The 72089-nt window shown below is 35.9% G+C and overlaps 2 protein-coding genes across 2 annotated transcripts; one reads left to right on the top strand and one right to left on the bottom strand.

The window, feature by feature from the left end:
• Positions 1-12494: 12494 nt before the first annotated feature.
• On the bottom strand, positions 12495-52506 carry LOC123237305 (liver carboxylesterase 1-like). Its single transcript, XM_044664139.1, is given in 14 exon segments — positions 12495-12747; positions 15127-15199; positions 16349-16480; positions 18371-18518; positions 19212-19292; positions 20475-20615; positions 28789-28827; positions 31537-31641; positions 32171-32275; positions 34750-34903; positions 41085-41218; positions 42005-42149; positions 44778-44982; positions 52244-52506. Coding segments are annotated over 14 exon segments (1686 nt in total). The 5' UTR covers positions 52296-52506; the 3' UTR covers positions 12495-12575.
• An 8545-nt stretch (positions 52507-61051) lies between these two features.
• LOC123237303 (glyceraldehyde-3-phosphate dehydrogenase-like) lies at positions 61052-62248 on the top strand. The gene has a single exon (XM_044664138.1). It carries the CDS (start codon positions 61058-61060, stop codon positions 62057-62059), a length of 1002 nt encoding a protein of 333 aa, XP_044520073.1. The 5' UTR covers positions 61052-61057; the 3' UTR covers positions 62060-62248.
• Positions 62249-72089: the final 9841 nt, after the last annotated feature.

Genomic DNA, 72089 nt, shown 5'->3' with positions numbered 1-72089 from the left:
GGGATGTGATGTTGTGTCATGGTGTGGGTGTGATTCTAGAGTGGTAAACACTCAGACATTCAGTAGGGGGTTTGGTCATCTGACTGGGGTCTGCCTGAAGACCCTCATAGTTTAGGGAACAGATGGATGTCTGAGATATAGCCCAATTGTATGGAAGTGTAGCCTGGAGGTGCATCTCTATATCCATCTCAATCTAAAGGGTGATCCAAAGATGATAAAATTCTCAGGATCTTATAGAAGTTATCAGATGTTCTTGGGCTAGGAGTCACAAGGACAGAAGGAAGCAAGGGAATTTCCCTGCTTATAGTTTGTCTGGGTTTTGGGGGTACAATGCCCATGCCATATGGACCGCAAGGATCTAATTTTTTCATTTTGCTCACATGATTTTTCCACATAATCTTGTCATCCTGAGATAGTCCTGTGCTATAGATACAGGGCACTTTGCTGGGCATTGGGGAGAAAATGAAGAATAAAATATAGTTACTATCCTTAATTTCCAAAGCCCCAAGTTATTCATCCTATCTTCAGTTAACATACTCAGTTGCTTAAAGCTGAATTCTTAATACTTAATTCTCTTGAAATTACTTAGTATTGTTTTGAATATACTTAATATTTCTTTCTCTGAATATATTTCTCAAATTTGGAGAATAATTTTTACTAATTTTTCTTTAAAATGTTGATAGAATTCTCTTGTGAGTCCAACAGTACAAAGATCTTTTTCTATTTCAGAGTTCCTTTACAATTAAGGTTTCTTTCTTTCTTTCTTTCTTTCTTTCTTTCTTTCTTTCTTTCTTTCTTTTTTTTGGAGATAAGATTTTTTAAGTTACCTATAGGATATTCTCTTTTTTGTTAGTATTCATTTGTTTCACTTATGTCTGTATCTTTGTGACTCCATCTGGGGCTTTTTTGGCATATATATTTAAATGATTTGCTATTTTCTTCTCCAGTTCATTTTAGAGATAAGAAAATGGAGGCAAACAGAAGAATTAAGTGACTTGCTCAGGGTCACATAACTAGTAGATGTCCGAAGCCAGATTTGAACTCAGGAAGATGAGTTTTCCAGACTCCATGATTAGCATCTATGCACTATGCTGCATAGCTGCCCCTGATTATTGTGGGGGACTTGAGATAAACCTGAGCCAGAAAGGATACTCCCTCAAGAATAACAGACTCCAAATATCATCTTTAAAAATAGAGAAATGTATCAAGTTCAATGCAAGATGAATTATTGAGTTGAATGGCTGGGAGGCACGTATAGGTAAAACACTGCCTCCTAAAAGAGATAGGTTTTAGGATTCTTATACTCTTTTGAAAACAGGGACTATATGATCAGAAATGGGGTGAGAGGGGTTGGGGGATGATGAAGGCAAAGGAGAATGGATTGTATAGTTCAGGGAATGTTTTGATATCTGAGATACAAATGCTAATCATTTATTATCAGAAGCATACTAGGAGGTGCATATCTATGCTCATCAAAAAGTTAGAGGACAGATCAAAAGGAGTGTGTCTCAGAAACACCTTCTTATCATATGGTTTCTGTGGCTCAAGTTCACTTGAGGGTGCAAGGGGTGCAAGCTCAGGGGTACAAAGAAAAGGGATTTCTTATGTACTCTTTGATATGGGATACCTCTGGGGTTTGGGGTTGTCCAGGTGAAACCCATACCCCCATATCATGATCTTCTCTTAGTTTGTGCATTTTATATTTTCAAAAGTATTTCTCTAATCCTTTTTTTTTTTTTTACCCTGGGTATCATTTAACATTGTATATGTTTTTTTTTTGTTTAATTCTATTTTTTGTGAGGGGGTGTTAAAGCTTCATCTTGATCATTTGCTATTTTAATTTTATTCTCTAACCTTTTCTTTTTAATCAGATTGATTAATGGTTGGCAATATTAATAGTCTGTTTGGGTTAATTCAATCTATTTCTCTGTTTTCTATTATTTTCTCTTTTGTGACTATTTTAGGTCTATATGTGTTATCTTTTTAGTTTATTGAGATTCACAATTACTTAACTATCTCATTTTCTCTTCCCTTTTTTTGTATTAAACCTTTACCTTCCATCTTAGAATCAATATTGTGTATTGGTTCCAAGGTAGAAGAATGGTAAGAGCTAGGCAATAGGGGTTAAGGGTCTTGCCTAGGGTCACACAACTAGAAGTGTCTGAGGCCAGATTTGAATCTCCTGTCTCTAAGCCTAGTTCTCAATACACTGAACCACCCAGCTACCCCCCTTAATATATATTTATAGGGATATGATTTCACCTAGAGGATTACTTTAGCTATATCCTATAATTTTTGTATATTGTTTTACTTTCTTTATTTATATGATGTTTCTTTTAACCTAAAAATTATTCATGATTTCACTGTAAGGTCTCCATTTGGGTTTTTAACATTTGTGTTCCAAGAACTAATCATTTTTATCACCTTGTGATTTGTAAAGTATATGTTAAACTATTTCTGCCTACATATGTATATGTATGGATGTATTACCTACACATATATACAATATCAGTCAAAATATGGCCAATTTTTCTAAAAGTTCCATAGTACTGAGAAACATAGAAGATGTCTTTCGTATTTTAGCCCCAGTTTTTCAAGAAATTTATTCCCTTTGTTTTCACCTACAATACCCTTGCTCTCTCCCCACCTTAAGCCAACATACCCAGTCCTTCCCTTTTTCCCCTCTGTTTATTTTTTTGTTAAATATGGCCAGAACTGATAAAGGGACACTAAAGTTTCATGCTGTTATTCCATAACTTTTGATATCTTTTTGTAAATAATTTAATTTTTCTTTTCTTTTCTTTTCTACAATTTAGTGACATCTTATTTGTCTAACCCAATTTCATATGATTCCAGTCTCCAAAACTTTGTTCTAATTGAGCTGAACAACTTTCTATGTCATGAATTAATATTGTACCCTATACCTCTGTTCCTTGTTCCAGAAGTCTCCAAAGACTGAAATGCATAATGCCTTAGAAAGAGTGCTAGATTTATAATAAAAGGACATGGTTTCAGATACTGCATGAGCCATTTACTACCTGTGTGACTGCACAGATTATTTAATCTCTCTGGGCCTCATCTTTAAAATAAAAGAGCTGGACTACACATCCTCCGAAAACTTTCCCACAACTTGATCTACATTCCCAGTACTTTGCACACAAGGGCTTGCTAATTATGTGGACAGGAGATTAACTTTTTTTTTTCCATCTTACTACTGTCCTCTGGTGGATGTATTGAAAATAGATATTGAGTTCTGCCTAAACTAGAACAAAGTCCCATTTCCACAAGATTGGCAGAGACCTATGTTGCTTTTTGAAAAGTAATCTTCTTGAAAGATGGAACTGGTGGAAAAACTGTGAAGTCCTTCTTCCTCCCTTATTAGCCTATGGCTCTGGGAGGTGAAGTAGGAGCTAGAGCTAAACAGATAGTAGATACTGTGAAAAACATAATGGATTCAATAAATGTGGCAGCTGCCAAGAAAAGGATTTATTCACTGGGGGAGAGGAAGGACCAGATTGACAATTTGGACTTTATATGGTAGACACAGCAAGTACCATCGAAAGTTGATAGGGCAGACATTTGAATGGGTCATCTCTGCCACAGGGGCCTGCTGGCACCAGACTTGCTCTCCAATGGATCCTTGTTAAAGAATTTAAAATGTACTCATTCCAATTACAGGGCCTTGAAAGAATCCTGTATTGTTATTTTTGTCACTACCTCCCTGGGTCCAAAGTGGGTAATTTGCATGCCTGCTGCCTTTCTTGGATGTGGTAGCCATTTCTCAGGTTCCCTTTCCAGAACTGAACTCTGATTCCCCATCACCAGTGGTCACCATGGCAACCACAAAGGGATGGGGAATCAGAGTTCCTTGAGCAAGTTTTTCCCTTTGACACCATCAACCTTGAAAAACCCAGAACCACTAAAGCAGTTGGAAAGAACAAGTCTTTTATCAGGACGAGGAATACAATACTCAGATTTGGCCACTACACAATCAAGTGCTAGAACTACATAGAATAATACCAGAGCCAAAGCTCTAGGATTCTGGAAACAATGACTCAGGGGGAAAACCCCACCAAAGAGATTTTCTAAGGAGCTAAAGAACTTGGGGTTCATTTGATCTTACTAGTCTACAAGTTTGGGGATTTCTAGATTCCATGTTAACATGCTCATTAGTTATGACAACTTTGTTTTACAAAACCCCAAATTTGCCCTTGTCACATGGGAACTTGCCTTCAAGAAAATCTCAGATTTACCTTTGTCCCAGACTGAAATAGGCCATAACAGAACAAGATAGCTGAGGTCTCTTCTAGGAAAACATCCCAGGTTTAAATGAAATCGATGTCCAGGAAACTTCAGCTTAAGTATTATTTCTCACACTCCCTGGGACCTATGTTGGGCAAGAAGTATTTTATAATAAGTATCAAAGAGGGGGAGTTAAGGAAGAATGATCACTCTCTATGGAGTAAGATTTGGTGCATTATTCTCAATGTATTTTTGGCTGGTAGTAAAAACTCCAAGTAGAGGTTCAGTTTAAGACATTAGCTTAATTGGATGCAGCTTTGCTCTCCCTTTACCCTGCCCCTTCCCAGTCTTTTACATAAACCTTTCATTGGTACTTTTTTGCACAGGTGGAGGATATTGCATTTGTTTCCTGTGAGTTGGGAAATTCACTTGAATCTTTGGATCCCTGATTTAAGCACAATGTCCCTGTCCATTGCATAGATAAGCAATAAAGCTGCATCTATCTGCATCTTTTCCTGATCTCTCTGATTATTTGAGATTAAAAGGGGTACATCACACTATATCAAGACTCCCCTTAAAAAGTTCCCACTCCAGACAAATACACTCTCCTTATTTGAAGTAACAAGAAATTGAATTCCACCATAATGCCTCTCAGGTTTGCTGGGCAGATATGTACACTGGAAATGGATATAGACATAGATCTAGACACATAGATTTATATAGATATAACTATAGACATTTGGTGGTGAAGATCAAAATCCTCCAGCTTTCCCCTCCTTGATCCCTCAGGAAATTCCTCTGAACTACTAAACACACACACAATAATCCTAAAATGTTAAGCCATAACTGGAGTGAGCTGCCAAAGGGGAAAAGAATAAAGAGTACTAAGGGGCAAAGATTCTGGTGGAGAAAGGACCACTGTAACTGACAGCACAGGGGGAAGTGAAGATCCTGAAATCACTGTGACAAGCAGACTGTACCAGAGACCTGCAGACCAGGAGCCATGAGGTGTGAAAAAGCCTGGACAGTAAGACAAGAACTGTGTGAACAGGAGGTGTAGGTAGCTCATGGACCAAAGAATGAGCTGCTGAAGCTCTTTAGATTACTTATAGCAGAGCTGATATTCCTTTACTTCTCTATTCTTTCTTAAATTTACTCTTCTTTATTCACAGAGATATCCATTCCTTAAAAGTATGCTTGCTTCTTCTTTCTTTTTGGTTAGTTTTCTCTAAAATAAATGCAGTAAATCATTTTTTTTGCTGATTTCTGTTTACTCCAGTGGAGTAGAAGAAAGACATTAGTAGTGGGAAGGAGAGAGGGAAGAAGAGATGGAGATACAAATGATGAGGTAATTTTCCCTGGCCAAGGGCTCGAGCTGAACTAAAGAGAATTATAGATTCATATTTGAATAACATTCTAGAGTATGAAAAACACAGACTCAGTTCCTTCCTAGTGTATGGAGTGGAAATTGAGGAGACCTTGGAAATTTCAAAGTTCACCCTCTTTTATCACTTATTAAAATATATATGGTGGGGAAATCAAACCTTTAAAATATAATGCTTTATTGAAAGAGAGAGATGGGGAGAGGGGCACTATCTTAAGTCATGGATCCAAGACAGATGCCCCCAAGGGGTTACAGAGAAAATGTGAGGCACTGCCTCAAGTTATCGACCCAAGACCAATGCCCAAAAATTCACAGAAAAATCCCTTTCTTATAGAAGAGTGATGGGCAAACTTTTGAACTTGGTGTGTCAAAATTCATCAAAAAACTGAGCATAACTCAGGTGGTGTGTCACTTTGAGAAAAAAACATAATTTCACAATATTTATAGTTTAAATAACAAAAATGATAACTGTAATACATAACTGTCTTTAATAAACCAGAAACTAATTATTTAACTTACCTGCTTAGTGACTTCTTTGTTCATCTGTCAGTTGGTTTCTTTTGTTGGTCTTGATATTATTTAACTTGTGTGGGGTGCAGTGAACTAAGATACGTGAGGGGGAGGAGGAATTCCTTAACTAACCTGCCTATTAGTGACATTTTTGTTGCTGAATTTCCTTGGCTAATGAAAATTCATTTAGCCACTAAATCTTCAATTGAAGGTAGGTATTTTGTAAACTTCAAGCCCAAGCAAGTGTTACTAACTTCATCTGTCAATCTGTTTCTTTTGTTGGTTTTGATATTATTTAATGCCAAGAATAAGGTCTCACAAAATACATAGATGGAAAAATTGTGAGTAAAGCCATTGCTATATTTCTCAGGCTACTAAAAGTGTCTGGTAATCGGTTCCAGGCACTCCAAATTTCCTGTTCGTAGTGGCACTCCTCTTTATTCTCCAAGCAGCACCTTTCCAGATTCTCAAGCTTTGACTTCAAGTTGACAAACACCTGAGGCCATATTATGTCTTGAAATTCTGCAAGTTACATCTCCAAATCATCAATTTGCATCCATTGGAAGTCATTTAATTCAAACCAATGTAGACTACTACATCAGGATGCTTAATTATTTTCATGGTCTGTTCTGGGCTTCTAAATTGATTAAATCTATAAGTGAACTGGTCAAGTAAGGAGTCTAAAACATGCTGGTAGTTTATATGCAAGGGTTCCATTTCATTTTGTACAGCTGCACTGGCCTTCTCAAAATACTTTGTTACTTGAGGAAAATGCTTATAAGTTTCAGTTTCTATGTCTTGCTTGAAAATGTTAAGTTTACTTTCAAAAGCTTTTATGTATCCAACATAATGTCAATACTTTTGCCAAAACCTTGTAACTTTAAATTCAGTCATTGATATGAACAGAGAGATATGTAAAAAAAAAAATCAGGGTGCTGTTCCTCATCATCATTGAGCTGAGGAAAGTTTCCCAGATCCTTATCCTCAAGAAATACCTTAATTTCCTCAAAGCATTCCACAAAACACTAGAGAACTTTGCCTTGTTCAGCCATCTTACATTATTGTACATTAGCAGCCCACTGTAAATGGAATCAACCTCCAGTAAAAGTGCAGAAAATTCTCACTTGTGAAGGGGGTAAGCAGTCATTAAATTAACTATTTTTGTAATAACTGACATTAAGTTGTTTAAGTTGGTGAATCCTGCTTGGCACATAAAGCCTCCTGATGGATAATACAATGAAAAGGCACAATCAGTTGTCCAATAGCTTCTGTAAACAATTTGAGAAATCTGACTTTTTTTCCCCACCATGTTTGGTGCCCCATCTGTCATCACTGACACAGCTTTAGAGATATCAATGCTTAGGTAACAGAATCTTTGTATAACAATTTTACATATTTTGCTTCCTGATGTACTTGTTGGCACTGATACTAACTTTATCAACTCTTCTCCCATTGTGAGACCATCAGAATATCAACCAATAATGGCTAACTGAGCATGTGATGTGACATCAGTAGTTTCATGAAGAGAGACTGAAAAATATTTACAATTACTTATGTCTCTCTTTAATTGATGTACGTTTGTGTTCAGTCTCATTATTTGGTCTTTTATGATATTTCTACTGAGTGATAATTAAGATATTCTCTTAATAATTGCATCTTTATTCTGCATATCATGAAATAGACTTGGAGCACATCTTAGAAGAGTTTCTTTAATAAATTCTCCCTCACTGAGTGCTTTTCCATGCTGAGCTATGGAGTAAGCAATACTCAAATTTACAGATGTTAAATTTGTAGAGCCTTTTACAAATATAAGGATAAAACTAGATTGGCTCCTATAAAGTTGTAGCTACCTGAAAATATATTCCTTCCTTTCATCCTCATTTTTTTCAAGAGTCGGGAATGATGAGTTTCAAAATGTCTATTTATATTCCACATTCTGCTTACTACCATTTCAGTACAAAGAAGGCAAAATGATCTGCCATTTTTTTCTATAATTCCATACATCTTGGGCCATGTCTTTTGAAATGATTAGCTACTGCTACTACCACTTCCTTTACTTAACCTTGTTGTTTGTTTGTTGTTTTTTTTTGGGGGGTGGGGTTCTTCATCAGGGAGGCAATAACAGAAGATAGAATGACCTGTTAGCCCTGCAGGCAATTAGGTGTTAACTAGCCTAACTGACCAAAAGATGGCACATGTAACTGTCTTTTAGGAAAAGGCAGGGTTAATAAGCAGAAATAGTGGTTAATAAGGATGCACAACAGTAATGACAGTGAAATGAAGTTTGCACTATGCTGCAAGATGGCATTCCTTATGTAAATTAAGATGGTTGCTGCTATTTCTAATGGCAGACAATGGCACCCATAGCACTGGCCCTCACCTCTCCTAGCCTCCCCCTCACTTATCTCAGTAATGATGGTGTGATAATTAGATTAAGTCTACACTGCCTGTCTTTAGATTTAATCACCAAAAGTGAGAGCACCTTCCAATTCTGGGAGGTCCTAACTCATGTGTGCTACAGTGAGTAATCAATACAAATCAACCAACCACCCCCTACCCTTTCTATGAGAAAGTGTCTATTGTGATTGGACATGCAGGCTAGGGGAAGGCACTGGAAGTGACACATATGTGACCCCTACTAAAAGAGGGAGTTGAGTGAGTGAGGCTGCTGCTGGGTTTGGTGAAGGGGACCTGAGGGAGCTTTGCTGGTTCATGACCGAGACTGTTCCATGTGGTGAGTTTAAAGACTGAATCTTCCTGAACTTCTATTAAAAAACTTCCTTTTATAGACTCTGTGAATGAAGTTTGCTCCATTCACCTCCAGGCCTCAGGCCCTTTAACCCTCAGCTGAGAGTTAAGATCTACCTGGACTAATCAGTGGGATAGATTCTTATCTATGTACTTACTCTCTCTCTTCTTATGTAAATAAATTTCCATAAAAGTCAATTTTGAGTTGACATTATTCTTAATTGAAGATTGATAATCTTTCAATCCTCTGGCGACCATCTTTAATATATTGAACCCATAAAACCTCTTTTTCACCCTTACAATGGTCAGTTAGAAATCCATGATACCCCAGAATAGTAGATTGAATGATGGTTGCTATGGTTATGTGGTTACTGGCAATGGCGATCAGAGGGCCCCCAGAGATACGTCCCCCAGGGCATTTTACTGCTCCCTGCTCCACCAGCCAGAAGAGAGGTCAAAGGTCGCCTAATGGCCAAGAAGTCCCAGAACTAGATGCTCTGTGCAGGAGTTCTATTGTTTTGGCCTATAGACCTGCAGCACAGAGTGTCTACACTATACTACAGTAAATGTTTCATCCTCAGCATGCAGCTCCATACTTCTTTGTATGCAGCTGCATGCAGTCACATGTCATCGAAAATGGCTATGCATGTCATAGGTTCACCATCAGGGTTATAGGAGAATCCTGATGCAATCAAGTCTCCCAGAAGGGATTATAACATTTTTACAATAGCTAGAGACAGAATGTTGAATAGAACTCATTCGAGCTAATTAAAATGTTCAAGAAATTGGAGAATAGCTTCACAAGGAATATATCCAAGCAAATTAAAATTTTAAAGAAATGATTAGGAATTTGGAGTCAAATACAAGGAAGGGAGTAGTTCCAGACTGGATTATCCAGGAGAATCTAATGAGAGGATCATTCTACACACTACTAAAATTCTTCACTGCCCTTTCCCTCCAGTTTCAGAGTTTAGTTACTCCCTTTCACTATTTGAAATTCAGTTTCCTCATCTCTGATATCTATGCCTTAGTCCAAGCCATTCCATATGTTTGGAATATATTCCTTCTTAATGTCTTCCTCATAAAGGTGACATCTTCCTCTAAGATGTAGTTCATATTCCATTTTCTGCATGAAGTTTTTCTCAGATCCCTTCAATTGCTTCCCAAACTACCTTATATTTAACTAAATAAACAATAACAATTACATATAATTGTATTATTATCTTTCACTAATTGGATCTGTAACATAATCCAAGAAAAATTGGCCCAATATTTCACATTTTTGTAGATTTGAGAAAGAAGAATTAAAAGGAGGAAGATTTGAAGGATAAAAGAGGGAGAGATCAAAGAAAAGGACGATGAATAGAGAAGAAGAAACTAACTTTTGAATGAAAATTCACTTCAGCCTAATATATTTAGCTGGCTTCAGAACATGTTTCACATTTAAGCTATTTAACTATCTATTTACACTAAAAGCTAATCTGTGCCCTGCCATTTAGTGGATAACCACATCCCCTCCTTCCAATTTCTCTCTCTCCAAACTTCACTGGGAATAGGATCAAATCAATATCACCACTGCTCCTGGAAAGGGATAGGATAGACCCTTGTTCTATATTTCTTCCCATGTTCTCTAGATCAAAATTCCCTTCTCTCACCACTACTGTCAACTGTGTTTATGGAACCTCCAAGTCTGCTCCTGTCCTTTGGGAACTTGCCTTAAGAGAAGTCCCAAACTGACCTTGTATTAGACTCAAAGATAAACCTTAAAGTACCCAGTGATCTCAGCTAAGATAGAATTAGCAGATGTAATCAAAGTTTAAGTACCCTTTTGTATTAGAAATTTCTCCCATTGTATCCAAGACCTCACCTAAGGAGTCAGGCTGAAGCAATCCTTTGTATTAATTTTAAAGCATCAGCCTCTAACCTGTATTTCAGCCCTGGACTCCTCCTTTCCTTGTGTCCATTGTAAAGCTAATCAACTGAACTTTCTTTTCCTTTATCCTCCAAAATATAGATAAGACCCCAAGTTCTTTAGTTCCTTAGAAAATCTCCTTTGATGTCCCCCACCTCCACCCCAGAGACATTGTTTCCAGAGTCCCAGAGCTTTGGCACTATGTATTATTCTAGCTTGATTCTGTGTAGTGGACAAATCTGAGCATTGTCTTCCTTGTCCTGATTAAACTTGTTCTTTCTAATTACATTAGTAGTTCTGTGTTTTTCAAGATTGAAAATACTATCCCAAAATAAGCTCTTTCAGGATAGGGCTGTCTCTGTTTTGTGTTTGTATCCACAACACCTGACATTGTAGATACTTACAAATAGTAAGTACTTAATAAATTTTGAATGACTGAAAAAAAAAGAGAAAAGAGGAAGAAAACAAAGAGAATAAAGACTGGCAGCAGAAATGGGAAGGAACAAGGGAAAGAAGAATCCTGAGTATAAATCGTGCTCTAGCTACTTGAGAGCTTGATATGGATATATGATATAATAGGTCTGACTTTGTAGTTAAAAAGTTTCAGAGGAAAGATGGAGAGATGAAACTGGGAGGGAATAAGGATTACTTCATGGTCTCTAGGAATTTCAGTTACATTGTAAACAAATGGAACTCCCTTCTCTTTTTGATAAGCAAAGTGGGAAAATAGAACTTAGATGCAATACTTAAAAAACACATTCTGTACTATAACCCTAAATGGCATGGGATACTATGGGTTACTGGGTCCCCTGATCACCCCTACAAAACTCCAGAGAAAGCTCAGGTCAAAAAGGATGTGAGGAATTCCCCATTCTCATACCCCAGCAGTTCAGGCTAGAGGCTAAAGGAACTGTATGACAAAGGGAATATCTGAGAGATACATTTCCTAGCATTCTTCTGGCTTCCTGATAAGCAAAGATATGTATCTTCCTTTGCATCTCAGACATCAATTGATTCCCTGAGTTGTGCAATTCACCTTGCTTTGTGGTCAGGAGCACCTATGTTTTTCAATCAGAGACATGTAGATTTTTTATCCCACACCTATATACCACCCACCCATCCCCACCTCTGCCCCCCTTTTTCAGTATCTATAAATTATAAAAACCCTATATCACCTCTTTTCATAGAGGCAGACCTTTTCCTGCTCCTGCCTCCCAGGCATTCAAAGTAATAAATGTTTCTATTTTTAAGATAATCATTGGGACTTGTCATTGTTGAGTGAGCTTCCTTCCCAAGCCCAGGGTTGATTTCTAGCTCTCCCACAACATAACCTTCTAAAGAATGTTATGGAGAAAAGCTGTGATATGAAATTCAAATGTAAGGACTAATATTAGTTATATCAAAGTTTGGTTTATTTATTTCCATATCAAAGATTATTTGATTATAACTGTTATAGGTAGGAAGAATCACAAAAGAAAGTAGTTGTTATTTAATACCACCCACATTAACCACATCTATTAAAATCTGATTCTCTGGTGCATTAAGTAAAGAAAATATTATAGACTATAGACTTATGAATCAGAATGTTCAAGCTTTGGAGCTTCTAACCTTTATACCCAAGGAATTTCTCTTTAGCTCCACCATGCCCTTCCATTTCATTCTGACAAGCTCATTTGCCACCAAAGAACTAAAAACACATTCCAATGCAAAAATTTCTTTTTATTCAGGTCCACAGAGGCTTCTTTTGAAGTCTAGTAACTTTATCTATGCAGATAATATCTAGATATGCTCTCCTTTCTCTTTAGATGTTTGGTTTGCCCAAAGCTCAGTAAAATATTCCACTTCCTTTTTCTTCAGCTTCTTGCCTATTTTAAAAGTGGTATTGATTTGGAGGTACTCTTCATTCTGATTATATTGAGGCCATTCCAGCAGTCCTTCACCATTCGGATTTCTGGAAATATAAGAAAAAAAATTTTTAAAGTAATGATCAGAGAATACAAAACATTCTCCAATGAAAAATGGTCAAAGGATGTGAATAGGCAGTTCTCAGAAGAAATTAAATCTAGAGCCATATGAAAAATGATTCAAATCACTATTGATTAGAGAAATTTAAAAAAATCTGAGATACCATGTCACATCTATCAGATTGGCTAACATAACAATAATAAATATTGGAGGAGATATGGTAATACTGGTGTCATGATTAATCTTGATCATACATTTCCCCATTTTTATGCCATTGTAGTCTAAATTTGTGCTGACTCTTCATATAAATGTCATATATATTTATGAGTATATCACAGGTTTATAGAAAGAATAGTCAGNGTGTGACCCTGGGCAAGTCACTTACCTCCATTGCCTAGCCCTTACCATTCTTCTTATTACTCTCCTTTCCACATCCAAAATTCACATTCAGCCAAAATTAACCTCATGTGGCACTCCATCTCCTGTCTGTGTGCTTTTCCTTCCTTACCTTCCTTCTGAAAAATCCCTTTTTTCCTTTAAGATACCACTTAAGCACTACTTTCTTACGTGGTCTTTCCTAATCCTTCCCAAGTGCTAGTGTCCTCCCAGCTATCTCATATTTACTTATCTTGTATTTATTTTTAAAATATTCAGCATTGTGTAAATGGAATTAGCTCACCCTCATTCATTCTTTAGACTTTAGCCACCAGAAATAATGTCACCCCACCCAACTTAGAATTAAGTGGGGAGGGGGAGGTCTGTGACCCACATGTGATAGTAAGTGACAAATCAAAAACAAGGGACTGCCCCTTGGGCAGTCCAAAACAGTGTTCGAGGCTGCCATTTGTCCATGTGAAACTGGAGGTGGATATAGGAAGTGACAAAAGCTGCTATCTTTTCAATATGATGGTAACTTCCTGTGGAGGGCTTTTGGTGCTTTTAATTTGGTGTTGAAGGAGCTCAGGTGAGACTTCAGACTGCTTCCTTTTGAATTGTCACGTGGGTAAGTTAGGCTGACTCTCTTTCTCTTCCCTTGGTGTTTCTGGAGGCCCTAGTAGAAGCCTCGCTGAATTAACCTCTGTGCCCCTCTGCTGGGGCCTCTGAAACCTCCCTGTTCCAGGCCTCATGTCTGGACCAATGTTTCTCTCTCTCATTTTCCCTACCTTCAACATTCCTGAGTATAAATAAACCATCATAAAAGTCATCCTGACTTGGGTCTCTTTTATTTCAAAATCGAGTTAATTGATTTCTGGTGACCAAACCTTAAATATCTAATCCAACCATAATAATTCCCATTTTCCCCTCTTACAGCATCAAATATTTCTTATTATTCTGATTTGTTATATTGGAATCTAACACAAACATATAATATAAAATCTAATGTCTAATAGCTAAGTGATCAAAGAGAACAAACAGTACTCAGAAAAAAAGTGGCAAGTTATAAGCAGATAGATGAATAGACTACAAATCACTAATAATAAGAGAAATATAAATTTAAATACCTCTTATGTTTCACCTCACACATTAAAAATGCAAAGATATGGTACAGAATGAAAGTAGTTGATGCTGGCAAAGTTACAAAAGGGCAGGTAAACTAATGCACTATTGGTAAAACTGATTTGGCCCAACCATTCTATAAAAACTATTTGTAATTATGCAAATAAAGTGGTAAAAACGCTTATTCTCTATTATAAGAAGAACCCATTGCTAGGTATGTGCCTCAAGTAGGTTAATGACAAAACCAAAGGTACTATTTATGCAAAAATGTTTATGTAAGACTTTATGTAATAGTAATGATGTGGAGGGAGAAAGTTCATGATCCAATGTTTGTTGAAGGATGATTAAATATGTTATTGTACATGAATGTAATAGAAGAGTACTGAGCTATAAGAAGTAATGAATATGATGGATATACATGTACATGAGAATATGAGATGAATATATGGATATATTAGGACACATAAATTAATGTAAATGAAGAAAATAGAACCATGAAAAAATATAGTGATTACAAGAAATGTAAATGAAAATAATAATATTGAATCATGAAAGTGAATGCTGTGATATTATAATGACCAATCTTGGTACCAAAGAAAATATTTGAGAATGTGTCCTCCCTTCCCCTGCTATTGTGCAGAGATGGAGAATTATTAGTAGGAATTTGATTATCTAGTGTCAGAATATGGTTTATAACTAGGTTAATTTTGATGAACTATTTTTCACTTTTTAAAATTTTTTTTGTTAGTAGAGAAGATTCTTTGAGATGGGGTAGAAGGAGGAATATATTTAGGAAACATAAGTGATATAAAAACAAAAGATCAATAAATTAAAAAAATGTTTTCTTATTCTCTGTTACAAATCTCACCCATTCCGAGCAAAGTTGCCCCAATATTTCATCATCTTCCTGCTAAGATGCTTTTCTTCTTCTGAGAAATCATCTGAAGATGACAATTATTGATATTAGGATTTGACTAGAAGAAAAAATGCAAATTTTATCTGTAGTGCCCATTCTAATTTATTTGCTTTCATATCTTCTTTCCTCCCAAGAGGAGTTTCCTCTCCTAAAATTTCAGAGTTCTTTTCAGGGTACCCCTTTCCTATGTGTTCTTCCTGCCTTCTCTAGGTGCTCTTCCTGGACAGCATGCTAACCTTAACATGTTTGATAAATATTGATTATGTGGTAAATAATATTGTACAACTGGTAAAACTCATCTAGTTGAGCCCCTGCTCAACTAAAGGTCACGTGACCTGCCCAAGATCATAATAGCAGATCTGAAAATTGAACCAGACACCAGGACTCAAAATCCACTGTTCTTTCCATTATATCAATTTTAATCTAGGCACCTAAACCTGGGTTTCTACAATTTTAATATTCTATATGAAAGTCATTCCAGGTACTAACAATGGAAAAGTTAAGTCAAAGGAAACATAAGTTCACATATTTTTTCTGAGTGGGGAACCTGCCATCCTTGGACAGAAAACTGGGGAAAAGTGTAGAGGTAAAAGCTCTAAAATTAGGGATGGCAAAGATACATGTCCTTAGAATGAACTTCAAGAGCACTGATGTGTGCTCTGATTTTAAAGGGGAGAGATTCTTTGCTATCCTTATTACCTAAACTGATTATCAGCATATCCTAAATAAGGGCAACCATGAAAGGGAACCAGACCCCTGAAAAAACTATCTTGACTGCTTCTGGAAGAGGATCTCAGAGCTGGAAAGGACCTCAGATGTCTTCTAGTCCAAAATACCCAGAATAGAAACACTTTCTACCTCCCTAACAAGTCATTATCAAGCTCTGCTTGAAAACATGATGAAGTACCAAAGATGGTTGTTCTAGTTCCAGTTCTAACTTCAACCTTAGAGAAGACAATTTACTTTCTATTTGCTCCCCTATAATTTTGGTATGATATTAAACCATTCTTTATACCTCATTGGGGTGTTGTGAGGACCAAATGAGATAAAAGATAGGAAGGCACTTTGATAACCTATAGAGAATGAACACATTTAAGAGCTAAAAATTATCCTTCAAAAAAAGTCAGTTGGTAATGTATTTATGAAGCTAATGGAGCAAACCAAGATCTGTTACCTCTTAAAAATGGAGACCCAAACACAAAGAATAAATCATCCCCATGGTCTGCCCTGACCATTGCTGGCTTCAGATTTCCCCAAACACTTGCTGGATGCTGAAATTCATAGAGGTAGGTGCGTGAACCTGCATCTGAAAGGAAATTCAGGGGTGGAAAATTCTAGGGTCACAAATAGAACTCCTGGAACACCATTTGGAAAACTACATAAAAGGTTTGTACTTTGGGACATTAAGTCATTTTAAGTAATTGTAAAGCTTTGGTCTGGGGCATAGAATATAAATGGAGTTGTTGACTGAGGTTTATAAAATGATGACTCACACTGAATGAGTTATGTTATTTCTAAGGTTATCTAGCCCATGTCAATTCGTTAAGAGCCTGAGCCCTGCATTCCTGATAATAGAATCTTAGAATTGACTATAAACATAGAGTTCATTTTATTCAGACTTCTACATCCTAAGGAAATCCACTTAGTGTAATCCCAACACATAGCCATGTAGTGACTGCTTTATAGAGGCAACTTGATTCAGTTTTTTTTTTTTTAACACAACAGGTATAATCATCCTTCCCTGGCTGACCAATGTCCTCAGTCTAGGTTGAGCAATGTCCCATTCTCACAATCTATTCTTCTATCCTCCATGATAAACTTTGGGTTCTTATGCTACGAATTTCCATCTAAGAAATATTCAAACAAGGACTTGAACTCAGATTTTCAAATCCCAAAACTCTTTTCATCATATAGAGTGGTGCAAAAGGTGCAAATCAACCCTGCAAAGCCTTACTGCAGAATTTCTGACAGTTGAAAAGGGTTTAGAACCCTGACTAGAGGAGATGATCCAGGAGACTCGGTCAGAGCAGGAGGGTCAACTGAGCTTGATCTTTGGGCTGAAAACCTGGCCCTGATTCTGCAGCTTTTCTCTTAAGATTTGTAGCTTAACTACTTCTTCTGAATCTCCCTGACATTCCCTATCCCAATCATCATTTCCCTTCCTGAATTTCCTGTGGGTTTTGAGAGAAGGGTGGATCTGGGTAGTAGCATTCAAACTTTGAAGACTTTCCCCATAGTTTTCCCCATAGTCAAGTAGGGTTTCCCTTGATACAAATTATCTCCTGAATCATTGTGTGCAACTTACCTAATCTAAAAGGCAACAAAACCTCCAAAGACTGAGTGAGGCAGGTCCTTCTCAGTCTCTCATTCCTGTGTCCCTCCCCCTCCCAAAGCTTCTCCCTAGGCAGTTGTTAGAAATACCTTGTATCCCTCTATCCTTTACAATCAACCCTAAAGACTCAATAACCCTGCTGTCATTTAATCAAACCTTTGGCTAAATCATTGATTGAATGATAGAAGAGGGATAAAGAGAGAGAAAGGAATAGTTTCTCTCTGGGTCCTGAGGGGAGTTGGAGGTGTCCATCTTGGAGGAAGTGGTGATCTCTATACTTCCTCTGGACTCTTCCTTTGTGATCCTGAGAAACTGACTAGAAAGCTCTCTAGTCAGTTTCAAGCCACTTCTGGCTGGCCCTAACCTTTTGTCTGTAGAAGCGTCGTTCCTACCTGGAGGACTCAGTCTGTTTCCCCTCAGTGTCTCTGTCTCAAACCTGTGTACCCAGTCTGTGTCTCCCTGCTGCAGCTACCTACCCAATTACCTCATCCTCTCCTTTTGCAGCTCTTTATGCTTCAACCTCTTATATTTCCCTAAATTCAGTTATTCCCTTACTCCTCCTACCACCTCGATTTACTACCCCCATCATTGTACCCTCCTTTCCCACCTACTGACTTATAGACTCACAAATCCCATCCACCTGCCTTATTCCCTATTACAGCTACCTCATCACCCCACCTGCTTTAGTCCCTTATTACCTCCAGCCTTTAATCCCTTTATTGCAATAGGCAACTGTCTATTGTGCCTCTGGGTAGGATCTGTCCCAACTAGCTCCACAGGAAGCTAATATCTTTGGCTAAAAGCTGTAATGGATCTCTTATGCTGTAACATCACCTATTTCCTTCATATTTCTCAGAAACTTACCCCGGTAGTACTGAGCCAAAATCACAGTAGGGATTCCAAATGTCAAGTCTCCTAGCATGTCCAGAAAGAATCTTTTCTTTTTGACAGGATCATCTGTCACTCCAAGATACTCTTGAGTTATCACAGCAGTAAGATTTTGGGGAATTTCCTGAAATGATCAATGAAGGAAGGAGTGAAAATTGACTGGGAATTCATTCATTTATTTCTACCATTTATCCATCTATCTATCCATCTATCTCATCTATTTCACTTATTGGCATTTGGAGGGAGATGCCTATTTTAAGAATTATTTTGTGCTAGATACCTTGCTAGACATTTAATAGTATTCAGAGGTGAAAATGCAGGTTTCCTACTACAAGATATGGTAGAAAGAGAGTTAAACTTAGAGTCAGAGTCTGTCTTTGTCACATACTGTCTATTTAGCATCTTAATAGTAAAGTTTTTTCTCTAATTCCCTAAATTGGTAACTCAAATTGGTAGAAGAATTTTTTTTTCATTAATAGTTTCTAATGAAATTACATATTAAGGTCCTATCTCTATCTTGCCCTTCTAGAGCCTATAATTTATGAGAGAGTCACAAAAGCAAAACATGAATGTAATGAAGTATATTTTGACAAGTGTCTAAAAATAGTATGAACAATATGTTATGGCACTGCTTCCAAGTGGAGAAAAATACTTCCAAATTGAGTGGTTGTTTTGATTAAAGAAAATATGATGGTCACCACATGTACTCTCTCATTAGTTTTACCTTACAGAAAGAAGGAGCTTTTTTCTACTTTTAACCATTGATGTTTTAAGTTCTCACCCCAAATCCTATATTCTATATCTTTAAATTCCTTACAACAGTTGGATAGGAGCTCCATAGAAGTGCTGTTGCTGTCTCTTGGTCCAGTCCATCCCCTGATAGAGGATATCCCATTTCCTGTGCAAAATAAGCAAGTTTTACATCATTAATAGTTAATGAGAGAAATTTAAGTTGCCTGTGTGACACAAATGAGGGAAATGATTTTATTTTATCTTCAAATTTGAAGTAACCTTCTCTGACAAGTAGGGTTAGTTCAATAGATTGACATGGTTCATGAAACAACACCAGGCATCCACATAAGTAGAAATATTAGAAGGAGAAAAAATATTTTTTCAAATTCCTAAAAGCTTCATTCCTTCCAGAAAGACATAATTGTGATTACAAGAGGGCTGGTCAATGGGAAATTTCTAGCTTCCTGACAAGCTTTCATAGTAATAAGGCCAGAAGGAGGCTTAACTGGTACTGGAACCAAATTTGATTAGTTTACTAGAATGTTCTGTCCTAGAATGTAGATACCACTTACAGAGGTAACCTTAAACTATTTACACATGAATAGCTATCATTTATATTAATATTTCACAAAATTTAGTGCTGAATAGATCCTTAATTTAGTCCAACCAACTCATTTTACAGATAAGGAAAATGAAGTTCAAAGAAGAGTATTAAGTGATTTGCATAAGGTCACATCATAGTAAGTAGAGGCAGGATTAGATCCTATGTCTGCAGACCTCAAATCCCATGCTCTTCCCACAGTATCGTATGGCTTCTCCATTGGTGGACAAAGGAAAGTTTAAAGCCAGGATTTCATACAAAACCTTTCCACTTCTAATAGGAAGGATTCTCAAGAGGGGATAAGGGCATTTCATACTTTATATGTCATAGGATAAACTATAAAGTAGGAGAAGATCTGGGCTCTAATCTTTGTCCTGGCATTAATATACTATTTCAACCTGAGGCAATCAATTCCCTTTTATGGGCCTAAGTATTCTCATCTGGAAATAGAAAGGTTTGAATTTGATGCCTTCCTGCTCCAAAGTTTTCTAAGATGCTTTGAGTGGGAGAATTCTAAATACCAGTTTAAAATCTTTAAAGGCATTAAAGACTCAATGATTGCTAAAGCAATTCCTTTGGGAATGGAATCCTATGCTGGGGGAGAGAAGTGAAGGGTTGTTAACTCAGGATCTGCAGCAAAGAAAAACCGACATGCTGAAGCTTTTTCTAAGCTTAACCATTGGAAAATTCCTGGTCCTTCAGAGAGGAGAGTCACACAAGATTCCAGAAGAAATACAACGATCTCACATTTGGAAGAAACCAGCCAAATTCATCATTGGTGATTCCCATGATGTAGGGAATGTCTTTAAACTGCTTTTCAGTCAGGAGTTCTTTGGGACTTTTGGGGAAAAATGCTCCATCCACAACTGAAGGTATGAACACAAATTTCTGGAAGAAAAAAAAAGTTATGTAGTCTTTTTTTTTTTTGAAACTCAAATGACTTCTTTTTTATGTCCTTTCTCTATTGCACAATCTTATCATCCTTTGGTAAGATCAGCTAGGAAAAGGCCCTGTAGCCTTTAGTCTGAATGTCTGAACTGCAATGAAAACTGTGGTATTATCTTTATCTTCCCAATGAATTGGTTAGGAATCAGTTACTATTGGTCTTGTTACAATTTATTTTGTTACAATGGATTAGAACATAAAAAAATCAATTTAATTGTTGCCTCATCAAATATGTAGAGAAGTATTACTGTATAAAGACAAGCCCATTATAAAGGTTTATCCTGAGGAAGAATTATTGAAAGATGTGTTGTTACCTCCTCTTTTCAAAGCCAAGTTTAAGTGCTACTTTCTCAAGGAGTCTTCCCTCCTTATTATTCAACTTGGATAGATATATTACTCTTTGACAATCACTTTGCATTCATTTAATCATGAAAAAGTAGTATAGAACATGAAACCAGAAGGACAAAGTTTACTATAGAGTCAATATTTCTAGAAAAATCACTTACCATCTTTAAATCAAAGTTTTTTCATCTAAGTAACATAAGATGGTCTTCATAATGTATACCTCAATCAAAAACATACCTGAGGGTATCATATCACACATACACACATATGTATATATAAAAATATAAAAAAATATATAAATACATATGTATGTATGTAAATCCATATGTATGTATATGTACATACATCACATTATATATTATAGTACACATATAATATAACTATATGTGTAGATATGCATATACATATACACACAGACATGTAAATGCATATTATCTTAGATTCACTTGACCCAAAAGCATTAAATGAATTTTGCTTTTTTGTTTTATTTATCCAGTCAAAAAATTTCAAAATCTTAGAATGATGTCAGAAGACATTTATTATAACCTAGACCTGAACTAAAATTCCCTCTATAATATTCCTTCTTAGGCCACTTATTGCATTCTAATACCCCTAGTTGTTGAGGTTTTAAAAATACATATTAATCCTCTGTAATTTCTACCCACTGCTCCTTGATATGGTCTATAACAGTGATGGCAAATCTATGGCACTTGTGCCAAAAAGGGCATGCCAGAGTTTATTTCTAGAAAACCAGAGATACTTGGAGCAGATTTGTTCCCTTCCCCCTCTCCATGCACCTGAGGACATTCCTCATTTCCCCTGCCCCTCTGTCCAGCAGCCCAATGGGAGTGCTTACTCCCTACCATGTCTGGGGTAAGGCACTGGGGCAGGGAAGACTCACATGCTGTGTGAGGGTATAGCACAGATGGAAGCCTGTTGGGTCTGTGGTAAAAGTGATTTCCATGGTGGGATTGGAGAGGAACTAGGTTTGAGAGGGGCATAACTCACTGTGTGGCACATAGCTGGAGGGGAGCAGAGCTGGAGGGAAGCTAAGCACTGGGGCCACTCTCCTCCCCTTCTCCAGATGCCCTCTTATCACCTGCCCCTCTGCCCAGCAGTCCAATGGGAGGGCTTTTGCCCTCCCCATCTGGGGTAATGGGGGAAGCTGTAGGGAAAATAAAGGGGGCAGGGTGTGGCACTCAGTCTGGGGGTTGGGGTAGGGGTGGGGCCTGCCATTCCATCTCTAAAAGGTTCTCCAACACTGAATAAAACTGAAAAAAAAATCAAATTGCTCTTCTACATGACAATCCTTTATCTACTTGAACAAAATAATTATGTCCTTCCTGTGTCTTCCCTTCTCAAAAAACTTTGTAAATTAGACCCTTTAGTATAGTTCATGTATATAGTCTTTCTTTGACCTAACTATTACATAAAGCAGTGGTTCCCAAATTTTTTTGGCCTACCGCCCCCTTTCCAGAAAAAAATATTACTTAGCCCTCTGGAAATTATTTTTTTAAATTTTAATAGCAATTAATAGGAAAGATAAATGCACCTATGGGTATCACTGCCCCCCTGGATCACTGCAGCACCCAGCAGGGGGTGGTGGCACCCACTTTGGGAACCACTGCCATAAAACAATACATAAGGGACTAAGTTCATTGCCCCAAATCATGTCGAGTAGAAGGAATTTTAGGATGACATTGAATAAAAGATGGGGTCTTGATGTCTTTTACTTATGCCAACCTACTGAAAGAGAACTAACTTTGAGGCAAAAGGGATAAGAAACTAGGACTAGAGAGAATCTTAATTATTGCTGAAATGAGTAGAAAAGGCTTGGAATTTCAAAAAGGCCAGTCCACACACCCCAGATATTTTCCACTTAATAATTAGCTCAAACTAAAAGTCTCTTATAGCAATTGTAGTTGTTTTCATACAATATATAATGGATGTTAGAGTTTGATGGAAATAGCCTTTTAATTGCCAGGAGCATTGGTCTCATCTTTAATAGGTATTATAGGGTATCATTTACCCAAAGAAATGCTTTTCTAGTTTAGAATATTTTCCCCTCAAACTGTCTGCTATGATTAAAAAAAAAAAAGTTTGCTTTCAGCATCTTCATATATGGGACCATTTGAATTTGACTTAGAGATTTTAGGATGGCAAGAAAGAAAAAGTTACATAAAGCCACATTAGAGTTTCTTAACCTGATATCTGTGAACTTCTGTTTGGTATATTTTAATAAATGATTTTCAATAAAATTGATTTCTATTTATTGTAGGTATTTGAATTTATTATTTTAAATTTAAAACATTTAAATACTTTCTCACAATCAAACAGGTGATCATTGGCACACAGAAACTTACAAAAATGTTAAGAAACCCTGATATCCTTGTTTTTTCCACACATTTTTATCAAGTTATACACCTGGCTTGAAATACTAAAATTCAGAAAGAAAAAAAAACCTATAATATATCATTTACAAAAAATACACTTAAAAATGAGAGACATATATAAATAAAAAATGAAAAATTAGAGAATATACTATACCTCTGGTGATATAAAGAAAGTAAGGTTAGGAGTCATAATCCCCGACAAAGTGAAAGTTCAAATAAATTAATCAAAAGATATAAAAAGGGGAAACTTTGCTATGTTAATAGAATCATAGAATAGATCATAGAATGATGATACATATATAACTTGTTAGAATTGCTCGTCAGCTCAGGGAGAGGGGAGAGAAAAAGAGAGGGAAAAAGAGGAATCATGTAACCATTGGAAATACTCTAAGTAAATAAACTAATTAATATAAGCAATTAAATAAATAAATAAAATGTATCATAGACAACAAAGCACTATCAATTTTTAATCTATATACACTGAATATTATACCATTCAAATTTTTAAAGGAAAAATTAAATGAGCTACAAATAAAAAAAATAATAAAACAAAAATAGTGATGACTTTAACATCCTCCTCTCAGAAATACATAAATCTAACCAAAAAATAAATAAGAAAGAAGTCAAGGAGGAGAATAGAATTTTAGGTGAGGTATTGATACCAAAGCCAGGTAGATCATAAACAGAGAAAAAAAAAAAAAAACTACAGACCAATCTCTTTAATGAACATAGATGCAAAAATCTTAAAGAGAATACTAGCAAAGAGACTCCAGCAAGTGATCATGAGGATTATTCATTATGATCACATGGGATTTATACCAGGAATGCAAGGATGATTCAACATTAGAAAAACCATTCACATAATTGACCATATTAACAAGCAAATCAACAAAAACCACATGATTATCTCAATAGATGCTGAAAAAACTTTTGACAAAATACAACATCCATTCATATTGAAAACACTAGAAAGTATAGGAATAGAAGAACCTTACCTAAAAATAAGAAACAGTATATATATAAATCCATCAACAAACATCATATACAATGGGGATAAGTTAGAAGCCTTCCCAATAATATGAGGAGTGAAACAAGGATGCCCATTATCACCTCTATTATTTAACATTGTACTAGAAACACTAAAAGTAGCAATTAGAGAAGAAAAAGAAATTGAAGGTATTAAAATAGGCAATGAGGAGACTAAGCTATCAGTCTTTGGAGATGATATGATGGTCTACTTAAAAAATCCTAGACAATCAACTAAAAAGCTAGTGGAAATAATCAACAACTTTAGCAAAGTTGCAGGATACAAAAGAAATGCACATAAATCATCAGCATTTCTATATATTTCCAACACATCACAACAGCAAGAGATAGAAAGGGAAACACCATTTAAAATCACCCTAGACAATTTAAAATTCTTAGGGATCTACCTACCAAAACAAATACAGGAATTATATGAACGCAACTATAAAACACTTTCCAAACAATTAAAATTAGATCTAAACAATTGGAAAACACTGAGTGTTCATGGGTAGGACAAGCTAACACAATAAAAATGACCATTCTACCCAAATTAATTTACCAATTTAGTGCCATTCCTATCAAACTACCAAAAAAAATTTTTACTGAATTAGAAAAAATCTATAATTAAGTTCATTTTGAAGACCAAAAGATCAAGAATATCAAGGGAAATAATGAAAAAAAATGAAGGAAGGTGGCCCAGCAGTATTAAACTATACTATAAACTATAGATATTAAACTATACTATAAAGCAGTGGTCATCAAAATGATATGGTACCAGCTAAGAGACAGAAGGGAGGATCAGTGGAATAGACTTGGGGTGAGTGGCGTCAGCAAGACAGTGTATGATAAACCCAAACAGCCCAAATTTGGGGAAAAAAATTCACTATTTGACAAAAACTGCTGGGAAAATTGGAAAACAATATGGGAGAGATGAGGTTTAGACCAACATCTCATAACCTACACCAAGATAAATTCAGAATGGTTGAATGACTTGAATATAAAGAAGGAAACTATAAGAAAATTAGGTGAACATAAAATAGTGTACCTGCCAGATCTATGGGAAAGAGAAAATTTTAAAACTAAGCAAGAGTTAGAGAAAATTACAAAATGTAAAAGAAATTATTTTGGTTATGTCAAACTAAAAATCTTTTGTACAAACAAAAACAATGCGACCAAAATCGGAAGGGAAACAACAAACTGGGAAAAAATCTTTACAACAAAAAATTCTGACAGAGGTCTAATTACTCAAATATACAAGGAGTTAAATCAGTTGTATAAAAAAACCCAACCCATTTCCCAATTGATAAATGGACAAGAGACATGAATAGGCAATTTTCAAATAATGAAATCAAAAGTATCAATAAGCATATGAAAAAACTGTTCTAAATCTCTTGTAATTAGAGAAATGCAAATTAAAACAACTCTTATATACCACCTCAAACCTAACAGATTGGCTAAAATGATAGCAGGGGAGAGTAATGAATGTTGGAGGGGATGTGACAAAATTGGCACACTAATGCATTGCTGGTGGAGTTGTGAATGGATCCAACCATGCTGGCTGGCAATTTGGAACTATGCCCAAAGAGCTCTAAAATACAGCCTACCCTTCAATCCATCCATAGCATTGCTGGGTTTGTACCCAAAAGAGATCATAGATAAACAGACTTGTACAAAAATATTCATAGCTGTGCTTTTTGTGATGGCAAAGAACTGGAAAACAAGGGTATGCCCTTCAATTGGGGAATGGCTGAACAAATTCTGGTATATGCTGGTGATGGAATACTATTTTGCTCAAAGGAATAATAAACTAGAGGAATTCCATGTGAACTGGAAAGACCTCCAGGAATTGATGCATAGGGAAAGGAGCAGAGCCAGAAGAAAATTGTACACAGAAACTGATACATTGTGGTAAAATTGAATGTAATAGACTTCTGTACTATTAGCAATCTAATGACCCAGGACAATTCTGAGGGATTTATGGAAAGCAATGCTACCCACATTCAGGGAAGAACTACAGGAGTGGAAACACAGAAGTAAAATAACTGCTTGAACACATGGGTTGATGCGGACGTGGTTGAGGATATAGACACTAAATGACTGTACCAATGTAACTATCAACAATATGTAAATAAGTCTTGACTGATCACACATGTTAAAAACCAGTAAAAATGCACTTTGGATATTGGGATGGGGGGCTTTAAGGGGTGGTGAAGGGGAAAGTAAAAACAGGAATCATGTAACCATGGAAAATTTTTCTAAAAAGTAAAATATTTAAATCTAAAAAAATCATTCTAAACAATATAAAATACCTGGGAATCTAATTGCAAAGGCAAATACAGGAATTATATGAACACAATTATAAACACTTTTCCCACAAATAAAATAAGGTGTAAATAACTAGAAAAATATCAATTGCAAAAGGGATTGGGTGAACTATTGTAATAAAAAATGAAAATTCTACCTAAATTAATTTATTCATTCAGTGCCATACCAATCAAAGTACCAAATAATTATTTTTTAGAACTAGAATGGAAAATAACAATTTTTTCTGGAAGAACAAAAGGTCAAGAATATCAAGGGAATTAATGAAAAAAATGTGAAGGAAGGTGATCTATCACTATCAGATCTCAAAATCTAGTATAAACTAGCAATCATTGAAACAATCTGGTATTGGCTAAGAAATAGAATGGTAGAACAATGGAATAGATTAGATCAGTGATTCCTAAAGTGGGTGCCACTGCCCCCTGGTGGGTGCTGCAGTGATGCAGGGAGGCTGTGATGGCCACAGGTGCATTTATCTTTCCTATTAATTGCTACTAAAATTAAAAAATATATAATTTCCAGAGAGCTAAGTAACATTTTTTCTGGAAAGGGGAAGGTAGGCCAAAAATCTTTGGGAACCACTGGATTAGATACACAATATAGAGGTGTAAATTACCTTAGCAACATAATATTTGATAAACCGAAAGATCTCAGCTTTTGGAATGAGAACTCACTCTTTAACAAAAAGTGCTGCTAAAATTAGAAAACAATATGGCAGAACCTAGGTATAAACCAATGTCTCACACCCTATACCAAGATAAGATCAAAATGGATATATTATTTGGATTTAAAGAGTGATACCATAACTAAATTAAGGGGACACAGTATAGTTTACTTGGCAGATCTTTAGAGAAGGGAAGAATTTATGACCAAACAAGAAATTGAGAGTATAATAAGATATAAAATGAATAATTTTGATTATATTAAATTAAAAAGCTTTTATGCAAGCAAAACTAATCTAACCAGGATAGAATGGAAATGACAAACTGAGAAAAATTTTTTGTAAGAATGTCTCTGAGAAAGGTCTAATTTTTCAAATTTATAATAATACAAGCCATTTCCCAATTTACAAATGGCCAAAGGATATGAATAAGCAATTTTAAGATGAAGAAATCAAAGCCATCAATAATCATATGAAAAAATGTTCTAAATCACTCTTGATTAGAGAAATGTAAATTAAAACAACAATGAAGTACCTTATACCTCTTACCTAACAACTTTACTAATATGACAGTAAAGAAAAGTGATAAATATTGGAGGGGATGTGGCAAAAATGGGACACTAATACATTGTTGTGGAGTTGTGAACTCATCTAATCATTCATGAAGGGCAATTTGGAATTGTGCCCAAAGGACTACAAAACTGTGCATACCCTTTGATCCATTATCCTTTGATCCACTACTGGATTTCTATCCCAAAGAGATAATAAAAACATGGAGAGGGCCTATTTGTACAAAAATATAGCTGCTCTTTATATGGTGGCAAAGAATGGGAAATTGAAGGGATGTCCATCAATTCGGTAATAGCTGACCAAATTGTGGTATATGTTGTTAATGGAATACTATTGTGCTATAAGAAATGATAAGCAAGATGATTTCATAAAAAGCTGGAAAGATCTATGGGAACTAATGCAGAGTGAAAGAAGCAGAACTGGGAGAACATTGTACACAATAATAACAATATTGGACAATGATTATCTGTGAAAAATTGGCATAAAAAAAGAAACCCTATTCTAGAGGCTATTCTGAAACAGAAAAGGTTACTCTCAGTTGCTTAAAGAGGGATTTTTAGGTATGATTAAATGTGTCCAGAGAGCATGATGGGCTCCTATTAAAGGGTAAGGCATTCAATTATTCCATTCAGAGAAGACTGTCTTTTCTGCACTTAACTAGAACTTAACAACTAGAACTCTAGCACTTATTACAATGCCTGGCACATATTAGGTACTTTATAAATGTTTATTAACTGACTAAATAATTTAAAGGAAGCAAGAATTAAAATATGTAGTAAAAATGACAAAGATAATTTACCTTTGTGGGATCTCCAAGGAAATCCAAGTGGTATAATTCCTGAAAAGGCAAAAAAAAGAAGGCTGAGTTGAAAAAATTTTCCAGAAAGAGCTGGTCTTGCTAATTTATTAAAAAATTAGGTATAGGAACTTCTACATTAAGACAATGAAGGACATGGAATACTATATTTTAAAGAGCAAAATAGCTAGGTTTACAACCAAGAATAACCAACTCAGTAAAGGTGACTATCATCCTGTAAGAAAAAAATTGTCATTTAACAAAATAAAAGACATTCAGATATTTGTGAAGAAAAGGCCAAAAATTGAACAGAAAATGTGATCTTTAAGAATGAGAAGAAACAGAAGATAAATATGGAAGACCAATTAAAAATGATTTGATAAAGTAAAATTAATTTCTTATCATATAGAAAATGGTATATATAAAACAAGAATAATATTATTAATTCTATAGTTTGAAAGAATATAGATAGAAACTTGAAAGTTGAATTGAATATAATGCAATGAGTCAAAAATTTAAAAAAACATATGAGTGATAAAATAATGTAATTATCTTTAAAAAATTTTAAAATATTTTCCATGGTTACATAATTCATGATTTTTCCTACCCTTCTCCCTTCCCCCTCTCCTGGAGCTGACTAGCAATTCCACTGAGTTATAAATGTATCATTGTTCAAAATCTATTTCCATGTTATTCATATTGGAAATAGAGTGCTCTTTTAACATCAAAACCCTAACCATAACCTCATTGAACTATATAATTGATGATATATTTTTCTTCAGCATTTCTGCTCCCACAGTTCTTTCCCTGGATGTGGATAGCATTCCTTCTCACAATGTCTCAATCTTTGGGTACAGTTTTCTCCTGGTTCTTCTCCTTTCACTCTGCATCAATTCCTGGAGGTCATTCCAGTTCACATGGAATCCCTCCAGTTAATTATTACTTATAGCACAATAGTATTCCATCACCAACAGGTACCGCAATTTGTTCAGCCATTCCCCAGTCCCCAAGGGCATACCCTCATTTTCCAATTTTTTGCCACCAAATATAAATATAAATATATAAATATTTTTGTGCAAGTATTTCCCCTATTATCTCTTTGGGGTAAAAACCCAACAGTGTGGTATGGCTGGGTCAAAGTGCAAGCATCCTTTTAAAGCTTTTTGGGGCATAGTTCCAAATTGCCCTCCAGAATGGTTGGGCCAATTCACAACTCCACCAGCAGTGATTTAGTGTCCCAGTAATTATCTTTCTATAAAGGAAATGTTATGGTGCTGAGAATGAGGGGGTGGAGGGGTGATAGTGCTAGTACTTTATTCTTATAACTTGGTAAAAGAGGAAGTAATACATACATATGGAAAGATAAAACTTTTCTTAACTTATAAGAAGATAGATGAATGAAGGATAAAGCTAGAGACAGTCTTTTAGGAAGTCATATAGATTAAGGAAAAAGAGGGCAAGGGGATTCAATAAGGTAAGTATTATTAGGGGAGGACAAGGTGGTGAGGGAGGTAATAATAGAGAACATTCATACTAAGAAATATAAAACTCATGTAGTCATTCTCATAATGTTCTTAAGAAGGTGCTAAGAGAGTAATAAGGCCTCTAGGAAATCAAGTATAGAATCCCTTCTTCAACTGCTTCTCTCTCCTACTTACTTCCAATCCATCATAGGCCTTTGGAAGAAAATGTAGGTGGGTTAAACTGTCCTAGTTATAAGAATGATGGAATTTTTCCTCAAATTTTTTAATAAGTCTAATCTTCTATAATTTATCACTGCCCCATAAAATACTCAACCTCTCTTCTAAAGAGAAAATGGGAAGAAAGAGGACAGCATTATCTGGATTCTTCCACGATTCCTCAGAAGTTGCTGATAAACTGGTTCCACATGTGCAAAGCAGAGAATTGTGGCAATTATATAAGCCATTTTAGGCCCAATAAACCACTTTGGCTTCATTTGTCTGGCTTATCTCCCTAACTTGTTTGGTGCTTGCCTGGATCTAAATCCCAAGGCGGCATTTTGTCCCTTGTGTGGATCTAATCTTAATTTGTGGTCAGGTTACTCCACTTATAAAGCCATAGAAATCCATTGGAGGATGTCTCAATATCCCACTTTTCAAACTCGAGCATACATAGACCACTGTCCTTAGAATTCCTTAAAAGAACAGGTTCTCTAAAATATTTGAATTGAAGGAAGAAGAACCTCAAAAAATTTTCATTATGTTGAGACATTTGGCCATCAAAAACAAAATCCAGAAACCCATTTCCCAGATCAAATTTGGTGATTATCAGGTCAATTAAGCTCAGTTGGAGGGACCTTTGTGAAGGATAAGCAAGATTCTTTTCACATTGTGTCAAAATAAAGAAGATGCCTATATTGCTTTAAATCCTCAGCAAAAAACAACCAAATCTAGCATCCAATTATAAAAATAGAAAGCTTCCAGATGGTATGCTAGTTTTAATGCTGGAGGTGAATTATTTCAGGAACTGCTTACCAACCATGGCATCTGCCCCCAGTGATGTATGAGGGAGAATATTATGATGCTTACCCAGGGTGACAAAATTGCCTGCTATAACTCTGGTTTTAAAAAAAAAGATCTACCAAAAAACATAGCTACTTACTGGAAATCAGTGCTTTTGGGGCATAAGGAAACTCTCATGTTGCTTCAGGGAACTTGAGAGATTGAAGTGACCATATACAATGAAAGTTGTTAAAGGGGCAAGAAATAAATTACTCTAAGAGTAACCTACCAACTTCTTAGTTATGTTAATGATCTCTTCCTCTGTCTTCTGCCTCATACAGTGAACCATGATGGCTGATGTAGTTGTTTTACATCCAGCAAAAGCTGCAATTTTCTGCAAAAAAACAACAACAAATGTATATGTATATACCAATGATCCAGAGCAGTTTAACCCAAACCACTATATGACTAGATTTATGACAATATGGTACAGTATAGAACCATGTTGATGAAGATGTGACACACGTGCCCCAGCATGCCAGAGGGGGCTTCTCCATTTTCCCTCTCCACTGTGCCTGAGGATATTTTTTGCATGCCCTACCTCTCTGACTAGCAGACCAGTATGAGAACTTCCTCCCTTTTCTGTCTGGGTTAATCCAGAGGGCTAACAGGTAGCTTGAAGGTGCACCAACACTGGTATAGAACATGCTGAATCTGAAGTCAGAGGACTTGGGTTAAAATCCTGACTGTCCTTTGTTTCCTTGGAGACAAAGATAAGTTATTTCCCCACTCAGAAACTCTATTTTTAACTTATGGAAAATTAAGTACAATAGATACCTTCTAAACTTCCTTCCAGTTCAGACCACTTTAAGTATAGCAATGTAGTCAAGATTTTGGAATGAAATATAATGCAAGAAGCCTACCTCAGTAATTGGTTTGACATTAGAACTGAATAGAGGTGATTGAAGGACAACACCACTCTGAAAAATGGCTCAGTGGAAGAGATTCTTGGTCAGAGGAGACAAAATCTGAAAGAATAACAGATTGAAATGACACTATGATTCAAGAGAACTGAAGTAGGATGACCATGGCTTTACTCTAGGGCATTCATTTATTTAATTATATCCACATTTATCTCATCTCCCAAAACTATCATTTGATCAGCCCATTCTAACTAAGTAGTCTTTTTATCTTTCCTATCTTTTGTAGTTAAACTTTTTGAAAATACTTCACTTCCTCTCTTCTCATTTTCTCCTTGGCTCTCTACACATTTGTTTCCAAGGTTCTCATAAAACAAAAACTACTCTCTCTAAAGTTCCAAATGATCTCTTAATTGACAATCCAATGGCCTTTTCTCATTCATCCTTCTTGATTTCTCTGCAGCCTTTGACATTGTTGATTGCAGTTCTCTCTTTGATAATCTTTTCTTCTAAGATTTTAGGATATTACTATTTCCTGGTTCTCTTACTACATATCTCACCATTCCTTTTTAATTTCCTTTGCTGGAGGTTCATTCAGATTTATATGAACTTAAAAATCTTATTTCCGTTTTTCTAAGGATTTTGTAGAAATGTATATATCTTGTTATGGAGTCACTAGTTTCTGGGAGGTAACTGATTTTAATCATTTTGATCTCAAATTTGGTAATGTTCATGGATATACACACATATATGTACAAATGTATATGTATATATGCATGAGGGAATATTATCAGACAACTTGAATATAAGGAATTCAGAGAAATATGAAAAGATAATATAGATGAACTGATATGGAATGAAATTAACAAAACTGAGACAATAATGTGTGAAATGGCTACAATACAAATAAGAAATCCTAAAACGAAGTTGACCTCTGAGTACTAGAAAAAACAGTGGAGGACATTGAAAATTGAAGATAAACATAGCAGTTCCTCGCTCTCAGCAAAAAAGACAAGGAACTGCTCTCTCTCTCTCTCTCTCTCTCTCTCTCTCTCTCTCTCTCTCTCTTTCTCTTTCTCTTTCTCTCTCTCCCTCTCTCTCTGTCTCTCTCTCTCTCTCTCTCTCTCTCTATATATATATATGTACATATACATATATATATATATACACTCTGATATAATTACTACAGATATAATCACTGTTTTTACCTAATTGTCTTTCTTTTTTCACAAGAGACTCAGACTGAATGAATGAGTATAAACTCAGATGGCCACAATGTAAAAACAAAAGTAACTAATAAAACATTTGAAAATAAAATAATTTTGTCAAAATTTTGACATTTCACCCAGAATAAATGAGAGTAATACTGATAATTGAATCAAGGAAAAGATAAAGCTCTGAAGGACATCCATAATTATTAGGCAGAAAAAGATCCAAAAAGACAGATAATGATCTAAGAAAGGAGATTGAGAAGAAGCTGTTGGATAGGTAAGAAAAGAATCAAGAGGATACAATAGGAAAACTCATTGAGGAGAAAATATGGGGATAACTGGGGGAGGGGAGGCAAAGAGGGGTAGTGTGAGGATGACCACAGTGTTAAATGCTTGGAAGAGGTTAAGAAGAATGAAGGACCTCAGACTTAGCCATTGAGAATCTTTGGTAACTTGGTAGAAAACAGTTTCAGTCTAATGATTAAGTTCAAAGCCAGATCATGGAAGGAATTAGCAAAAAAGAGTGAGAAGAAAAAATGCAGAAGCAGAATGCACAGTGAACTTTTTTCTAGTTTTAGCTGAGAATAGAGGGAGATTATAGAATGACCACTTCCAGAGATGTTTGAAACAAGTGAAAGTATTTTTTAAAGAATGGGGGACATGTGAGAATTTTTGTAAGCAGCAGGCAAGAAGACAAAAGATAAAGATTGAAGACTAGAGAGAGAAGGCAGATAATGAGGGCAGTGAAAGGTCCCTAAAAGGTTGGAATACCATTCTATGTCATTTAATCCCACATCAACCTAGTACTCATGAGTACAATAACTCTCCTTCTAACTTCACAAATTTTGGTTGGGTTATCTATTAGGGATACTTTGAACTAAGTGGACATGGGAAAAATAAACCACTGGATTTGGCATCTGGAGATATGAGGTTGAGTAAACTATAGTCACTTCAACTATCTAAGACTTAGTTTTCTTACCTTTAAAATGAGAAAAATGTTTGTATTAACTCATGTATGTGTTATCTGAGAGGAAAGTGATTTTAAAATACTACAAATGTAAGTTGTTGCCATTGTTATAAAAGAATGCTGTTTTAAAAAATGAACACATTCTATAACCCCATAGATCTTTATTATTAACTGTCTAAAACTAATCATGTGATATGGCTAATTTTGTATTTAAGTCATAGATATTCTACTATCTGGCAAACAAATCCGCTGCCTTGAATTACATATAGTCTCTAGCCTACTGTTGGAAGAACAAAAATTGCTGTTTACACTAGAAATATCCGTTTATTGCAGGAATTCTCACCCTGAATTCAGAAAAATCAACAGAACCCTCTGAATCAAGGCATGACACCCAATAATCTCACCAGTGATGAAACACTAAAACCTCCTGAAGCTTCGCCAAAGATGGTTACTGAGTCTGGGTCTCCTCCAAAGTTGGCAATATTCTTCTGGATCCACTGGAGTCCTGCCACTTGGTCTAAGGAACCCCAATTCCCCCGGGCATGTTCATCTCCAGTACTGCAAGGGAGAGCAAAAGAGATATGGATAGATGGATGGATGGATTGATGGATAGATGGAAGAGGGGAAAAGGAATGATGCATAAAAAGTGGGTTTTTTGACAGAAGGTATTGTTAAAAAATGAAAAGTAGCTTAATATAGTACAGTATAAATAAAATGAATGAGGTGGGGAAGTGCAGTTAGGTTACTCATTGGATAAAGATTCAGGAATTTAAATGGGAGGTACTTGGTTGAACTGTGGCCTCATATACTTCCCAGTTGTATGACCCTGAGCAAGTCACTTGAGCCTAATTGTTTAGTCCTCATCACACCTGTGCTTTGGAGCCAATACTTAGGATTGATTCTAAGAGAGAGGGTAAAGGGTTTTTTTTTAATTATATAGACAGATAGGAGAAGCTTTTTTTTCACATCTAGCCTTTGATACTTAATTATGTAATCATGGGAAAGTCACAATATATCTACATTGTATTTTCCTAATCTGTAAAATGAATAATAATAGCACCTACCTCATAGATCAGTGAGGAGTAAGTTTGATAACATATGTAAAGCATTTAAAATATTGATATCACTATTAGAAATAACTAGTTATATGGTAAAATTTGGAGTAATGCTGATTTTTCATATCTCCAGTGAATCCAATTCAACTTTTGATCTTGTAATTTTTATGTCTTATAAATAGCACCTCTGTAATTTGAATCTGTTACCCTAAAAACTATGATCCCCAGAAAACTACAATTCCCAGCACCCTACTCACTTCCTGTCCTTATGTGCTGATGTAGACAGGATATAAATTGGGTAGAGTTCCATGTCTAGCTCTCTTTCCTTCCTGTCATGGCTTTGGTGGAGTGGGGATTTTTGAGCAGGTAAAAGAAACTTAGTCACATGATTCTATTTTGCTAGATAATAAAATTTATAAAATATAATACTTGAAGTATTAGATATTAATTTAAATTCTACATTTATGGCAACCTTGAAGGGATGTTTAGAACCCTAATTCTCTCTGAGTAGATGAGTTTGAAAGGAAATCACATTTCTCCTAACTGCCTGGGAGGTACTTGCAGAGACATTACTCCTGTTCCTCCTGTTCCTCCTGCTGCTGCAAGCAGCTCCTGATCTTATTACTATTGTTGTTTTGCTGTTATTGTTGTTGATTGCTGCAGACAAGCTGGGAGTCATTGGAACCACTCTCCAAAAATAGCTGGGAAAGTATACATCCTTCTTTCCCTTACATTGCCAGCACCTGAGTATTCACTTGCTACTTGCCTTGGAAGCCCAGGTGTGTTTCCCTTAGGCAATAATTAGCCTCCTAAAGGGTTTTTACCTGAGGAGAGCTTGTACCTTCTTAGCCCCCTGTCCATGTGGCAGGGAAAGCAAGCTGCTTCCTGGCATTTTTACCCTTAGTGGGTAGGGGAAGGAAGGTTACTCTTCCAAACTACAGAGAGGAAGTAGAATTGCAAGCATGGCCCACTCTATGAAAGGGCAGTGCATTACCAATCTCAAACAGCTCCCAATTTTAGGATGTCTTTTCTTCCTACTATTCATGGGTGCATTGGTCCTTGTGATTAGCTTGGGTAATCCTATAATTCAGGAGGAAGATTCATCTCTCTATACCCCCTTGCCATTCTGGCCTGCCAAGTCTCTACAATACATCCAATATGGGATTCCTCCACACTATGTTCAGGTCTGAATTCTCCTTCACTATGGGAGATCCCAGAGGTATAATCAAAAGGAACCTAGATGAATGATACTGGGGAGAGGAAGGAACCTTAAAGAGCCTGGAGGTAGATTTTAAGTCTTTTCAGACTCCATTGTTTTATGAAAAATCTCTGTATTGGAATTGGAAAAAAAGAACTCTTGAATTCAATGCCTGTATAACGTCACATACATTGAATTTGCTGATTGCTTGTTTTAAGATTTTATTTTATTTGTTATGTTACACTGAATCATTTTAAGTTACTGTGTTTTGAAAATTAGCTATATGTGCTGTTACATTGTCTTTATTTGTACTTCCCCATATGACTGGACTGGAGAAGATACCATTGTAAAAGTATCTTTGAGTTGTCTGTAACAAGAGGTAAGGGTTCATTTAGTCACTGAAGTGAAGTGCTATAGCACTATTTCCCACCTCTGCATTTATAAAAATGTAATGGATGAGACATATAAAGACATGCCTTTTGCAGCTATTATAGTCTCATACCAAAGGAGCTGGGAAGATTTTTCTAGGCACTATGGTACCCCTGGATGGCTCCAAAGAGGAAGCATTTTCCATGAAGCCTAGTAGCTTCTGGATGGTTTTTAACTCATTCACCAGAATGAACTATATTTTTAGTGATGTTTCAGACCCAAAATGTTTTCTTGAATTAGTTGCTATACTACTGTTTTTTATAAAATCTGTTTTCTTAATGAAAATTAATACATCCTGAGTTGATGCGTGTGTTTGTCAATCCCTTCAGGGGAGATTGTATAACTGTCATACAATTCTAGTTTTATAAAAGTTAAGAAACTTGCTACCTCCCAGAATACAGGAAGTGAACTTCTTGGAGAAGGCACCATGGAGATGCCTGCAGAAACTTCACACTATACCAAAAGATCCAGAATGAACTTTGGGTTGTAGTGAAATTGAACTGAAAGGACTTGAACACATTTATTTTGTATGTACAGTTATGCCAAAGGGGACTGCCCTCAATTGGCTTTTTGTCAATATGCCTAACAATGATTGGTTTTGTTCTCTTTCCCTTTTGTCCCCAAATTATTATAATTTATCAGTTGGTTATGCTTACATGATCCATTGGGCAGACCAGTCTCCCAAAGGATCCCAGAGGTAATTATGTACTTTGAATCTGTTACCCTAAAAACTATAATCCCCAGCAAAACTACAATTCCCAGCACCCTATTCACTCCCTGTCCTTATGTGCTGATGTAGACAGGATATAAATTGGGTGGAATTCCATGTCTAGCTCTCTTTCCTTCCTGTCGAAGCTTTGGTGGAGTGGAGATTTTTGAGCAGGCAGAAAAAATTTAGTCAAGTGGTTCTATTTTGTTAGATAATAAACTTTATAAAATATAAAACTCGAAGTCTTGGATATTAATTTAAATCCATCCTACACAACTTCTTTATCTATTAGATGTAAGAATTATGAAATCAATGATAAGACCTTATAATTTTTCTATTAATTCCATGACCCAGTTCATCTCTTGGATACTTAATTAAAGGTTGATACCTCTAACAGAGCCTGGATTAAATTCCCAGATTTTTAGTGTCCAAATCTTTCCCATTCCCAACCAAACCTTCTTAGTGCTTTTTTCTCATGTAATTTACTGACCTGGAATATTTTCCCTATCCTCTATATCTGAAAATGTTCAGTTCACATCCTACCTGCTCCAGGAAACTATGATACCCAAGGACATAGAGATTGTTTCCCTCCTCTTAATTCCAATAGCTAAGAACTATTATCACTGGGACCTCTCATTTGGCAATTAGCATAAACTGCTTTGCCAGTATTTGATATAAAGAGGCAGAATGTTTGGACTGAGCAAAGATGTACAAATGAACAAGAATTTTTTCTGGAATATGATCCAAATGCTTCACTTGATCTTTTATTTGGTCCTTTTTTCCTTTGTATACTTCTTCAATCAAATAGGATCTTGAGGGTATGGAAGTTTCATGCGTCAAACTTCAACATAACTCCTACAGCATTATTTTGGTTGGAGTCCATGGAATATGTTTGGGAGACATATTATCTCTAACAGGGATATAGTGGAAATATATTAAAGAGAACTTGCTAATGTCTCTGAATACTGTCTAGAATAATGGACTGCAAATCTGCTCTGGAAAAAAAAGGAGGAGAGGATTATGATATTCACTAACATACTCATAGAATGAATCTTTGCCTAGGCACATTCTGCTGACTTTTATTGACTGCTTAGCTAAGTATAGCCAAATCCTTGTCAGGGAGAGAATTTCTAGCCACTTCATGTTAACAAAAGGGGGAAGAAAGCCTAGCAGATGACATCAAAGAAGGGAATTTCAGCACATGACAGCAAAGTATGTATAGTTCAGTAACCACAAACATGGTAAAAAAAGGTAGAGAGAGACAAAACTAAGTCTAGCAAAGAGTAGAGTCATGACACCAATGTAGCAACCAACAGAGATGTGTCATCTAACCATTCAAGAAAAAATTGTTAAGTATATACTATATACCAGGCGCCAGAAACAAACAGTTTCTATCCCAAAGAAATTAAATTGTATGAGTTAAACTCATATTTAAAGAAGTACAAAATATATACACATGAAATGAAAGTTTATTTTGGAGTGATAAAGAGGAATTAGCCAATGAGGAGAACAAGAAAGGGCTTATGTTGGAGATGATAATTGAGGTGAGTTTTGAAGGAAGCAAGATATTCTATCTATTAAATCCCTTCCTTTTGAACTAATATTGGTGGTAACTCATGAGTTGACTTTGAACAAATGCAAACCCACATAATAAGACTATCAAATCAAATCAAATCAAATAATCTCAGAGTTCAACCAGGACAGCTCCATCAATTTGTAGTAACTTAGGGTTTTGGGGGGCTTTTTAAAAGTCTTTATATCCTTCTTGATTATTGCTTTTAATACAATTACTGCTTTGTGAATAAATAAAAAATCCCTAAAGAAGATAATTAGTAAAATATAGAATGAATATGTAGACTTTTTCAAATTAGTTGGTTATGCAATTGTCAAGTATAAGATAGAACATTTCCCCAAAACAGTGTCTGGCCAGAAGAATTGTTTTGCCCAAAGCTACATAAAAAGGTAGTAGAAGAACTTGTATTTGAATGCAGAAGTATTTTAAAATCACATCCTCTGACTCCAAATCCATTATATTTTCTATGACAATTTATGTTACTATATTGAATTTGGAGGAGATTTAATTGGAGGAATTAATACATATATATGTATATATATTTATAATAGAATATAAATAGAATATAGAATATATGCTACTCTGGGAAGCCACGTTTCAAACAAGCCATAATGGCCCAAGAGGTGGGTACTTTCTCCATAATGGACTAGGTAGAAAAGACAACACATTTCAGTAAAGGCCTTTACTCAAAGCCTTTCAAAATAGCCAAATCTCATATTTAACCAGCATTTAATATTTTAAAAGTATTCAAGGCATTTTTTGTATTCTGTAAGTAGCAAAAAACGTTTTTACTCCAGTCTATCTGCTTTCTCATCCATCTCCCACACCACTGCCTTTGTAATAATTTTCATGCTTCCCTTAGTTTTCAAACTCCCTCTACCAAAAATAGTTTAGCAATTCCTCTTTTCCTAACAAATAAACTTCTGACTTTGGCATTCCAGCTTCAGGACAACTTGACTCCAACCTACCTAGTCAGGCTTTTCTCAAATTATTCCCTTTCACATGTCCTCCACTTCAGTCCAACTTGAATTTATTGTTTCCCATTTTCTGATCTTGGCTTCTCCTGCCTCCATTACTTTACTCACATATCCCTCATGCGAGGAATTGAATGAACTTTTCTTCTTCCCCCTTAAATATCTGTACAAGTGTCTCTTTTCCTTTTAATCTCAAAAAGTAGGTGATACCACTTCCATAAACCTTCCCTGGACATTATTCCCTTTTATATCAAATGGAATTGTCCCTGCTCAAATTTCTCATAAGATATTCACTTTTTTTTTCTTGCTCTCCCAAGTATCATATCTATGTGTTTAGTTCATCTTCCTCCCATTAGTACTCTTGCTTCAAAGCAAGATTACTGCCAAACCCATCTTTGTCCAGCTCTTCCTGGCAATCCTCAACCAATACATATTGGGCATTTAAAATAAATATTTATTCAATAGAATTCCATAGTTTCCACAAAGAAGGTATTCAATATGTACAAAAGGAATGAGTGAATATATAAAGAGTCTTTAATCCATCCTTACCACTTGTCACTTACCACAGACCCTGTGATGTCAAGGAGATTACATTACAATAGACCCAGACATGTATCAGCAAATTAATGCAGGAGATAGAAATATTCTCTGTCAGAGTGAGTTAACTACACTCATGCTTTTCAAAGAGAATTAGAGAAGTTTAGAGATTGGAGATTGGGAATACCAAGGGGAGGATGTAACACCAGCCAAAGGGACACTTCTTGTTGGGTTTCGGTTGAGTTTTTGTACTTCAGTTCTTACCTAAAGAACCCCAAGATTCCAAGGCGGTATTGAATGGTTGTCACTACTACATTCTCAAAGGCTGATAGGGCTGATCCATCATAGGTTGAAGCCCCACCCATAAACAAACCTCCTCCATGGACCCATACCATCACCTGGGAAATGAAGGGGAAATTTTTTTTAGTCCAAGGAACCCAAAATTGAAAAGAAACCCAGAAAACAAATGTCCATACTACCTTGACCATGTGATTTATTTAACCCCATTTTTTAGGAAATTGGTGTTATATAATAGAAATGGCATTGGAAAAGGAACCAAAAGACTTATATTCTAGACCTGATTCTACCACTAACTTGATCTGGGACCTGAAGCAAATTATTTCCTTTTTCTAAATACTAACTTGTTGATCTGTATAATGATCATGATCCTTAAACTCTTTTCTAGGTCTGATATTCTGATCCCATGTTACTCATTTCAAGGAAATGTTTTTTTTCGTGCATTCATTCATTCATTTCACTCATTTAAGAATATTTGTGAAGGTACATTGTAAATGTCAGGCAATCAGTCAATCAACAAGTGTACATTAAGCATAAATTAGGGATAAGACACTGTGCTTTGTTTTGGGAAACAAGAACAAAACTGTTTCCATTCTTAAGGGTCTTACATTTTGAAATGCAAGAGAATGTATAAATAACTAGATATATGCAAACATGTAAAGCGAAGGCAATTATTTTGTGGAGGATTAGAAATTGAACAAATAAAGAAAGACAATATGTGTGGTATTTAAATGGAACTCTGAAGGGAATGAGGGGTCCTAAAAGGTAGAAGTGGGGAAGGATTGTATTCTAGGTATCAGGGGCAGCTTGTGCAAAGACACCAAGATGGGAGGAGTTAACAGGTCATGACTCCAAGTCATAACCAACCTTTTCTCTAGCTTTCTTACCGGTAACTTGGTTTTCTTAGTCATGTTAGCTGGTGTGTAAATATTTAGGTACAAACAGTCTTCAGAATTTGTCACTGGAATGGTTTCATTCCTAATAGAGAAAAGGCTAGAAAGTCTATTTGCTACACCTGTACTCTGGGTACATCTGTGAAAGGAAACATGAGAAAATAATTTCTTTTTAGCAACATCATTATAAGATATATTTGGCATTATATGATTAGTGATCAGAGGTTGTAAAGCTTGAAAATCACCTAGTCAAATATCTTTATTTATTTATTTTACAAATAAGGAAACTAAGATCCTTAGAAGGAAAACAGTTTGTCCAAGATCATATAGGAAAGAAGTAATAGAAAAAAGAAGACAACTCAGGTCCAATCCTCTCAACAGTGCTACAGTTTTGACAAATGAGTCTTTGATTTTCTTTCAATTTGTAAAATGTCCATCAAACCTTCTATTGAACTTTGGACATGCCATTTAACTAATTTGAGCTTTAGTTCTCTCTTTGATAAAATAAGAGAGGAGAAATAGATAATATCTAAGGTCTCTTTCAACTCTGACTATGAAAAGTATTTAATGATTTTAAGAATAAAGGAAGAAAAAGGGGAATAGACATATTAAAGCAGAGGTAGTGCAGAAATCATTCTGTCTTATTTAACATTGAGGTAACCCCAATGGCAGCCAGTTGCAAAAGCAGATGCCTAGAGTTTTACCTAACCATAATTAGGGTATGCTTGGACCTTGTTCTCTTACTCTCCTAATTGCTGGGAGCCATCAAGTTTGTGATGGATGACAAAGTCACGCATGAACCCTGGAAATCTGCAAGGAAGATCAAAGTAGGATGTATTTCCCACTCAGTTTCTCCTGTGTGACTTTTCTCTTACTAACACTCCTCATTATAGGAATTATTATGATCAACATCTCCATTCAGCTCCAAGAAAATATAAAGGAACATTATAGGTTATTACTCATAGGCCATATAGCCCCAGCCTTAGATGTCTTATTGCAGATATTCCCCTAAAAGTCCCTCCAAAACAAACCAGCAAATAGTGAGTTAATGTGTAAAGACCTTTATTCCCCAAACAGAAACTGTAGGTTTCCCAATCCCCACACATAGGTGTATGGAAATGCTTCCATGCTCCCCTCCCCCATCCTTGAAGTAGAATAACTCAGGGAAGACAGGGAATGAAAAATTAAGGCAGGCTGACTCCTCGCAATACTGCATGGCTATCATTAACCCCACAAGTTCAGAGAACATACGAAACTTACCTTTGAAAGATATTAAAAAATGATTGTTATTGAAACAATATGTGGACTGGTTGGGCTTTATTGTATACTTTGAATTCTGATTAATTATGTATTTGTATGATCAACTAGCATAATGAATCTTCATTAATTTGTTAGACAGCTAAATAGAGTACAGAAAAATCATGCTTAATCTGATTGGCTAAAATGTAATTGACCATTCTTCTAGCTGAAATGCACGCTTTGTACCTTGCAAATGAGTGGTAATGGTAACTTCCAACCCAGTCACTTCATAATGAATTATTTATGACAAGCTGTGCATCATTTGTTAATCAAATGATTTTTGTAATTTAGAAAAAGTTAATGTATGACTTAATCCATTATCTAAAAGAAAAAAGGTATATTGAATGTGAAAATTCATGCCAGCATCTATGTAATCTTGATAGAAGGGTATAAAAAATTAAACATAGCAGACAGCAGACAGAACAGCCTCTGCAAGCCTTGCTGAGTCTCTGGCAGGTTCTCATTTTGTCTCAAGTCACTTAACAATTCCACTCCCAAGATACCTGAACCTGTGAGAGTTGGCCTCTGGCACGCAATTGTACCAAAATGTATGTTTCCTTCATCTTGTATGCTTTGTCTTAACTACCATCAAACTATAGCAAAAAGATAGTGTCTCATTTATCTACACAGTAAACTTACAAAGTAAGTAGAGCACTTCTCTCATCCCTAATGCAAAAATGAGAACATAGAGATATTGAGTCACAAGCCATAAACTTCAGTTAAAAAGTATCAGAGGGGCAGCTGGGTAGCTCAGTGGAGTGAGAGTCAGGCCTAGAGACAGGAGGTCCTAGGTTCAAACCCGGCCTCAGCCACTTCCCAGCTGTGTGACCCTGGGCAAGTCACTTGACCCCCATTGCCCACCCTTACCAATCTTCCAACTATGAGACAATACACCAAAGTACAAGGGTTAAAAAAAAAGTATCACAGCTGAGGCTAGGATTTTCATTTATTGGAAGACTTTTTGTCCCAAACCACCTGCTTTATATCCACTGGACCCATTCAGGGTAATTAAGAGAATGATTTATGAATAAGCATAGTCCTGGCATGGCTGAACAATGGAAGCAAAGGACATCTGCCATTCTTCCAGGTAATGTGTGCCCAGGAGTTTAGTTAAATATAAATGATCAAAGGAACCAAGTAAGCAGCATTTATCTGGGTTTGAGTACTATTACAGGCCCATTATTTATACATTTTGACTGACATTCCAAAGTAGATGAATTGTTTCATATCTCAGGAGCATCCCAATGTGAAAACTTGAGAAGTTCTTCTCCACCAAACATTGTAAATCCTGACAGGGCCTAAGCCAAGGGATTGAAAATAAAAAATGGGAATATATCCTATTAAAATAATAAGAAATAAAAAATTGGAAAACAGGGGAGGACAAAATGGTTTGACTAGAAACTAATCCAAGAATAAGAATCCCATTTCAATCCTACCCATCACAAGAAGCTAAAGACTGATGGCTTACACTGGTGGGTATGTAGTGGTCTTCTTCACATAGTCCCAGGGCTCAGGAGGCTGGGGTGGAGTGAATCTCAGAGGTCCCAGGGGAGGTTTGGCAAAAGGCACCCCCAGAAAAACATGGACAGGTTTGTCAAATCCTCGTAGTGTCACTTGAGTGCCTTGGACTTTCCCATATTCTGTGTCTACTATTGGCATTGAAGGCTGCTGCCCTGTGACACAATGAGAGGAGAGAAGACTGTGTCACTGGAGAGACAAGAGAATCAAGTAATAGAATGATAATAAGTCAAGAACTCTGCACATCTCTGCCCAGTTCTGCCCACTCCAAGAGGGCCACCTTGGGAAGTGACTTTGTTTTCTATAGGCTCCAGATTTATTACCTATAAGTTCCTGAGTTTTCTTGAATTTCAATGGAGAAAAATGGACATGAAATGCTATTACTAGAGAAACAAAAATGTGTGATGCTTGTATAGCACTGTTTGTGGGAAGCCAATAAAACAGTCTCAAATAGATGAAAATCTGAGACTCCTCCTTTGACTCCTTTTCATGAGTCACATCTTTTCTTAAAAAGCAATATAATCTTATTGAAAAGCTTTAAGCTCTTAGAAAACCAGTACTCAAGAGGTTAACATTCTTCCCCTTTGGTCAGAAATGCAGCTGCTTGGCAACCCAAGGCTGAAACTTAGGTTAGCAGGGGCATTTTGCCCCTGAGGAAAGCATTCTCAGACTTAGCTTGCTGATAATCATGTAGCTGAAGGTCCAGTCTGGTCCTTATCTTCATCTTGAAGTTTCTGGGGTTTCTGTGTGTTGTCTAAACTAATTGCAATGTCTACAAAGATGTAAAACTCTCTCTGTGCTTGAGGGTGAAAGGGAGTTTGAATTTTCAAATATAATAAACTTGTGAGTCGATGGCACTTTGGAGAAGCAGTTTTGAGTTAACAGTCAAGATTGTCTCCCCTGTCCAGTTACTTTCTTATCAACTAAGCTGTCCTTACCAGAAATGATAAATAGATCTGGAGACACTGTTTACTAGTTTCTTCTAACTGGGGAAATAGCAATTGATTTTGTTACAAGATGAACCAAAGAGATCTCCCCAGGGTGCTGGGGAATCTGTGACTGGGTTCTCAAACCAAAGGTCCCCCTTTATCTGCATATATATAAAACTATCTGCATAATTGACTATATCAATAATCAAACTAACAAAAATCACCTGATTATCTCAATAGATGCAGAAAAATTCTAGACAAAATGCAACACCCATTCCTAGAAAGCATACGAATAAAAAGACTAAGTGGTAACATAACTTTGAGCTTTTTACTGACAAATAAATTGAACAAAGTCAATTCAAAAGCTTTAAACACTAATGATCTAAGAAATCCTCCTTTTCAGGGAGTTTAATCTGAGGATTACCCAAGGAAAGTTGGAGGAAGGTCATATAGATAAACTATGTATGCTGATTGGCTAGAAACCACACCAGTCAGAGTTTGATAGGTATCTGAGATAAAGCAAATACAATATGGTAGAAAAATAGTTCATTGCCTTTGTCTAGAGTTTACAATGCATTCATTTTTTGAAAACTGTCTGATTTGGTACCATATAGGGGATCAATGACTCCTCTCAACCAGGAACCCCTAAAATGCTGCCCTATATTTTAGGAATTTTATGGGTCATAAAATTCTCCAAACCACAGTGCACGAACTCCCACATGACCTTCATTAGTAGATCAGAAAACATGCTTAGTTCAAAAGAAATGTATTTAATGCAAAAATGTAGGAATAAAAGAAACAAGAGACTATTTACCCCCACAAACCTAGAATTCATTCTCAAAAAAGTATGCATATTCTCCATGAAAAATATAGGAACTATGCATAGAGAATGCATCTGGAAAAAGCATAATCTTAATCCTGACCTCCACTGGTATCACATTGCTTTGCTCTTTCCCAATGAAGGGTGACTTACATAATGCAATTAATCTTTATTTATCAACTGATATGTTGTTACCTACTGCTTTAGTAAAAATCCCTCCCTATTCCCACAGAAACAACTTGGTCAACCAACTCTTTCAAAAATTTTTCCTTCCATTAGAGTTTCTAAATTATAATTTTAATTAAAAAATAATAATAACATGGGAGGTGGCAGAGCCAAGATTACCAGCTTAAAAATCTGGAATCTCTCTAATAATCTTCTCAAGCTAACCTTAAAATAGAAATTCAAAACAAATACTAGAGTAACAGATCCAAGGGAATGACTGAAGTAAATTTCCTGTAGAAAAAAATGGAAAGGTAGGCAGAGGTCTACTTCACTGGGATCAAAGGGGAGCCAGATGTAAAACTGTGCACAAGGAGTGCAAGCTAACCCCCCATCCCCTACTGCTCTAGGGTCCAAACCTGGGCACAAGTCAGCTTTGAGACTACAAGAGCACCTCAAGTTTTTCCCTTGAAGTTCCAAACTCTTACATCAGCATAGAGTGAGACCTCAAGCCCTAATACAAAGCAGTCCATGGCAACTGACCAGTTCAGGCCTAAAACTCCTGCCCAAGCTTGTGGTGAGGCCCCAAGTTCTATCATATGGCAGTCTACAATGCACCAAGCTGGTATAAGTTCAGAGTCAGGTTCTGAGCCTCTGATAAATGCAGAAGTGAAGACCTGAATCTCACCTCAGACCAGCTTATCAGTTCATATCTGACTGGTACTAGCCTGAGGGTAGGCTGCACTGAGTCCCCAAGTCCAAGGGCAAGTTAGTCTACAGCATGTCTGGCTGGTGTAGGTCCAGGGTGAGACTCAGAATCCCTGCCTAAGCCTACAGTCAGTCCCCAAGATCAGCAAAAGGGGGCTCTAAGTCCTGCAAGTCATCAATAGTCTCCAGAGGATTTTGAATCAGCAATAGGAGGTAGCTTTCAGAGCTCCCAACCCACAGGTCATCATATCACGGTGGAAGAAGTCAGAGCTACAGAAAAGAGAATGAGAGCTGAGAGTAAGAGTAAGGAAAAACTGAAGTTTAAGAGAATGTACCCTTTACTTTGAGAACAGAGCCCACCTGTAAGATAAAAGTAAAAATTTTTAAAAAGTCTGGAAAAACAAGCAACATCCTTTTCATATCATAATGTAATAAAATTATAATTAGTAAGGGTACAAGGAAAGACAAATTAAAATTTAGTTGGAAACTAAATAATCTAATTCAAAAAATGGTGTGGATAAGGAACAAATTATAGAAATAATAAATAATTTTATTAAAGAGAATGACAATGAACATATCAAAACTTTTGAAATACACCCAAAGCAGTGCTTAGGAGAAATGTTATATCTCTGAAAGCTTATATCCATAATAGAGAAAAACATATAAATGAGTTGGGCACACAACTAAAGGGGGGAGGACAAATTAAAAATCCTCAATTAAAGAGAAAACTGGAAATCCTAAAAATCAAAGGAGAAATTAACCTAATTGAAAGCAAGAGAACTATTGAACTAATAAGTAAGAGTAGGAGTTGGCTTTATGAAAAAAAGCAACAACAAATAAAATAGCTATTGGTTATTTGATTTAAAAAAGCAAAGAAGAAAATCATATTAATAGTATCAAAAATGAAAAAGGTGAATTCATCACCAATGAAGAACAAATTAAATAAATCATTAGGAGCTATTTTATGAAAATAAATCTGACAATCTAGGTGAAATAGATGGATATTTTTAAAAATATAAATTGTCCAGGTTAACAGAATAGGAAATAGAATACTAAAATAATCCCATCTCAGAAAAAGAAATTGAACAAGTCATCAGTGAACTTCCTAAGAAAAATTCCCCAGGGGACAATGGATTCAGAATTGAATTATATTAAACATATTAAGATGAATTAATTCCAATACTACATAAACAACGTGGTAAAATGGGCAAAGAAAGAGTCCTACCAAATTCTTTTTATGACACAAATATAGTACTGATACCTAAGTCAGGAAGACCAAAAACAGAGAAAGAAAACTACAGACCAATTTCCTTAATGAATATCAATGCAAAAATCTTAAATGAAAAACTGGCAGAGACTATCACAATATATCAGAAGACTATCATAATATATCAGATACTCACTATGAGCAAGTGATACTTACACCAGGAATGCAAGACTGGTTTAATATTAGGAAAAATATCTGCATAATTGACTATATCAATAATCAAACTAACAAAAATCACCTGATTATCTCAATAGATGCAGAAAAATTCTAAATAAAATTCCTAGAAAGCATAGGAATAAAAGGGCTTTTCCTTAAAATAATGAGTAGTATCTAAAATCATCAGTAAGTATCATCTACAATGAGGTTAAGTTAGAAGCCGTCCCAAAAAGATCAAGGGTGAAGCAAGATGCCTATTATTACCTCTATTATTTAATATTGTGGTCGAAATCTTAGCTTTAGCAAAAAGAGGAAAGAAAAGAAATTCAAAGAGTTAAAGTAGACAATGAAAGAACTAAACTATCTTCTTTTGAGGATGATATGATGGTATACTTAGAGAATCCTAGAGAATCAACTAAAAAAACTAGTTGAAATAATAACATTAATAAAATTATGAGTTACAAAAAAACTTCATCAACATTTTTATATATTTCCCAAAAAGTCCAGGAATAAGAAATAAGAAGAGCAATTCCCTTTAAAATCACTCTAGATGATATAAAATATCTCAGAGTGTATTTGACAAGACAAACACAGGAATTATATGAACACAATTACAAAACACTTCTCACACAAATAAAGTCAAATCCAAAAAATTGGGGAAAATATTAATTGCTCAAGAGTAGGCTAAGCTGTTATAATAAAATAATTCTACTTAATTAAATTTACTCATTCAATGTCATGCCGATCAAACTCCCAGGAATTATTTGCTAGAATTAGAAAAAATAATAGCAAAATTCATCTGGAAGAACAAAAAAACAAGAATTTCAAGAGAATTAATAAAAAAATGTGATAAATGGTGGTCTAGCAGTACCAGATCTCTAACAGTGCTATAAAACAGTAAACATAAGACAACCTGGTAATGGCTAAGAAATAGATTGAGGGATCATTGGGATAGATATGGGATAAATGACCTCATCAAAGTAATCTTTGATAAGCCCATAAATCCCAGCTCTTTGGGATAAGAACTCACTACTTGTTAAAAACTACTGGGAGAACTGGAAAAGAGTATGGCAGAAACTAGGTATAGAACAATATCTCACACCCTATACCAAGATGAGGTCGAAATAGGTACATGATTTAGAAATAAAGGGTGATACTACTAGTATATTAGGGGAACATAGAACAGTTCATCTGGGAATATCTGTGAAGAAGGGAAGAATTTATGATAAAAAAGAAAGAACATTACCAGATATAAAATGAGTAAGTTTGACTATATTAATTTTAAAAGCTTTTGTATAAACAAAACATATCTAACCAAGATTAGAAAGGAAATGACAAATAGGGAAATTTTTATAACAAATTTCTCTGACAAAGGTCTTGTTTCTCAAATACATAGAGAATTAAGTCAGATTTATAAAAATACAAGCCATTCCCCAATTGACAAATGGTCAAAAGATATGAATAAACAGTTTTCAGATAAAGAAATCAAAGTTATCACTAACCATATGAAAAAAATCTTCTTAATCACTCTTGATTAGAGAAATGTAAATTAAAACAATTCCAAGGTACCACTTCACACCCATCAGATTGACCAATACAACAGTAAAGGGAAGTGCTAAATGTTGGAGGGAATGTCACTAAACTGGGACAATAATGCATTACTGGTGGAGCTGTGAACTGATCCAACCATTCTGGAAGGCAATTTGGAATTATGTCCAAGGGACAATACAACCATGCAAACCCTTTGATCTAGTAATATCACTACTAGGTCTGTATACCAAAGAGATACAAAAAAAAATCATACAATTTCAGTGTTTGATGGGATTGTAGCATCTAAGCAGTACAATTTGTACCTCTAAAAGCAGTCTCTACTACAACTAACCCAGCTGCTACTTAATGAGCTCCATTGGAGTGGAATCTACTTTATGCTGAGCTAGTCAATTCCACTTTTAGGGAATTCTTGACATAAAACCTAAAATTGTCTTTCTGTATTTGCATCAAGTGTATAAAATAAGCAAAGAATAGGTAGGTAAGAAGGTTTGGTAAGAAGATATTTGAATTGTGAACTAGTAGACAAGTCTGAGTTCTGGTTTTGCTAATAATGAGTTATTGCCTCTCTCTTTTTTATTTCTCTCCTTTTCTCTTCATTTCTTCATAAATTTTCCAATAATTTACAACTCTGACCCTGACTGAGCAAATGATTTAGCCCATCTGACAGAACTTATTGATTAGCAAAATAAATCTCCCATAGATCTCTTATACTATACTTCCATATTTTCTACCTATTGGTACCTATCCTATATCTCCTCTGGAGTCATTGGCCTAATTCAGCAAAACTCCATGCCCTTCAAGCTCACTATTCTTTTACTCTAATTGAGCATTACAATCCACTAGGAAGACAGACCAAAAGAGTAATTTTGAACTGGCTTCTGCAGAGAGGCAACATGGAAAAACAATAAAAGAGCTCTACAACAAATTACCTGGCTTCTTGTCTAGTGTCTCCAACTGAATTAATCTTCTCTTTTCTGTCTCTTATTCTGAGTTTCCACTGTAGGATGGGAGTGTTAAAGTAGATCATCTCTAAGATTCTATCCAACTCTGATATATCAGAATTTGGAATATGCAATTAAATGGAAATATAAGGTGAGTTCCCCCCTTTTGTTTTGCATTATCTTAATAGTTACTCCATCTTATTTGCCATTAGACTCACATTGCTTTTATGATAAGTAGGTGTTACTTTATTTTAAATGACTCATTCCCCAGGGTATAGTCTAGAATATATTATGAGATCTTAGTCAGTTTTGTGTCATGGACCCCTTTGACAATCTGATGAAGTTGCAGTTCTTCTCAGAATAATGTTTTTAAATTCATAAAATAAAATGCATGGAACTACAAAGGAAGTCAAACACACTGATATAAAGTTGAAACAATTTTAAAACTAGCTCACAGTCTTCAAGTTATGTACCTATTCACTAGACTAAAACAAAACCAGACATTTTTCTAAGTAGGACAACCATCACCCTGAAAGGAGGCATCAGCTTCCTCTTGATGGTGCATTAAAATACACACACACACACACACACACATACACACATACACACACACCCATAAACATGTATGCACATATATGTACAACACAAATCCACTTATTCCCATTAAAAGCCACAGGAAAATGAGTACATATTTTGAACTCTATTAGAAAGACTAATCCCCATGCAACAGAAGTCACCAGTTTTTGTAAACAATTTTTTGTTTGTGTTTATTCTTTATTTATTGAAACACTCATGTTTATGGAAAAACAAGTTCATTATAAAAAAGAAAGATTAGTAGTTGTCTGATTTTTTTTTTTTTGGAGAGGGAAGGAAATACCTTACCCTGAACTGTGAAGGCAAAGATGTACAGGACCAGTGTATGCAGCCACATCATGTCAGGAGCAAGGTTTGCTCAGGTGGTTGGGTCAGGGATCTGAACTATCCTTCAAAACTGCTCGTGCTTTTATAATGCACAGGGACAAATTGGTTGAATAACTGATTAAAAGGTGGGAAATTAAATCTCATTAAATCAAGAAAGGAATTTGCTCCTTTCCAATAATCATTTTGCAAAGATAGTATCAATGATGGTATCTTAAAGCTCCACCCCTTTAAATAACTCACCCTTTAAAATTTTTTGGCTCTATTTCTAAAATACTCTTTTGAAAAACTCAGCACCCACATCAATAGTCAAAGTCGAAGTTATAGAAAATCCACTTTAATACTGAATTCAATCTGAGTGTCACATAGCTTATTGTCTGATGATCAAACTGTGGGCATAGGAAAGTCTTGGCCCACCCATATTTTATAGCTCTAAGGACTGACCTAATTTTTTTTAACATTTTTTTTAACTTTAAAGAAAAAAGATATTTTTTAGATATCAAGAGAATCAGATTTTTTCATGGAAAGAGTTTTTTGTGAAGAAATGTTGGGCACTGACTATTTATACTTAGTTATTGTTGATTGTCTTTTATTTTCAAAAAGAATCAATGACATCACCCAGGTGATGACTTTGTATGAGAATTGGATTCAAGAGAGGCAGAACTGCAAAAATCCTCAGCTTCATTCTCTCTTTCCTAGTCATCATTTCTTATAGCGCAACAAATTGTTTTCATTTCAGCCATTTCCCTAAGTAAAGGCATCCCTTGAGTTTTTATTCCTTTGCTACTAAAAAAACACACAAATTATTATAAATACAGGAGTTTAGGGTCCCATTTGTAAAGAATTTGGATGTAGGGACAAATTATCTTTTATCCATGGCATTGCTGGCTTAGTTCATTAACAGGTCATTGTCATCTTAAAGTTATTAATACCACCTTAGCATAATTTCATATCTAACGTGTTGATGGTTTTGCTGGTATATATTTTCCCACATTATCTAAATGTGCAAGTAGAAGGGAGAATGAATGGAGAGAGTAGGTGACTCATAAAACTCACTTTCATCTGAACTATTAAAAGGAGGGTAGAATATGCACATGAAATTAGGTGTGATCAATGTAATCACAAACCATGATTCTAGGACTCATGAGGAAGTATGGTACCAACCCCTGACAGAAAAGTGATACATTTAACATATTAAATGGGTCATACATGTTTTGGACATTGCCAATGCAGTAATTTGCTTTCTTTTATTAAGAAATTTATTTCAGTTTTTTTGTTTCATTTTGTTGTTCTTGACAGTGGTGATAATGTTGTTTCTACTGCTCTTGTTTTCTGGGGAATAGAGAGAAGAAGATAAAATAGATTTTTATAGCTAAAAAACAAGCAAGCCAGAAATGAATCTTCAAAGATCAAAGATCCTAGGGCCAGATATATTAACAAATATATTTTATGAAACATTTAAAAATAATTCATTCTAATGTTATATAAACAATTTAGAAAATAGAAAGAGATGCTACCAAATTCCTTTAGTGACAAAAAATGTCACTTCATACTTAACACAAGAGCAACTTATTTGCAAAATGAATACTATAATATATCCAAAAGATTATACACTATGATCAATTTGAATTCATACCAGAAGTATATAATGATAAAGATAACAAAATATCATTATTTTAACAGTTATAGGAAACTTTTTCCCCTTAGCAAAGGGCACATAGTAGGAGCTTAATAAATGCTTATCAACTGGGTCAAAGAATATGAACATTTTAGTTATTTTATTTGCATAATTCCCAAGAGCTTTTGAATTATATTTTTAGCTAATCAATAGCTCCGTTCCCAATGTAGTATTGTGCCTATCTTTCCACTGTCCTACAATTGGCCATTTTCAATTTATGTCATCTTTGACCACATTAACAGCATGAGCAACAAGAAGATATGATTATATCATTGGATGCAGAAATATTTTTTGTTAAAATAAAATGGCCATTTCTATTTTATTTAATTCATTAAAAAGTATAAAAACAAATGGATCTTTCTTTAATATGATAGGTAATTTTCACCTAAAACCATGAGCTAATATTATCTAAAATGGGAATGAAGTAGACTTTTCCAACTAGATCAAGGAACAAGCAAAGATGTCTGATACCTCATTACTATTCAATATAGTACTACAAACACCAGCTATTATATAACAGGACAAGAAAAATAGATTAAAGAATCAACAAAGAAACAGAATTATCAAAAAATTTGCCAATGATATAATGGATGAGTCAATGAAATGTGTAATTGAAACAACTTCAACAAAGATATTGAATATAAAATAAGATCATAAATGAGTAGAATTTCTGTATATTATGTAAAAAAATTTCAGTAAGAAGAGAGTAAAAGGGAAATTGCATTCAAAATGACTAGAAAAACAGTATGAAATACTTGGTAGTCTACTTGTCAAAAGACATAAAAGAAGTATATGAAATACAAAACAAATAAAGACATCTAAATAATTGGAGAAAAATCCGTTACTCATAAATAGATCTAGTCAGTATGATAAAATGACCATACTATTTAAATTAATTGACTTATTCAACTGCACTCCAATCAAACTACAGAAGAATTACTTTATAGATCTAGGGGAAAAATGACAAAATTCATCTGAAGGAAGAAAAAAATAAAATAAAATAAAATCTCCACTCAATTAAAGAAGATGGAAGGAAAGAGACCAACCTATACCAGATTTCAAACTATACTAGAAGGGGGTAATCATTGTAAAGAAAAGAGGAACAAAATTTTAAAGCAAACAAATTCAGTAACCTAGTATTTGATACACCTAAAGGCCCAAGATATTTAAGTACAAACTCAATATTCTGGGAAAAAAAGGTTTGTAAACTTGAAAGAAAGTTTGGGAAAAACTTAGTTGAACATCCCAAATAATACAGGACTTAGGCATGATGAGTGATATTATAAAAAAAATTAGAAGACCAAAAAAAATCTGTCAGATCTATGAAGAAAGGAATTATACATGACTAAACTCGAAAAAGAAAGGATCATAGAAAATAAAATGAGTAATTTAAATTACATAAAATTAGACAATTTTTCTTTTAATAAAATAAACCAATGCAGCAAAAATTGGAGGATCAGGAAAGTGGAAAAAATACTGGCAATATGTTTCTCTGATAAAGACCTCATTTCTAAACTGTATGGGGAACTAAATCAAATTTAAAAGAATAAGAGTCATTCCCCAGTTGAAAAATGGTCAAAGCCTATGAACAATCATTAAAGGCAATGAAATGGTACAATGTCTAGAGTATTAGACTTGGAGCCAGGAAGACGTAAGTTCAAATTAAATCTTAGACATTAGCTCAGTAATGGCAATACAATCACATGTGTGTCAGCACTGACACACATAGCCATTTTCGATGGCATGTGGCCACATATGGAGAAGTATGGGGATGCTGTAGTGTAGTGTAGACACTCTGTGCACTATAAATGACAATTCTACCTATGTTAATTTACCTATTTTGGTTTATTAAATACAGTTATATATTATAGTTGTGCATTTTTGTTATTTAAACTATAAATATCACAAAAATATGTTGTTTTTTTCTTGAAGTGACATGCCACCTGAGTTTGCTCAGTTTTTTGGCAAATTTTGACACACCAAGCTCAAAATATTGCCCATCACTGCATTAGTTGCATAACTCTAGTTAAGTTATTTAATGGAGATAATAATAGCAGCTACCTCAAAATGATGTCATGAGGTTCACAAGGGATATTCATTAAAGGCATTTAGCATAATATTTCACAAAAAGAAGGGATTTTTCAACTGTTTTTTACATCCCCTTTTGAAAATGCTTTGAAATGCTGAAATGCTTGAAAATGCTGAAAATTCAAGATATCAATAACTATAGGGAGAAAATGTTCCAAAGTAATGATAAGAGAAATGCAAATTATAATAATTCTGAGGTTCTACCTTATCATCAGATTGTCAAAGTTGACAAAAAAAGAACAAGGACAAATGATGAAGGGTCTATGGGAAAAGATAGACATTAATGTACTATTGGTGAAACTGTGAACTGGTCTAGTCATTCTGGTATGCAGTTTAGAATAATTCCCCCGAAACTATTAAACTCTGTATAAACCTTGCCCTAGGAATACAACTACTAGATATAGACTCCAAATAGATCAAAGATGTAAGAAAACTAATTGCATGGAAATAGAATGTATATTTGTAGTGGCTTTTTGTGGTGGCAAAGAAATAAAAACTGAAGGGATGATTTGTCAGTTGGAAGATGATTGAATAAGTTACAGCATATGAATGTGTTCGAATATTGTGCTATAAGGAATTATGACAGTGATGGTTTCAGAGAAGCCTATGAACACTTGTATGAACTCATACAGAATTAAATGAAAATAAAGAGGAAAACAATTGAGATAGTAACAGCTCTATTGTAAAAACAAACAACTTTGGGAGATTTAAGAACTCTGATCAACATTAACAACCAATACTCAAAATGAAACGTATTTCCAATTTCCTAAAGAAACTTAATAAATTCAGAGTACTAACTGACACATTTTTAGATATCATCATTGCCATAATGTGTTTTCCTTCATTATGCATTTTATAAAAAAGATTTTGTTTCTCTTATTTTCTCAGTAGTGATAGTGTAGGAAGGTAGAAAGAGAGAATGTGAATCTGAAAATAAAATCAAATTTAATTTAAAAAAATGATTGCTTAAGACAGCTGAGTGGCTGTTGTGGGAATTGAGTTTTTGTCCTGGAGTTAGAAAGATATCAGTTTACATTTACCTCAAAAAGTTACTTGCTGTGTAACCCTGGACAAATTAGTTAATAACCCTTGTCCCTACTTTCTTCAACTATTAAGTGGTAATAATAATGGCATCCATTTTATCAGGTTGTTATGAGGGTCAAATGAGCTAACACATGTTAAATGCTTTGTAAATCTTAAATAATTAATATAAATGTTTGGTATCCTTCTTTTATGATTATGAATGTCAGGTATGCTCAAGATAAAAGTCTAGTAAACTATATTTTTACCAGAATTAAGTTAAATGGCCAGACTGGCATCAGCAAAAACCAATTATAGTTTCAGATTATACTATTGTCAATGGAAGATTAATGGACAAGAAAATTCTATATCTCATAGGTCTTATGATTCCAATGTACCCATAAATAGTGACACTCCTGAATTTAGTGAAGACTCTCTGATCCTAAGGAAAATGAAATATAATGAAATGAAGCTTGTAGGAATTTCATTGGGGAATATTTCACTAGGGCTTATAAACTTTTTTACACTGAACCCACCTTTTTCAGTGATCCTTAGAGGACTGAAGGCAGAGAAAACCAGAAGAAACCAGAGCAAACAGAGAAAATTAAATTAATGCATCTCCAGAACATAGTAAATGATTATACAAAATGGTACAACCCAAAGCAGGATGGTAATGACACCAACTCCCCCAGGGACTCAGGTTTTCTTGCTGGGAGGCTACTTAAAAAGAGAGAAAATGCCAGAAATTGAAGCCATGTTATTTATGTTAGACTGGAATTTCTCCCCTGTGTGGTACAAGTAAATAGTTCTAACCAAAGCATTTCACTTTATTGCCAAAAAGCAGTCCCTGTATGAAAATCAAAAGGGCATGAGCTACTAAGGAACATATTTTACTGGTTCCAAATGGCAGCCATGTATAGAAGTGTGATATTCATGCTTGATGAAGTCGGAATAAAATACTGCCAAGTCATGCTATGTACTTAGAGAGTATAAGCACCAGAAAGTCTTTGGCACTTTGTGTGTATTGAATTTTTGTCTCTAGAAGACATTCAGGGCATAATACACAACCTACAAGTAACAGAACATTGTACCTGTTAGCACAGGTATAACAAACTGAGAAAATAAAGTTTCTCTACTTTCTAATGTGTTGTGATGGGGGAAAAATACTTATCAATATAGATTCTCTGCCAAGATATATTTTTTTCAAGGCAGAGATTTTGAGAACAAAGTACTCAAAGAAGGAATTGAACATTGAAATACACAATGCCATTACCAAGATGAATGTTATGAACACAACAGATGATATTTTAGGAACTCCGAGTCCTAAGCAGAAGTCTGTGGGGAGTTAACATGCAACATCTCTTATACATTTGCATAGTGCTTCCAAGAATGATACTGCATATCTCCTGATGTTTGGGCCACAGTTACATCAAAATACATGTGTCAATTGACTTATGCTTTGGAGTTTCAAAAGATGAAGTAGAGGAAACTTCCAGGATAAGATGGCCACAGAATCGAAGCAAGGGTCTTCCTCTCCTCACCACCGACCAATATAAAACACCTCAAAAGGACAAAAGCCAAAATCAGATGACCAAAGGGGTTCTACTGTTGGGCGCAACCTTGTAGGTAATCAGGGTTTGGGTATTTCCACACTATTAAAGGGTAAAATTACTCCTTCCAAAGCAAGAGCTGATCACTCTTCCCTCACTCCACCTAAAATGCCAGAGTCAGAGTGAGTACGGGGCAAACTCTATATTCTTGGGGGATGGCAGAGGGCACCACAGACTTACCCCTGAGAGCAGTGAGACTTGGGACCCTAGGAGGCTAAGGAACACAGAGCTTGGGCACAGAAATAGGACAAAGAGGGACTGCCCACACAGTTGAGGCAGAGACTTAGCCTCAGGGCAAAAAACACTCTGTAGCTCAACACAAAGAGACATGCTTACACTCCTCAATCAGACTTTGGACTGGGAAGGAAAGAAAAAACTAACACAGCAATGGCCACCAACAACCAAGAACTATAATCTATAACCACCAAAAAAATTAAGAAAAAACTTTGACCCTGGATAAATTCTACAGAGAAAAACAATAATCTATAGAGGAGAAAGCAGAGGGTGACAAACAAGCAAATACATCCAAAATTTCCCCCAAAAATGAAAATTGGTTACAAGCCCTCCTCCAGGAAATCATAATGGAGGTGGAGAAACAAGTAAGAACAATAGAACAAACTTGCAAGAAAAGTGGGAAATAGTTCAAAAAGAAAATAGCTATTTAAAAGACAGAATCTCCCACTTGGAAAAAGAAACCCAGAAATCAAATGAAATGATAAGCAAATTGGAGACCAGATCGACATGCAGAAAGCCATGAAAATCAGGATAAACTGAACTGAAAAATAAAAAAAAAGATCATAGTTGAAAACCAGTCTTTAAAGACTAGAATTGGGCAAGTAGAAGCTAGTAATCATACAAGACAGCAAGAATTAAAAAATCAAAGTCAAAAGAATGAAAAATAAGAAAGAAACATGAAAAATCTCATTGAGAAGATGACTGACTTGGAAAATAGGTTCAGGAGAGATAATTTGAGAATCATACACCTACCTGAAAACCTAGAAATAAACAGAAATCTTGACATCATACTAGAAGAAATTATCCAAAAAAATTGCCCTGATACTCTTAAACAAGCAGGCAAAGTAGACATTGAAAGAGTCCATAGATCACCCTCTACATTAAATTCTCAAAAGACAACCTCTAGAATGTAATTGCCAAATTCAAGAGCTTCCAAACTAAGGAGGGAGAAAATATTGCAAGAAGCCAGAAAGAGACAGTTCAGGTATTAAGGAATACCAATCAGGATTAGAAAGGATCTGCCAGCCTCCACACTAAAGGACGACAAAACATGGAATATTATATTCAGAAAGGTAAGAGAATTGAATTTACAACCAAGCATTTCCTACCCATCAAAACAGACTTTATACTTCAAGGAGAAAGTATGGGCATTTAACAAAATAGAAGATTTCAAGGATTTATAAAGAAAATACCAGAATAAATAGAAAAATTGATGTCCAAATACAAAATTTAAGAGGAACATGGAAATGTAAACAAGAGAGAGAAAAGAAAAAATTCCTTTAAGGTCTTAGGCAAGGTCAAATTGTTTATATGCCTATAAAGAAAAATGATATTTGTAAATCTCAAAAACTGTATTCACTATCATAGTAGTTAGAAAAATTATTCATAAGTAGTAGTTGGGGTTCTAAGTGGTTTAAGATGATATGTGTAAGAGGGGAGACTAGATATTTAAGTTGACCAGAAATCAATTAACTTGATTTCAAAATAAAATAGATCCAAGTCAAGATGACTTTTATGGTGGTTTATTTACAATTACGAAGGCTGAATGTAGGGAAATTTAGAGAGAAAAACTCTGGCCCAGACCAGAGGCCCAAACCACGTAGGAATTTAGAGGCCCCAGCAGAGGGGCACAGAGGTGAATTTAACAAGATTTCTAGCCACAAGGCCTCCTCTAAGAAGAGAGGCCTCCTTAAGGCTAGAGCCTCCAGAAACACCAAGGGAAGAGAAAGAAGGTCAGACTAACTTACCCATGTGAGAATTCAAAGAGAAACTGTCTGAGGTCTCATCAGAGATCCTTCCACACCAAGTTCAAAGTGCCAAAAGCCCTCCACAGGAAGTTACCATCATATTTAAAAGATAGCAGCTTTAGTCACTTTCTGCATCTACCTCCAGTTTCACATGGACAAGTCCTGTATTCGTTTCAAGCTTTACTTGTTATATTATTTGGGATGTTCAACTAAGTTTCTCCCAAACTTTCTTTCAATAAGAGAGGAATAAGAATGGAGTGGGGAGAAAGGGAAATACAATAAAGGAGGGGAAAATGGGGACTGATTTAAAACAAACCACTGGTTTAAAAGGAAATAGAGGGAGCTCTTCACCCAAGCTCGCTGCCAGAATCCTCTGCTGCAGTCGCATCCTTTAGACAAGATGGTCAAGGTCAGAGTCAACGGATTTGGCCGTATTGGACGCCTGGTGACCAGAGCAACATTCAGCTGCAAAGAAATAGAAATTGTGGCCATCAATGACCCCTTCATTGACCTCTCCTACATGGTTTACATGTTCCAGTATGATTCCACCCATGGCAAGTTCAAGGGCACTGTAAAGGCAGAGAATGGAAAGCTGGTGATCAACGGAAAACCCATTACCATTTTCCAGGAGTGGGATCCCGCTAACATTAAATGGGGAGATGCTGGAGCCGAGTACGTTGTGGAATTCACTGGCGTCTTTACCACCATGGAAAAGGCCGGGGCTCACTTGAAGGGTGGAGCCAAGCGAGTCATTATCTCTGCCCCTTCTGCTGATGCCCCAATGTTCGTGATGGGGGTGAACCATGAAAAATATGACAATTCCCTCAAGATCGTCAGTAACGCCTCCTGCACTACCAACTGCTTGGCCCCCTTGGCCAAGGTCATTCATGACAACTTCAGCATTGTGGAAGGACTCATGACCACAGTCCATGCCATTACTGCTACCCAGAAGACAATAGATGGCCCCTCTGGCAAGCTGTGGTGCGATGGGCGTGGGGCTGCCCAGAATATCATCCCTGCTTCCACAGGTGCTGCCAAGGCTGTGGGCAAGGTCATACCTGAGCTGAATGGGAAGCTCACAGGCATGGCCTTCCGTGTTCCTACTCCCAATGTGTCTGTGGTGGATCTGACCTGCCGCCTGGAGAAAGCTGCCAAATATGACGATATTAAGAAGGTGGTGAAACAAGCTGCAGAGGGGAACTTAAAGGGCATCTTGGGCTACACAGAGGACCAGGTAGTATCCTGTGACTTTAACAGTGACACCCACTCTTCTACCTTCGATGCTGGCGCTGGCATTGCCCTCAACGACCATTTTGTCAAGCTCATTTCTTGGTATGACAACGAGTACGGTTACAGCCACCGTGTAGTAGACCTCATGAAGTACATGGCCACCAAGGAGTAAAGTGGAAAGCCATGATGGATCTTCATCCCCAGCCAAAAAAAGAGTAGTTCCACCACTGGGGAGCCCACATCCATAATAACCTATGTCCCTGTGCTGGGGATCCCATGCCCTCTTCACATCCCTGCCCCAGGCACCCCTGTAGTGGGGGGAGGAGCATAGTCCTATCTTGTGTACCATCAATAAAGTCATCACATTCAGTGCAAAAAAAAAAAAAGGAAATAGAGGAAGAAGAAGGGGTAGAAATTGGAGAGGATACCAAAATGTTGGCGAATACACAACTGATAATTAAAACTCTGAATGTGAATGGGATGAATTTGCCCATAAAATGGAAGCAAATAGCAGAGTGGATTAGAAAACAAAATCCTACCATATATTGTCTACAAGAAATACATATGAGGCAGTTGGATATACACAGGTTAAAGGTGAAGGGCTGGATCAAAATCTTTCAGGCTTCAACTGAGAAAAAGAAGGCAGGAGTGGCAATCATAATTTCTGACAAAGCCAAAGCAAAAATAGATCTGATTAAAAGAGACAGGGAAGGTAATTACATCCTGAAAAAAAGGCAGTGTAGACAATGAGGAAATAACAGTACTCAACATGTATGCACCAAATGGTATAGCATCCAGATTCATAAAGGAGAAACTGGCAGAGCTCAAGAAGGAAATAGATAGTAAAACTATACTAGTTGGAGATCTAAATATTCCTCTTTCAGATCTAGATAAAACAAACCAAAAAATAAATAAGAAAGAGATAATAGAGGTGGAGTAAATCCTAGAAAAATTAAATTTAATAAACATGTGGAGAAAAATAAATAGGGACAAAAAGGAATACACCTTCTTTTCAGCTGCACATGTAACATTCACAAAGATTGACCATGTACTTGGGCATAGAAACATTGCAAACAAATGCAAAAGAGCAGAAAAAATAAATGTATACTTCTCAGATCATAATGCAATAAAAATAATAATTAGTAAGGGCATCTGGACAGGCAAATCAGAAACTAATTGGAAATTAAATGATGTGAGTCTAAAAATCCAGTTAGTTAAAAAAGAAATCATAGAAACAATCAACAATTTCATTGAAGAGAATGACAATGATGAGACATCCTACCAAACTCTGTGGGATGCAGATAAGGCATCCTTGAGTACATGTATAACAAATTGGAGAGGGTAAAGATCAATGAACTGAGCATGCAAATCAAAAAACTAGAAAGGGAACAACTTAAAAATCCTTAAAGAAGACCAAATTAGAGATTATAAAAATTAAAGGAGAAATCAATAAAATTGAAAGTAAAAGAACTATTGAATTAATAAATAAGACTAAAAGCTGGGACTTTGAAAAAACAAATAAAATTGACAAAGTACTGGTCAATCTAATTTAAAAAAAGGAAAGAAGACAACCAAATCATCAGTATTGGTTTTTCTGGGTTAAGATGGCTGCAGAGTAAAAAGCAGCTGCTTGACCTCTCCAAACCCACATGTATAGGACTCCTCAAGAAGACATAAAAACAAATCCAGACAAACAAAGGGACCACACAACAGGGTGCATCATTGAAGGTACGTGGAAATGGGGCATTTCCATGCTATAAAGGGGTGAAACAGCTCTCACTAAAATGAGAGCTGAGTAACTCCCTCCCCCACACACACCACCTACAGTGCCAAAGCCAGCCCAAAAGAGTTAGAGCAAGTTTGGGGCACCCATTAAGTCCTTGCAAGCTACCTGGGGTCACCAGGGCCTGCTCCTGAGAGCAGCAAGACCTAAGACCTCAAGAGACTAAAGAATGGACGGACTTTGAACATAGACGCTAAGTGCAGGCTCAGACGCAGATTCTGAGCCCAGGCACGGATTTTGGGTGGGGACCCAGAGAAGAGGGGAGCATAACTGTGGAAGCAGCACCCTGAGCTTTGGGCAGAAGAACAAGCAAAGGGACCACTAGGAGGCTTGACCCTGAGAACAACTAGACCTGGGACCTCAGGAGCCTAAGGGGTACAGACAGACCCTGGGTGTGAGGATAAACCTGAGAGGGCATGAAGCTTACAATGGCAAGCCATCCACAGGAATCCCAAAAGAGAAAGATCAACAAGAAGAAATCTTTAACACTCCACAACTTTTACAAAGAGAAAATCCAGACAACAGAGCAAACAGCAGAGGAGATCAAACAAATAATCATATCCAAACTTTCAAAAATAATGAAAACTGGTCACAAGCTATTGAAGAGTTCAAATCTGAGATGATGAGAAAGATGGAAGAGATCTGGCAAGAAAATAACATTTTAAAAGGCACAATTTTGCAATTGGAAAGTGAGGCAAGTAAATTGAAGACCAGAAATGACCAGATTGAATATGAAAACCAGTCTCTAAAGGCTAGAATTGGGCAATTCGAAAATGATGCCCCCAAATCAAAACAATTGATAAGCAAATTGGATACCAAAATCAAGCAACTGGAAAAAAGGATAGACCAAATTAAAAAGGAAAATCAAAAGGAAATAGCAGAAAACCAGTCTCTAAAGACAAGAATTGTGCAAGTAGAAGCCAATGATCTCTCAAGACAGCAAGAACAAATAAAACAAAGTCAAAAGACTGATAAAATTGAAGGAAACATGAAATATCTCAATAAGAAATTGACAGATCAAGAAAACAGGGCTAGAAGAGACAATTTGAGAATCATTGGTCTTCCTGAAAAAGCAGAAATGAATAGAAATTTGGACTCCATACTAAAAGAAATTATTCATCAAAACTGCCCTGAAGTTCTACAACAAGAGGGCAATATAGACATTAAAAGGATCCATAGATCACCTTCTACACTTGTTATATTGAAACCTGGGAGCCAGGAGTCCTCACCTGTGATTGACGTTGTGATCCGTTGTATGTCGGAATGTTCCCAGAGGGGCGTGTGGACACAGGAGAGAGAAGTTGGCCCGGGGGGGGGGGGTTAAAAACCACCCTGGAAGCCCTGGCATGGGTTCCTTTCTTTCCCTGAGACCTGAGATCTGTGGATCCTGGTTTTTGTGGGATTGAAACTTGCTATCTAAAACCATCAACAAGCATCATATGCAATAGGGATAAACTAGAAACCTTCACAATAAGATCAGGCATGAAACAAGGATACCCATTATCACCTCTAGTTAACATTGTACTAAGAACACTAGCAGTAGAAATTAGAGAATAAAAAGAAATTGAAGTTATTAAAATAGGCAATGAGGAGACTAAGCTATCAAATTTTGCAGATGATATGATGGTATACTTAAAAAATCCTAGAGAATCAACTAAGAAGCTTGTAGAAATAATCAACAACTTTAGCAAATTTGAAGGATACAAAATAAGTACACATAAATCATCAGCATTTCTATATATTTCCAACACATCACAGCAGCAAGAAGTAGAAAGAGAAACATCATTTAAAATCACCCTAGACAGTATAAAATACCTAGGAATCTATCTACCAAAACAAACACAGGAATTATAGGAACACAACTACAAAACACTTTCCAAACAATTAAAACTAGATCTAAAAAATTGGGAAAACCATTGATTGCTCATGGGTAGGATGAGCTAACATAATAAAAATGAGCATTCTACCCAAATTAATTTACCAATTTAGTGCCATACCTATCCAACTACCAAATAACTTTTTTACTGAATTAGGAAAAACTATAACAAGGTTCATTTTGAAGACCAAAAGATCAAGAATATCAAGGGAAATTAAGGAAAAAAACATGAAGGCAGGTGACCTAGCAGTACCAGGTATTAAACTATACTATAAAGTAGCAGTCATCAAAACAATATGGTACTGGTCTTATATTGATCTTAACAGAGATATTTGGGAAGCTGAAGAGATGACCTGAAACAAAAAACCTGCAGGACTCAATCCTACCGCAAACACAGGCTTGAGTGAGTAGGGAGGGGTAGGTACTCCTTACTGTTACCCCTCCCACCAAGTAGTTGGAAATCAGTTGGAAATGGAGGCAGGACTGATGTCTTCTGGAAAGGCTCTGCAAGGCAAATCTCTAATGATGTTCACTTTCTCAACTTATATTCCTCATGGTTTTGACTAAGGGACAACAGGAGAAGCTTGATGTCTTATAGTTATCAGGCACAGAAGAATCTAACTTGTAGTAGGCGGACAGCTGAAGGAAACTTAGGTGAAGTTGGATGTAAGTATTCCCAGAATAATAAACAGGCACTGCTCCCAAAAGAAGAAGTTTTTACTGATAAAAGAGGAAGGTGAAGGTAGGGAGGTATTTCAAGGATTAGGATAAGATCTGGGAAGCCATGAACTGTTAGATAGAAACAGCCCCTCCCCCCTTGGAGGGAGAGGCAGATTTTATATCTAGCTAGTCCTCAAAGCTTATAATTATCACTTCAAATATCTAAATAACTAAATAACCACTGTGCTGTCCTAGAAAGGTCTAGTTCAGCTAAACAGGCAAACTGCAAAGGAGAAGAAAAATGACTATTGCCACAGATGGCCTCCAAAGAAATCACAAAACCGGGAGCAGCAAAAATGTGAAGGAAGGTGGCCTAGAAGTATCAGATATTAAACTATACTATAAAGCAACAATCATCAAAACAATATGGTACTGGCTAAGAGACAGAAAGGAGGATCAGTGGAATAGACTTGGGGTAAGTGACATCAGGGAGAGAGTGTATGATAAACCCAAAGAGCCCAACTTTTGGGACAAAAATCCACTATTTGAAAAAAGCTGTTGGGAAAATTGGAAAACAATATGGGAGAGATTAGGTTTAGATCAACATCTCACACCATACACCAAGATGAATTCAGAATGGGTGAATGACCTGAACGTAAAGAAGGAAACTATAAATAAATTAAGTGAAAACAAAATAGTATACTTGTCAGATCTATTGGAAAGAGAAAATTTTAAAACCAGGTAAGAGTTAGAAAAAATTACAAAATGTAAAATAAATAATTTTGATTATATTAAATTTAAAAGTTTTTGTACAAACAAAAACAATGCAACCAAAATCAGAAGGGAAACAAGAAACTGGAAAAAATCTTTATAACAAAAAACTCTGACAGAGGTCTAATTACTTAAATATACAAAAAGCTAAATCAATTGTATAAAAAATCAAGCCATTCCCCAATTGATAAATGGGCAAGGGACATGAATAGGCAATTTTCAGATAAAGAAATCAAAAGTATCAATAAGCACCTGAGAAAGTGTTCTAAATCTCTTATAATTAGAGAAATGCAAATGAAAACAACTCTGAGGTACCACCTCAAACCTAACAGATTGGCTATAATGATAGCAGGGGAGGGTAATGAATGTTGGAGGAGATGTGGCAAAATTGGGACTTTAATGCACTGCTGGTGGAGTTGTGAACTGATCCAACCATTCTGGATGGCAATTTGCAACTATGACCAAAGAGCTCTAAAAGACTGCCTGCTCTTTGATCCAACCATAGCATTGCTGGATTTGAATCCCAAAGAGATCACAGATAAACAGACTTGTACAAAAATATTTATAGCCGCTCTTTTTGTGGTGGCAACAAACTGGAAAAGGTGGTTATGTCCTTCAATTGGGGAATGGCTGAACAAATTGTGATATATGTTGGTGATGGAATACTATTGTGCTCAAAGGAATAATAAACTAGAGGAATTCCATGTGGACTGGAAAGACCTCCAGGAATTGATGCATAGTGAAAGGAGCAGAGCCAGAAGAACATTGTACACAGAGACTGATACACTATGGTAAAATCAAATGTAATGGACTTCTATATTAGCAGCAATGCAATGACCCAGGACAATTCTGAGGGATCTATGGAAAAGAATGCTCTCCATATTCAGAAAAAGAACTACAGGAGTAGAAACACAGAAGAAAAACAACTGCTTGAATACATGAGTTGATGAGGACATGATTGGGGATGTAGACTCAAAATAATATGGAAATAAGTCTTGATTGATGACACATGTTAAAAACAGTGGAAATGCACATCAGCTATGGGATCAAGGTGAAGGGGAAAGTAAAAACATGAATTATGTAACCGTGGAAATTTTTCTAAAAATTAAATATTTAAAAACTTTTTAAAAAAGGGTCCCAATGAATCAACTAAAAAGTTAATGGAAACCATCAACAACTTTAGCAAAGTTGCAGAATATAAAATAAATGCAATCCAGGATGACGTAATACACAGAGAAAGATACATTCAGGCATAATAGAATTTAATGGATGTCTCTACTAGCACTCTGAGTGTATTCATTTTATTCCCATTGATTCTATAGCATATGTGGAAAATTTTACTCAAGTTTATGGGGAAAAGTATACTTCATTTCTACTTTTTTGTAAAATGTGATTTAATTAAATAGCTTTGCCTTTAATTAATTATGTCCTCTTGCTGACCAATAAAATGAAATTGATATTGGTGAGAGCTTTTGAGCTATGACTGAATTCATGAATTGAACATGCATTGAACTTAGGATAACCATTTGTAAGATCAGAAAATTCATGGTTTTTATTGATATGAGATTCTTTCTCAACTGACACAAATCAAAGCAAAATTCTCACTTTAGTAGATACTTTTTGTGTTATGTGGGTCATAAGTTGGGGCAAGAAGCATGGGGGGCTCGGTTACAGGAGGACCAATCCATCTAATGACTATGCAGTCTCTCAGAGAGGAGGTGAAGTTATTGAGTTGGGGGTCTACTATTTATAGGGCAAATGATGTAGGTAAAGGAATTAGGTAATCTTCATATAGAAACAATGATAATTAGTGATTCACAGAGTTAAGGCAATAAATATAGGTATTCATTCAATTTAATCAGTGATTAAAGGCAAGGGTTTTCTATCTGTTATTGATCGATATGTCAATATATGATTGCTCAGCTAGATTTGGTATTTCAGTGGGTGATTCCTTAGCAAAGTTCCTGATGAAATTTTTGCCCTAGTGGTTTTTTGACATAACATCTGATAACTCAGAGAGAAGAATAGGTTGGGTTCCAGCTAAAGGGAAAGACAATATCTCTACTGCTTCCATGCTAATAGCTTCCCCAGAGGCCTTGCATTCTTGGATTTTCTGGGCTTATTTCCACAGGCTTGTTGAAAGGAAAGCCCCTGACTCCCTATCTATCCAGAAGTTTTATGCTTTGGGGTGCATTCTCACTACTTGGAGCTACAGATACTTTTCATTTGGTAGCCATTGATCTTTTCATTTAGTAGCCCACGATCTGAAGATGAACTTTTCAAAAGTCATTTGGGTTGGCCCATGAATTAAATAAACCCTAAGATGTGTACACAAAACTTTTACAGCTTAGTAGGATATGATAGAGTTTCTCTTTTACTAGCATTCAAATTAAAAATACCTTTTCTAAACACTTTGTGTATTCTACCCTTTAAAGCACTACCATAAATGAAGAAGGAAGGAAGGAAGGAAGGAAGGAAGGAAGGAAGAAAGGAAGGAAGGAAGGAAGGAACTAAGGAACTAAGGAAGGAAGGAAGGAAGGAAGGGAGGAAGGAAAGAAGAATGGTCTTTTGCCCTGTGCCTGTGGATTTCAAGTCTAAATACTTCTATACCAACACTCTTCTTGGGCATTATATAATAATATATTAAGGGCACCTGGGTAACTCAGTGGATTGAGAGTCAGGATATGATTCAAAAGGTTCAAAGCTGGCCTCAGACATTTCCCAGCTGTGTGACCCTGGGCAAGTCACTTGACCCCCATTGTCCACCCTTACCACTCTTTCATCAAGGAGCCAATACACAGAAGTTAAGAGTTTAAAAAATAATATGTTAAGAAACAAAGTGAATTAATTCAGACTTTAATACTCTATTTCTCAGATGAATGTAGAGAAGTTATTGTTAATAGAGGAAAATGGGAAGTAACACTGAACTTCTTAAATACACAACAGTTAAAAAAAACTAGGGGTATTAAAGCTGGGAAAAGAAAATACCAAGGGATGCATGATAATTCTCTTTAATATCTCCTATAACAAAATTAGGACCAAATAAGGTAAGTTTTAACAGGGCTAGAAGAGACAATTTGAGAATCATTGGTCTTCCTGAAAAAGCAGAAATTAATAGAAATTTGGACTCCATACTAAAATAAATTATTCAGCAAAATTGCCCTGAATTTCTACAACAAGAGGGCAATATAGACATTGAAAGGATCCATAGATCACCTTCTACACTAGACCCTGAAAAGACAGCCTCAAGGAATATAATAGCCAAATTCAACTGCTTCCAATTAAAAGAAAAAATCTTACAAGAAGCCAGAAAGAGACAATTCGAATATCAAGGAGCACCAATCTGGATCACACAGGATCTGGCAGCCTCCACACTAAAAGATCACAAAGCTTGGAATATAATATTCAGAAAGGCAAGAGAACTGGGTCTACAACCACAGATCACCTACCCATCAAAACTAACTATATACTTCCAGGGGAAAGTTTGGGCATTCAACAAGGTAGAAGATTTCCAAGTATTTGCACAGAAAATACCAGGACTAAATGGAAAGTTTGATATCCAACTACAAAAATCAAGAGAAACATAAAAAGGTAAATAAGAAACAGAGGGGAAAAAAGAAAACTCTCATTTTTTTTTAAATTTGCCTCTTTAAGGGCTTCAATAAGATCTAATTATTTGTTTTCCTATGTGGAGAAATGTTATGTATAATTCTCTGTAGTGAACTTTATTCACTATTATAGTATTCATTATTACAGTAATAAGAAGAATTATACATAGGGAGAGGTTGGAATACTAAATGGTCTAAGATGATATGGGGAGTGGGAAAGACGGGGGGGGGATAGTAGAGGACACCAAGTGAAACTTGAATGAATAAGAAAAATAGGATAATATATGTTATGATGATAATAACAGATAATTTGGAGAAGCAGATAAATGTGTCAGGGCCAAAAGAACTTCAAGTCAAGAGCCACTGATTGATAGGCTTTCAGAGAGGAAAGGAGGGGGTTAAACAGTCCTGTATCTCAAACACCACCCCCCTAAACAGTTGCTGTATTTCAATTGGAAGATGGAGACTGGTTAAGATTCTTCTGGTAAGTTTCTGTTATGGCTGAACCCCAATGATGTTCCCTTTCTTTAATTTATATTCCTCACAGGTCTGATAGAGGAATAAGTAGAAGCTAGCTATCTAACTGACGAGGACAGAGATAAATGATCTTCTTAAAACTGGCAGCAGACAGTATCCAAACTAGATGAACAGATTTAAGTTGTGAGTATTCCCAAATAATTTCCAGGCACAGATTTGAAGGTAAAGGTTATATTGTGAAGTAAAAAGGAAAACTAAAGGAGTTAAAGAAGGGTTTTGGATTAGGAAAGGTGACCCTGAATTATTAGGTTGAAGCTGCCCTTCCCCCCAACAAGAGGGGTGAAGGAACCTAACTGAACTTGTTAGATAATTTATATATCTAATCACTAATCACTAGATAATTATTATATTGATATTGATGAAGATTAATTCTAACAAACAGACTAACCCTATGAGTAAAAACCACACTGGTTTATGCCACAATGGCCACCTCAGGTGAACCCAAAGTCTGGAGGAGTAAGCAGAGTGTCTGCTCACTTCAACCTCCACAAAGTAACTGTCTGAAACCTTCTCAACTTCCCCCTCACCCAAAGTTCTCCAGGGGTGTCACCTGGAATTCTGGGTGAGGCTATCCCTGTATTTTGTGGGGATTCCATGCTTTCAATCTCTACACAACATATATTGCAAATGAAGAGGGCATGGGAAGGGGAACGAATGAATACTATTATAAGGAGAGGAAGAGAGCAATAAGAGTTAATATTTTTTTAATTTTAAACATTTATTAATATTCATTTTTAACCTCTTTACATGCTTCATGCCCCTACTTTCCCCTTCATCCCCCCTGCTCTCCCCCCACCCATGGCCAACACACATTTCCACTGGTTGTAACACGTGTCCTTGTTCAGGGCCTATTTCCATATTGTTTAGTTGCATTGGTGTGGTCGTTTCAACTCTACATCCCCAATCATGTTCACCTCAGCCCATGCATTCAAGCAATTGTTTATCTTCTATGTTTCCTCTCCTGCAG

The sequence above is a fragment of the Gracilinanus agilis genome, chromosome 2 (genome assembly GCF_016433145.1).
Source record: "Gracilinanus agilis isolate LMUSP501 chromosome 2, AgileGrace, whole genome shotgun sequence".
Taxonomy (NCBI): domain Eukaryota; kingdom Metazoa; phylum Chordata; class Mammalia; order Didelphimorphia; family Didelphidae; genus Gracilinanus; species Gracilinanus agilis.
Note: the sequence above shows the minus strand (reverse complement) of the source record. Positions and strands in the feature narration are given on the sequence as shown.

Bases quoted from the DNA above. Each gene is read 5' to 3' on its own strand.
- LOC123237303 (XM_044664138.1), top strand. From the start codon at position 61,058: ATGGTCAAGGTCAGAGTCAACGGATTTGGCCGTATTGGACGCCTGGTG.